Below are 72,089 nucleotides of genomic sequence, written 5' to 3' on the forward strand. Positions count from 1 at the left end.
TATTTATAGCTGGAATTCGGGCTAAGGTTGTAGCCTATAAGGCCTATACGCCAAAGACCCAATGCTTTAGGTGTCAGGGCTACGGGCACGACCCAAGCCTATGCAATAAGAAAATCCGCTGCGCACTATGCGCCAAAGGGCACTATACAAAGACCCACCGGTGCACTAGCTGCAACGCTACAGAACCCTGCAACCACCTCGAACTAGTATGTGCTAACTGTAACGGTAAGCATAAGGCTAATAGTACCGAGTGCGAAATCTATCAGGCTATTAGACTATAAGTCGAAATAGCCCAGAAAAGTGCTATCTTAGGCTTATCCAGCATAACGTACGGAGGTATAATTTAGCACACCAGTCGGTACTCCAACAGGCCTACGAGCAACATACCGATATTATCCTTCTACAAGAGCCCTACTGCCCTAAAATTCAAGGAGCATATATAGGGCTCCAACACCCGTCTTACTATATTATTACACTACAACAGTCAACTAGCCCTTTAAGTATTACAGTTAGACCTAGGGTCTTAACGTATATTAGGAAGGCTAGTAGGCGAGTAGGCAACATCAACACCACGCGCCCACCCGATCGATTGAAACCACAATAAAATAGCCAAATTGCAGTTCTTTCAATTCCCCTCAATTGGGACATTACGATCCTCGAGTTACAGCCGCGCGCAGCCGATTGCGCGCGTGCAGTCGGGGGTCAAAGATGCCTTCAACTGGGAGGAAGAGGGCCGCCAGAAACGCAACCCCGCGCGTACCGACCCCACCCAACGAGACCCACCCGATCCTACCCAATAAGACCCATCCGACCCCGCCCGACGGGACCTGCCCAATCGCACCCAACGAGACCCACCCAATTGCACCCAACGAGACTCACCCAATTGCACCCAACGAGACCCATCCGATTGCACCTATCGAGACCCACCCAACCTACCCAACCCACCCGACTATAGGCCCGGCTACAGGCCCGGTCCTAGCCCAGCCTACCCTATACCAGAAAAATCAGGAAAAAAATCAGGAAAATCAGGCTCAGCCTACCCTATACAGGGAAATTCAGGAAAAAAATCAGGAAAATCAGGAAAATCAGGAAAATCAGGAAACCACTAAAAATACCAATATAACTGTAGAAAACGAAGAAAATACAACAAACGAAGACGAAATCGAACTTATATCCCTAGGTCAACCTACAGATACCGATATGGAAGACCTAGAGGACACGGAAGCCCCTATCCAACCAGAAACCCCCGAAACCCCCCTTATTCTACAACAACGAAAACGAACCCACGCAGACCTAGAGTCTCCTGAAAGGCTACCTAAATTAGCTAAAAAGGGGATATCTAGGCCTATAACAACCGACCAAAACGAGGGCCAAGACCTAGCCCTACAAATCCAACAGGCTACTATACTTATACAAAGTGCAGTATCGAAGATGCCATATAGCCTCTTCGAACCCCTTATAAATGCACTACAAAATGCGTTTCCAAGGGGCCCGAAGAGCTATAGCGAGGCAGCCCAAACACATATACCTACAGGTCTCCAGGACAGCGCCTGGGCGGTTGTCCCACCAAGGGGCCGAGGACCCAAAGGCTCTAACGGGCCTAGCAGGCCTAGCGGGCCTAACGGGCCTAACGGGCCTAGCGGGCCTAACGGGCCTAGCGGGCCTAACGGGCCTAGCGGGCCTAACGGGCCTAGCGGGCCTAACGGGCCTACTAGGCCTAGTGGGCCTAACGGGCCTAGCGGGCCTAACGGGCCTAACAGGCCTAGCAGAACCAACGGGCCCAAACGCCCTACAAAGGAAGGCTTACAAGTTATCCTAAAACTCCGAAAGGAGCCTAAGGGACCTACAGAAAACAGACCCCAAGTACCCGCATTAACGCTACGGAATGCACTAAATAAGACCCTAGGGGCTATAGCCGTAGCTAGCATCGAGCTATCGGCTAGGGGCAACCTAGTTATTACAACAAAAGAGCCCTATACAGCAGCCCAACTGCTAGAAAAAAAACAGGCCTGGATAGGGCTATTTAATACTTATCCAGTTGAGGCAATAGAGACCCCTATTAGCTGGATAAAGCTAGTAGCACACGGGGTACCTATTCTTACGGAGACCAATATCCTTGAAATTACTAAGTCGGAAATCGAGACCTTTAACCCAGTTACGGTTAGGGGCCAGCCCCGCTGGCTTAAAAAGCCTAGCCTAGGTAAGGCCGCTGGGTCTATTGTTTTTGCCGTCCCTACAGAACAAGAGGCTAGCTATAGCCTTAAAAATGGGCTATTTATAGCTGGAATTCGGGCCAAGGTTGTAGCCTATAAGGCCTATACGCCCAAGACTCAATGCTTTAGGTGTCAGGGCTACGGGCACGACCCAAGCCTTTGCAATAAGAAAATCCGCTGCGCACTATGCGCCAAAGGGCACTATACAAAGACCCACCGGTGCACTAGCTGCAACGCTACAGAGCCCTGCAACCACCTCGAACTAGTATGTGCTAACTGTAACGGTAAGCACAAGGCTAATAGTACCGAGTGCGAAATCTATCAGGCTATTAGACTATAAGTCGAAATAGCCCAGAAAAGTGCTATCTTAGGCTTATCCAGCATAACGCACGGAGGCATAATTTAGCACACCAATCGGTACTCCAACAGGCCTACGAGCAACGTACCGATATTATCCTTCTACAAGAGCCCTACTGCCCTAAAATTCAAGGAGCATTTATAGGGCTCCAACACCCGTCTTACTATATTATTACACCACAACAGTCAACTAGCCTTTTAAGTATTACAGTTAGACCTAGGGTCTTAACGTATATTAGGAAGGCTAGTAGGCTAGCTTATAATCCCCGATACGACCTATTTTCCGATCCGGATATCCAAGCTATAGAGATATTAGGTACTGAACCATTTATCCTAATTAACCTTTACAACGAAAAGGAACAGGCCTACGAGGACCCTAGCGGGCCTAACGGGCCTAGCGGGCCTAACGGGCCTATCGGGCCTAGCGGGCCTAACGGGCCTAGCGGGCCTAACGGGCCTAACGGGCCTAACGGGCCTAACGGGCCTAACGGGCCTAGGCCTAGCGCTAGGCCTAGCGGGCAACCAAGCCAGAACCCCTATACAGTCGAGAGGCTCCTTCTACCCTATAGATGCAATAAGCCTACACTTATTATAGGGGATTTCAACTTACATCACCCATTATGGAATCCAGCGGTAGACCCTATTAGGGCTACTAAGGCACAAAGGCTAGTAAACTGGCTAACAAGCCAGAAGGCTAGCCTAATCCAGGACCCAGAAGAGGTTAAAGGGGGCACCTATTTTAGGCCCGGCTTAAAGTCTAGGTCTATTATTGACCTAGCCTTTAGTACCCCTTTTAACCTACTAAACTGGTCTAACTGGAGGTACTTAGAGGCATCCGGGTCCGATCACCAGGTAATCGCCTTTGAAGCTAGGGCGCCTGTCCTACCTACAGCAAGCCTACTATTCCAGTCTAGGCCCCCCTTATTCAATTATAAGAAGGCCAACTGGAATAAGTATAACTGTTTATTACAGGAAAAGCAGGCATCCCTAAATCAGCAACTAGATACCCTAATTTCAGTAAGGGATCTAGATGGAATAGCTATACTAATTACAGAGGCTATACAGGCAGTAGCTATAGAGGCAATCCCTAGGCTACGGCCTAGTGAACGGTCTAAGCCTTGGTGGACCCCCGAGCTACTAGACTTACGGAAGACCCTTAGCCGTACACAAAGACTATTTCGGAAAAACCGGAAATGCAAAGAAGACTGGAAAACGGCCCGTAATGCCTATTTTTATGCTATTCGGAAGGCTAAAGTAGGCTACTGGGAGACCTTTCTAGCTAATGCAGTTAATAAGGAGGTTTTCCAAGCCTATAACTATACAAAAGCTAGCCAGAATACTAACCTTCCGGGTATATTGTATACTAATGAAGGAAGAAATATAATAGCAAATACCTTCCAGGAAAAATGCGATGCCTTTATTACAACCCTATTTCCGACAGGGCCTACAGAACTAACGGAGCCAACAGAACCTATAGGGCCTAGTAGGCTGCTTAGCAGGACTAGCGGGCCTAGCGGGCCTAGCGGGCCTGGTGGACCTAACGGACCTAATGGGCCTGGTGGGCCTAGCGGGCCTGGCGGGCCTAGCGGGCCTAACGGACCTAACGGGCCTAACGGGCCTAGCGGGCCTAGCGGGCCTAGCGGGCCTAACGGACCTAACGGACCTAGTGGGCCTGGTGGGCCTAGCGGGCCTAGCGGGCCTAGCGGACCTAGCGGGCCTAACGGGCCTAACGGACCTAGTGGGCCTAGTAGGAGGCCTACTATAAAACAGGCTAGTAGCGAAAGGTGGGAGTGGCCTAACCTAGCTTGGAAAGAGGTTAAAGAGGCTATTAATTCGTCTTCGAATAAAAAAGCCCCAGGGCCCGATACTATCGGTTTCCCCCTTATCCAGCAGACTTATAAGGTTATTCCTAAATTCCTCTACAAGGCCTATAACGCTTTATTTACAGAAGGCTACCACCCTAAGCTATGGCGACAAAGTATAGGCATTATCCTCCCTAAGCAAGGCAACCGAGACTATAGGAAGCCTAAGTCTTACAGGGTAATAGCCTTACTAAATTGCCTAGGCAAAGTCCTAGAAAAACTATTCGCTACGCGATTAAGCTACCTAGCCAATACTACAGACCTATTAGGCCCTACACAACTAGGCGGGCGGAAACAAAGGTCTGCAATAGATACAGCCCTATTACTGACCCACTATATCGAATTACAGCGCCTATCAAGGAAAAAGGCTAGTAGTACTATTACTACTACATTATTTCTTGATATTAAAGGCGCCTTCGATCACGTATCAAAGGCTAAGCTTATAGGGGTTTTACGAAGGCTAGACCTCCCAAAGGCCCTAATTAGCTGGGTTATATCGTTCCTATCAGGCCGATCGATCCAACTAGCCTTCGACGGCCAAATCCACCAACTAGTCGAAATAGCTATAGGAATACCGCAAGGATCGCCTATAAGCCCTATCTTATTCCTAATTTATATTAGGGATATTATAGCGGATAAGGCCTTTCAGTTATCCTATATTGATGACTTTAGCCTAACGGTATCGTCTAGATCTGCCTATAAGAACTGCCGGGCGCTAGAAGGTATTGTAACTAGGCTCACAGCCCAAGCAACGGACCAAGGGGTCCAATTTGACCACGGGAAAACGGAACTAATCCACTTTACTACACAAAGAGCCCCTATAACGGAAGGCGTAACAATAGCTAATACAGCAATTACACCAAAGCCCGTTATTAGGTGGCTAGGTATTTGGTTCGATTCAAAGCTATCGTTTAAATTACATATCGAAAATCGAATAGCCCTAGCTAGGGCCGCCTTCCTAGGCCTATCTAGGCTAGCAAGTACCCAAAAGGGCCTACCCTATAGGGCACTACGGCAACTATATATTGCTTGTATTACTACTATAGCGGACTACGGGGTCCCTGTTTGGTACAAAGGCCAGGGCCCCGGCCAAAAAGGTCTAATACAGTACTATCAACGCCTACAAAACGAGGCCCTACCGAAGGTCCTAGGGGCCTTTAGGGGGTCCCCTACAAAAGCCCTAGAAATTGAGGCCGCGATCCCCCCGCCAGAGATACGGTTCCAGAAGGCCTGCCTAGGCTACGCCCTAAGGACCCTAATGTTTCAGTACAACCACCCGATCCGTAGGGCCTACAACATAGCCATACGGGACGAACTAGCCGAATCAGGGTCTGATTTAGGTACTTTTACCTATATTAGGCCTATAACACAGCTATTCCGGCTACTATCGAAAATCAAGGAAATAATAGGCCCTAACTGGGGCCTAGAGAGACAAAGAGCGACCTGGCAAGCCCCCTGGGCCCTAGGGCCTAGGGCCTCTATAAGTATTTCGCAAAGCCCTAAGGAGACCGCTAAAGTAGAACACGAAACCCTTCTAAGGGACCTAGAATTTAATAACTGTATTATGTATTATACAGACGGGTCACAAGGGACTATTAGGGGTCAAACAACGAACTCGTGCGCCTACTACGAAACGGACCCTACAGGCCGGGCCCTAGGGGCAAAGGCCTATAACCTAGGCCCTAGGATCGAAGTAGTTGATGCCGAGCTAATTGGTATAACGAGGGCCCTAAAGGCCTTATCCCAACGAAACCCTCTACCGCAAGAAGCCTATCTTTTTATAGATAGCCAAGCAGCTATTCAGAAGGTAACCGTAGGCTATAGCGACCTAGCCTATAAGGCAAGGCAGCTAGTAAATAGCCTAGCGGACCGGAAGGTAGCTATAACCCTAACGTGGTGCCCTAGCCACGTTGGAATTATAGGGAATGAAATTGCAGACCAGGTAGCAAAAGGAGGCCTAACTAGGCCTAGTATAGGTACCCCCTATACCTCCCTAAGCTATCTACGGAGGAGGGTAAAGGAAGTAGCCCTAGGGGGGTGGAAGGAGCTATGGGCTAGGGAGGAGGCCCGAGGCCCTAAGGCTAGGGGCCTAGGGGCCCACTATCGAAGGACTGGGAAACCTAGGTTTGCGTATAAGCCTAGTCTACCCGATTTGCCTAGGCCTATCCAATCGGCCTATATACAACTAAAAACAGGGATCGGATACCTTAAGCCCTACCAAAAAAAGATTGGAAAAATCGACTCGGACGCCTGTAAGTGCGGGCAAAAACAGACTGTAACCCACCTATTGCTACAATGCGTACGTTATAGGAAGGAACGGAAAGACCTAAAGGAAGCCCTACAGGGTAAGCCGCTTACCCTACCGATTTTATTTAGTACTAGGCAAGGAAGGGAGGCTCTATTTGAGTTCCTAACTACTACTAATATCGGTACGGCAAAGTGGTACCTAGAGGAATAGTACTAGGCCTAGGCCTAGGGACTAAGATTCGTGAAATGCGAGGGAAAGCTCTACTGATTTAATATAAATAGCCAGTCGTTACTGCTAGTTTAGTTAGCTAGTTAGCTCCTGCGTGCCCTTAGGACCCTAAGGGTCTAGTAGGCCTATTAGGTCTTCTAGGCCCTATGGGACCTATAGGCCGCCGCGCCATAGCCCCTAGGGCTGCATGCGCGTAATGAATAAAAAAAAAAAAAAAAAAGGAAGCCCTATCCTAATTTAGGTTAAAGGAGGCTAAGGTAGTAGTAATACCACTACAGCCAGGAGTACTTAAGCAGGCTACTGTAATACCTCTTACTCCCTTATCCGCAACCGACTAACTGGTCTACCAATAGATAGTAAGGACTTTAATATACCTTATGCTACTAACCTAACTAAATATAGCCTTTGCAATCCAATAGCTATCTTAGTATATACATTAGGCTACTAGTCTATAGCTATTAGCCGGTAAGAACCTTCTTTAATATCTAAAAGGAACTATAGACCTAGCTATATACTATTAGTCTAAGTTAATAATACCCAATCTATTAGGATATTCTAATAGCAACTTTATAGGTAATTTGGATTCTTTTAAGTCTACCTATAGGTACCTCTTTACCTTGGTAGGCGGACTAATCTACTGGAAATCAAAAAGGGCTAGTACTATTGCTCTTTTTACTATAGAGGTAGAATCGGATACCTTACTAAAAGCAATTTGGGAACTTAAATAGCTAGACGGTCTATTTATAGAAATCGACAAAGGCCTTAAAAAACCTATCCTACTTCTATATAATAATAACGGATTTATCTCTAACGCTAATAATCCTAATTAGTATAACCGAATAAAGCATATACTACTAAAGTTCCAGTATATTTAGTAAGAAGTAACTAATAGGCTAGCTAAAATTAGTTACTTAAACACTAAGTCTATACCTACCAATAGTCTTACTAAGGCCCTTACTGCTAATCTCTTCCAACGCTACCTTAGCCTACTAAGTCTCTAAGAGATCCCTATTTAGTAGTAGTTATACTAGCTAAATAGAGGGAGTATTAAAATACTAGGATTTATACTAGTAAGACTACCCAAATAAGATACTATCCTATTATTACTCTTGCAATTTAGGTACGCAAGAGGAGGGGTAGTAAAAGTATATTGCATAGACTAAGGAATTAATTAAGCTATTAATAACAGTATAAGGGGAACCAGTTAGTAACTAAATAAGAGTATAAACTTAGTAGTATTAAATTATATAAATAAATATAATTATTTTTAAAATAAGAGAAACTATTCTAAGGGAATAGCTACTACCTTATATAGGTATAGAAGTATAGTAAAGACTATTCTAGCTTATTCTATAAGGTTCTAGCTTATTCTATAAGTAGGGTAAGTAATATTCCGGCTTATTCTAAGGAGTTCTAGTACATTCTATAAGTAGGGTATAGAATATTCTAGAATATTCTAAAATATTCTAGAGTATTCTGTACTATACCTAATTAGGTAAGTATCTTTAATAATAGTTTAGAGAAATAGTATATTATATACTATTAGTTAGCTCTATATACTTACTTATACTCTTAGTATAGTATAGTATATCTACTAGCAGTAGTACTTCTAATAGTTACTACTAGTAGTAGTAATAATAGGATAGTATCTTATTTAGGTAGTCTTACTAGTATAAATCCTAGTATTTTAATACCCTCTCTATTTAGTTAGTATAACTACTGCTAAATAGGGATCCCTTAGAGACTTAGTAGGCTAAGGTAGCGTTAGAAGAGATTAGCAATAAGGGCCTTAGTAAGACTATTAGTAGGTATAGACTTAGTATTTAGGTAACTAATTTTAGCTAGCCTATTGGTTACTTCTTACTAAATATACTGGAACTTTAGTAGTATATGCTTTATTCGGTTATGCTAATTAGGATTATTAGCGTTAGAGATAGATCTATTATTATTATATAAAAGTAGGATAGGTTTTTTAAGGCCTTTATCGATTTCTATAAATAGACCGTCTAGCTATTTAAGTTCCCGAATTACTTCCAGTAGGGTATTTAATTCTATCTTTATAGTAGAAAGAGCAATAGTACTAGCCCTTTTTAATTTCTAGTAAATTAATCCGCCTACTAAGGTAAAGAGGCCTATAGGTAGACTTAGAAGAATCCAAGTTACCTATAAAGTTACTATTGGAATATCCTAATAGATTAGGTGTTATTGACTTAGACTAATAGTATATAGCTAGGTTTATAGTTCCTTTTAGATATCGAAGAAGGTTCTTACCGGCTAATAGCTATAGACTAATAGCCTAATATATATACCGAGATAGCTATTAGATTGCAAAGGCTATATTTAGTCGGGTTAGTAGTATAAGGTATATTAGAGTCCCTACTATCTATTGGTATACTAATTGGTTAGTTACGGATAAGGGAGTAAGAGGTATTACAGTAGCCTGCTTAAGTACTTCTAGCTGTAGTAGTATTGCTACTACCTTAGCCTCCTTTAACCTAAATCGGGATAGGGCTTCCTTAATATACCCTTTTTGGCTAAGGGTAATACCTTTAGTTATTTAATTAATTTATACGCCTAGGAAGAAGGCAGCCTATTTACGGTCTTCGATTAGGTAAACCTTATATAGTTATTGCTTTAACTTATTAATATATATAAGGTTTGGTCCAATAAGTAGGTAGTTATTAATATAGCTAACTATATAAGTACTAGTAGTACTATTATAGTAGATAGCCGGATCGGATATAAGGGGGCTATATCCGTATTATTATAGCAGTTTAGTAAGTACCTCCTACTATTCTTTAGGTCCTTATTTTAGGCCGTAGAGTGCCTTTTTTAAAAGGATACCTTATTTAACTACTAGGTTATAGCCTAGCTTAGCTAGTAGCTTAGCTAAATTATTAGTCTTATTAAGACTAATAAATACTTCTAGTCCCTTGGGAATTTTAAGATAATTAACTTTAGGTAGCTTACTGTTTAGGAAAGTACTAATAAAGTTAATCTATTTAATATACTAGTTATTTTAGGTAGCTAGGGCTAGTAGTATCCTTTAGGTAGGTAGAATACTAGTAGTTATAAAAGTCTTTAGGTAATTAAGGCCTTTAATTTATATAAATCCCTTAGCTACTAGTTATACCTTAAATTTAATAGGGTTATTTTGCTAATCCTTTTTGACTTATAGTATAAGTTGGCTTTTTAGAAGTCGTCTGCTAGTTAGTATTTCTTAAAGGGGGATAAAATAAAATACCCCTGCTTAGATAAGCTACTGGAATTCCGAGAATATAGTACTTATCTATTGGTCTTTGTTATTTAACTTAAGTACCTGTTTCCAGCTAGTAGGCTTACTACTATTTAGTAGTTGCTTAGCCTTAGCTTAATAGTATAGGTCCTGGATCCAATATGCTAGGTTAAGATCTATTAGGTTAGGGTTATCTTCTAGTTCTAGTATATCTGGAAGAGAGGTATTTGGTAGATCCTTTATTGGCTAAGCTAGGACCCTCTTTATTGTACTAGTCCTAGTAGGACTAGTTGGTCCGTTGGCTCCTTGCAACCTATTAGTCCTAGTAGGACTAGTAGGTCTACTAGTCCTAGTAGGACTAGTAGGTCCGTTGGCTCCTTGCAACCTACTGGTCTTAGTAGGACTAGTAGGTCTACTAGCCCTAGTAGGGCTAGTAGGTCCGTTAGTTCCTTGCAACCTACTGGTCCTAGTAGGACTGGTAGGTCTACTAGTCCTAGTAGGACTGGTAGGTCTACTAGTCCTAGTAGGACTAGTAGGTCCGTTGGCCCCCTTTATCTCCCTAGGTATTAGGGGACTAGAGGTATTCTGCAAGATATAGTTTTCTATTTTAATTTCCCCCTCTAACTCTAGTTCTTAAAGACTAGGACTTAGTAGTCGTTGAAGTCCTTAGGAGATAGGGCCTATACCTTTTAGGATTTTTAGGAAAGTAGTTTTTGTAACTACCCTCCTAGAGGGTATATATATAAGGTATACTTTTGAACTTAGCGTTACTAGTAGCCTTACTAGTTCTATGCATTATGCTAATTTAGTACTTTAAATCCGTTTCTAGTGTAGGATTAGGACTTTGCAATAGGTACCAATAGCCTTATAGGCTATAAGGTTTAGTAGTGTTTTTAGCCCTTGTAACTCCTGCTTAAGCAATTGGTAGGGGCTTAGATCCCTATTGGTAATTGTAGTATAGTTGACTAGGTTAACTATAGTAGGAAGTATAGCAGACCAGAGGAATAGTAGGAGGCCGGCCTAGATTATAGTTACTTATAGCCGGTCTAGAATAACTTATATAGACCGTTCGGTAAGTCTATTTTGTTTAGGGGTATACGGGTAAAACGTATTGAATAGTATTCCTTTAGTACCTAACTAGTCCTAAAGTAGTATGTTAATTTTAGGTCCTCTATTATAAAATAGCCTTTTTGGGTAATAGCTATAGTATGTTTTTAGGCTTTAAAAGAAGTTCTTTATAGCCTGGAGAATTATTAGTCCTTCCTTATTAGGTAGGATATATACCTAATAGAATTAGGATTTACAATTAATAAGGATTAGTCCAATAGACTTTCGATTGTAGGATATAGGTTTAATCCTAAATGTATCCCCTTTAATTAAGTTAAGTGTATAGTTTAGATCCTCAATTGGATCCCTTAACTAGTATTTGGTAGATTTTACCCGTATATAAGTAAGGTATTAAAAATCGGTAGCCTTAATAGATAAGAAGTTAGGTAGCCCGTTAGTAATTTTACTAGTCTTTTTCAAAAGTAGTAGACTAATATATCCTAGTCGGATATACTACATACCTGCTTATTGCAATAGTCTTTGGTAAGACTGGTTACTAAATTCCAAACTAGTAGTTGGAATAGCTTGTTCCTTAGTACTAATAGTAGGGACTGCTAGTAGGTCTGTTGCCTCTATAGGGATTGGGTCCTCTATAGGGTCTTTATATAGAGTAGCCTTAGTAAGGTCCCTTAATCCAACCGAACTAGTAGTTAGGCTAGGATCTAGTCCTAGTATAGGTACTTAACTAGGTACCGACCTAGGTATAGATCTAGGCACCGGACTAGGCACCGATCTAGGTACCGGACTAGGTACCGATTTAGGTACCGGACTAGGTACCGATCTAGGTACCGTTTAGTCTTCTGCCTCGTTAGCCTAGGAAGGTAGTTGCAAAGGAATTTCTACTATTATTCTATAGCTACTATAGTAGCTAAAGTAGGCTAAGTTTAATTTACTTAGATAGGGTATATCTTAGCCTTCTTATTGTAAGAAGAAGCTGTACCTCTGGAAGTTAAGTAGACTATATACTTATCGGTTCGAGTTATATAGGGATTCCTTAATAAGTATTCCCCCTAATCCGTAGTAGTGGATTCTACTAATAATATTAACTTCTATTTTCGGAATATATAGTATATCTTATAGTATAAGAGTACTATAGGTTAGTAGATCGGTATTAATTAATACTATAAATTCTATATTTCTAATTCTACTAGGGTAGATTGGACTACCTCTAGTTATAATTAGTTATACCTAGAATTTTGTAATTAGTTAGAAGGTTATAAACTTAGACCGATTATTTACTAAATAGTAAGTTAAGCTAGTATCGTAAAGTAGGCCTATATAGTATATATTAGCATTAGTAACGTTATATAGTATACTAATATTACCTAAGTTAGGTAATATTTCTAATTCTTCTGTATAGTTAGAATTAGTATCTAATTCCTAGTAGGAATAAGATAAATCTATATAGCTAGCGGCTAGACTATAGTTACTAACTAGGAAACTAGTAGTATCCTTTGGTTAGTTAGTCGATTAGTTGGATTTCTTTTTATTAGTTTAGCTTAATTAGTTAGATTTCTTTTTATTAAATTTTCCTTTCTTCTTTTTCTTAGGTACTTAGGATACCTTATAGCTGAATATATTCGATCCAGTAGTACTAAAGTTTCGATTTTCTTCTAGAAGGTTAACTATAAGGTATTATAGACCTAGGGTATTTATTTTAAGTCCTAAGGCTTAGGAAGACTAAATAGTATTGCGTTATATAGTAACCTATTGTAGAAAAATAGGCTTAACTATTATAAGGTATTAGTTAGCTTAATTTAGTAGATCGATTATTACTCTAGCTAGTTATAGCCTAGTAAGTTAACTATTAAATTTAGTATTAAATACCTTAAGTATTCCTTTATACCTCTTAAATGTAAGGGTATAGTAAGTATTGTATAGGTTAGAGCATTTAGCTTTATAACCTTTAGAGTATTATTTTTTTAATAATAGGAAAACCTTAGTTAGGTTTTTAATCTATGCAATAGATACTAAGGTTTCTTCCGTATAGCTATCCTATAATAGTATAAGTAAATAGGCCTAATTTCTGCTTAAGAAGTTAAATATAATTAAAGGTTTATCTAGAAAACTTTCTAAGTCTAGGGCTTAAAGTTAAATTAATAGGGATTACTCCTATAGCTTATAATTCTTAGTACCTTTAAGTTTTACGTATTTTGGGAATTAATAGACTTTTTTGTTTAACTTATAGCTAGAGTTAGAATCCTTTATCTTTATAATAGTAGTACTATTACTAAGATTACTAAGAGTTAACTTAATTGTATTTAGTTAATCTTATATCTATAAAACAATAGTATTAAGTTATTATATAAATTAAGTATATTATTATAAAAGTTTATCGATTTATATTTACTATACTAATAGATATTTTTCGATTTTTAATAGGTTAGTTCTCTAACCTTAATTAGTAGGATCTATTTTCTAGTTAGTAACTAGATTCCAATTTTACCTTACCTACCTAGCTAATAGTACTAGTAATAGGTCTTCTATTAGTAGTACTAGTAGGAGTTAAAGCTGTAGTTAAATAACTAATAGTTACTAGTAGTACTAGTAGATAACGTACTAATAGTACTAGCCGTTAGGAGAGCCGTTTAGTAACTAGGGATTACCAGTAGTACTAGTAAATAACGTACTAGTAGTACTAGTAGTTAGGGGAGCCGTTTAGTAACTAAGGATTACCAGTAGTACTAATAGATAACGTACTAGTAGTACTAGTAGTTAGGGGAGCCGTTTAGTAACTAGGGATTACTAGTAGTACTAGTAGGTAACTTAGTAAGTTATAGAATTTAACTATAAGTTACTAATAGTACTAGTATATAACTTAGTAAGTTGCAGAGGTTAATTCGAAGGTTACTAGTAGTACTAGTATATAACTTAGTAAGTTATAAAGGTCAATCTAAGATTACTAGTAGTACTAATAGATAGCTTAGTAAGCTATAGAAATCGATTTAGGAGGATTAATTATAGTCCTTTCGGGCTTATAACCTCTTGCAATTTAGGTACGCAAGGGGAGGGGTAATAAAAGTATATTATACGGACTAAGGAATTAATTAAGCTATTAGTAATAGTATAAGGGGAACTAGTTAGTAACTAAATAAGAGTATAAACTTAGTAGTACTAAATTATATAAATAAATATAATTATTTTTTAAAAAAGAGAAACTATTCTAAGGGAATAGCTACTACCTTATATAGGTATAAAAGTATAGTAAAGACTATTTTAGCTTATTCCTATAACGATATTATATATTGTACTTTCCTTTTAGCCTACCCTATACTTTTTATTATGTAATATATAGATTACCTATATATATAGCTTCCTTCTCTTTATACTTACTATTTTTTTTTTCTTTCTCCTTAGTTCGAAAATTCTATAGTCTTTATATATACTATCTTTCTGCTAGTTAGTATTATAATATTATTTTCGAACTCTATTAGCCTACCCCTAAGATAATTATTTAGCTAAACCTTAAGTCTAATAGAATATTAAGCCCTACTAATTATACTACTTACTCGGCTATTACCTAAAGCCTTAACTTAATACTACTATTAGAATAACTAAGTAGTTCTACCTTAAGCTTTAACCTAGCTCTACTTAAAATTATTACCTTACTTTAAGTATACTTATAATAGCTTAAAGGAATAAGTAAAGCTTCCCTTACCTTTACCCTTAAACTAATACCTCCTACTACTATAGCCCCTACTACCTACCTTATACTATACCTAACCTTATTTAATAGTAACTTAGTCCTTTTCTCTTTTTAGTTACTAAAAATTAAGGCTAAAGTTAAATATAAAAGTACCTCTATTAGTAATAATAAAGCCTAATTCTATTATATTTTCGGCCGACTAAGACTAAAACCTAAAAAGATCCTAACTACTTAATTAAAGTATAAGTAGAAAATAAGTAAATTTAACTACTAAAAGATTATTTAGTAATTAAATATAATTTATAGTAACCTAAACTAAGCCGAAAAAGCCCTTAAGAAACTATTATAGCTCTACTAGACTATTATATTTATAAAGTTCCTTTCTATTTTTAAAAGTATATTACTTAAAGCTAATAGCCCTAACTAGCCCGAAGCCGTTAAGATTAATTACCTTAAAACTACTCTTTCCGATAACCTTTACTAAGTACTATTCCTTAATTTTAATCTTTTATATAATAACTTTTATTCCTTTATCCGTTAAGTTAGTATTATTACTAACTATTTTAAGTCCCTAATATATTACTTACTCTATTACCCTACTAGCTATTATACTAAAGGGGTAAAAATAACTACTACTACTTAGTAAGCTAACCTTACTAAGCCTACTTATATTTAATAGGCTAACCTTACCGAGAGAAATAAATACCTTTATAAGCAATAAGCTAATCTTACTAAAGGTAATAAACTCTTTTATAATAAATAAGTTTAGTATATTTTAGCTATAGAACTTAACCGCTAAAGGTAAAAGGGGGTTTACTTTTATTATATATGGAAGGGCTACTATATATAAATTTACTTACTCTTACTACCTATCCTACTGTAAAGATAAAATATAACCCTTAAGATTTAAGTACTATAGGATATCCCTATAGATAGTATTAAAGGATATAGTAAAAAGGATATTATCTTAAATTAAAAAAATAAGTAAGCTTTAAGGAAAGTTATTTTTTAAGCTTACTAAATAAAATAAGCTTAATTTCCCTCCCTTTTTTAATTCCTATAATAATTAATTTAATTTATTATACTAAAAAGACCCTTATAGATATAGGCTTAACTATTTATATATTTATTAGTAATACTTTTACAAAAAAGGCCTAATTAATATATATTCCTATTTCCTACTAAGACCTATAGGGCTTTTAGAACTATTCTATTACCTAAATATTTAAAATAGCCTATACTAAGATTAATATAAAGGGCTACTCTTAAGATATCTTTCTCTATATTATTTTATACTAATACTATAATCTTATCCTTAGCCTTAAATAAATATAATACTAAAACGTTATTATTTTACCTATTAAATAATAGCTTTATATTAAGTCTTTTAATACTTAGGTTTAAAACCTTACCTATTACTATTACTAAAAACCCTTATACCCTATATAGTAAATTTAATAAATTTATAGTAATTCTTTTTTGGCCTATACTTAATACTAAAGAAAAAACTCTTTAATTTAAATCTTTACTACCTTTTTAGCTAATATTAAAAAGGCCCTTTAGCCTAAAATTACTAATAACCCTTATACTATACTCCTAATATATTACTATAACTTTCTTTCCCTTTTTAGCTATTAGTAAGCTAATAAGCTTTTACCCCCTAAAGGCTACTTAAACTATAATATTCCTTTAGAGAAAGATAAGGCTAGCCTTAAGAAATAACTACCTTAGGGCCCTCTTTATATTATATTATAAAAAGAACTACTTATCCTTTAAAAAATACTATATAAATTACTAAATAAAGAATTTATTTATATTAATAGTTCCTTAATTATTATTTTAGTTTTTTTTACTAAAAAACCTAAAGGTAGCCTTTACTTTTATATTAACTATAGAGGACTTAATATTATTATAATTAAGGATTACTTTTCCTTCCCTCTTATATAAAAGACCTTTTACTAAGTCTCTTAAGCCTAATAGCTTATAAAACTTAATATTATTTTAGTATTTTACTACCTATAGGTTAAAGAAAGTAATAAGTAAAAGACTACCTTTTATACTTAATTTAGCTTTTTTAAGTAGCTTATTATACTATTTAGCTTAATTTTTACCCTTACTACCTTTTAGTAGTATATTAATTATATATTCTATAAATACCTTAATATTTTTTGCTCTATATATATAAATAATATACTTATTTACTCCTTAGGGTCCCTTTAGGATTATTATTATAAGGTTTAGTAAATCTTTAGTAAACTTTAAAAAGTTAGCCTTTAAGTTAATATTAATAAATATACTTTTAAAGCTATAGAAGTTAAATACCTTAGTATAATTCTTATAGCTAGCTAAAGTATTAAGATAAATCCTAATAAGGTTAAGGTAATTTATAACTAAGCGCTACTTACTATAGTTAAGGGGGTTTATAGCTTTTTAGGCTTTATAAACTTTTACTAATAATTTATTAATAGCTATAGCCGCTTAGTAAAACCTTTTACTACCTTTATTAAGAAATTAATACTTATTCCTTTTTCTTTTTCCCCCCTAGCTAAAAAAGTATTTAATATACTTAAGAACCTTTTTACCTCCTACTTTATTCTTACTACCTTTAATTATACTTATAAAATAATACTTAAAGTTAATACCTTTAGATATTATATTAATAAGGTACTTTTATAATATAATAATAATAAGATACTATAATTAGTAATATACTTTTCTACCTATATATTCCTAGCTAAAGCTAACTATACTATTTATAATAAGGAGCTCCTTACTATTATTAAATACCTTTCCGAATAAAGTACTAAACTTTATAGCCTAAATAGTTAATTTAAGATTCTTACTAACTACTTAAGCCTTAAGGCCTTTTGCTAAACCTACTACCTTAACGAATACTAATTCTATTAGGTTAATAAACTCTCTTAATATAACTTTACTATTTACTTTTACCCTAAGAGGCTAAATAGTAAATTTAATATACTTTCCTAATATAAGTAGGATATACCTTACTTCCCTAAAGACCTATAGTACTAAGGTTATAATATTATATTCCTTTTAGATTATTTCTTTACTATAACCTATATTCTTAAACCTACCTTAATCCCCTTACCGTTTACTAATATAATACTAACTAACCTTTAAAATTTAGCCCTTACTATTAATACTAATTACTAAAAGGCCTAAAAGGCTATAGCCTAAAGCTAATTAAAATAGCCCTTAACCTTATACTTTAAAATCTAACTCTTTAAATATAATTTTAATCTAAAAGGCTACCTTTACTATTATAAATATATATAGATTTCCTATTTTAAGCTACTTTATATCCGCCTTATATAAAATATATATAATACTTTCTTTTCGGACTATTTAAGTAAGGGTACTACTATTACCTTAGTTTTAAAATAGTTCTTTTAGCTAAATTATAATACCTTTACCTATTACTTTATTTAAAACTACTAATTATATAGTAGTAAGCTTATTTAAAGGGAATAATACTAAGGCCTTTTTAAGCTACTTTTTATCCCTAACTATATTTAGTCCGAAATTTCTATAGATTTTATTATAAATCTTCCCTTATTTTATAGGTTTAGTACTCTCCTTATTATTACTAACTAACTTTCTAAAGGTATTCTTTTTATTTTAATAAATTATTACTATATTAAGAATATTATATAAGTCTTTCTTATTTACTATATCCCCTACTATATACTATTAGTAGTTATTATTTTTAACTATAGCCCTTAATTTATTAATATCCTTTAGAAATACTTTTATAACCTTTTTTAAATAACTTATAGGCTCTTTATAGTATATTACTTAAAAATAAATAAAGTAATTAAATAAGTTAATTAATAAGTTAAGGACTATCTTTATACCTTTTATTTTATTACTTAAAATAACTAGGCTACTTTACTCCCTAAGGCTGCTTTAGCTATTAATAATTATTTAACCTTAGCTTTTAAAATAAGCTTATTCTTTCTCTCCTATAAGTATAACCTTAACCTTACTTAATTTATTAACTAACTTCCTACCCCTTCTACTTACTAATCCCCTATAGCTTAAGCTAAAACTATTACCTATAAGCTTTACTAGGGTATTAAATAGGCCTAAGTAGCTATAGCTATTATATAGGATACCTAATAATACTATACTAACCGATTCTACCTATTAGTAAATAACTTTTAAGTTAGTAACTATATATAGCTTTCCCTTTATAATATTAAAATAACTTAGCTATATAAGAAACTTAATTAAAAGAACGGCCTTTATTAAGTTATTACCTTAGTAGGTTCTTATATATACTAACTTAATACCCTTTTTAGTATATACCTTATATTCTATACCTACTTACTTTATTAAGTAATATTAAACCCCTTCTTATTTTAATAGTTAGTTAACTTTTAACTACCTTCTATTACTAATAAGAATAATACTAATAAATATACTATTAACTATATTAGTAATATTAAATACTACTAAGGAGCCCTATACTATACCTTAGTTTACTAAACGAGCTATACTATTTTAATATAAGAGCTAATATTAACTATTAAAGATATAATTACTTAAGATAATTTCTTATATAATAACCTAGTACTACTTAAGTTATAGCCTATTTCTCTATAGTAGTAAAACTTAACTTTAGGTATAAATATAGCCTAAGCCCTTATTTTTACTACTACCCTAGCTAGGGTTTTAGTTCCCTAAAGTAAATAAATCTACCTTAGGAGGAGGGCTCTTTATACTACTTTAACTATTATAGTATTTATAACGCTTAATCTCCCCTTAATACCCTATAGTATAACCTATAGGACCTATAAGTAGGTAATAAGGAACCCCTACTACCTACCTACTTTTCCTATTATATTATAACGCTAAAGCGTTTAATTTTATAAAGACTAGCGCTTAAAGTAATCCCCTTATAAGTAAGACTAAAGCCTATAAGCCTATTTAAAAAGCTATATTATAAGTACCTTAAGATATAGTATATTTACCCTTAGGTACCCTTTATTACCCTTAGTAGTCTTTATTACCCCTAGTACCCTTTATTATTTTAATAGTCCCTATTACCCTTAGTACTTTTTAATACTCTTTAGTACCTTTAGGTACCCCTAGTACCCTTTATTACCCTTAGTACCTTCTATTACCCCTAATAGTCTCTATAGCCCTTAGTACCCTCTATTACTTTAGTAATCTCTATTACCCTTAGTACCTTTTAATATATACCCTTAGTACCTTTTATTACCCTTAGTAGTCTTTATTACCCTTAGTACCCTTTATTATCCTAATAGTCTTTATTACCCCTAGTACTTTCTAATACCCTTTAGTACCTTTAGGTACCCTTAATACCCTCTATTACCTTAGTAATTTCTATTACCCCTAGTACCTTCTAACGCTTACTAATACCTTTAGGTACCCTTAGTATACTTTTTACCTTTTAATACCCTTAGTACCTTCTATTACCCTTAGTAGTCTCTATTACCCTTAGTACCCTTTATTACCTTAGTAGTCTTTATACCCCTAGTACCTTCTAATACCTATTAATACCTTTAGGTACTCTTAGTATACCTTTTACCTTTTAGTACCCCTAGTACCTTTTATTACCCCTAGTAGTTTCTATTACTCCTAGTACCCTTTATTACCCTAGTAGTTTTTATTACCCTTAGTACCTTTTAGTAATTAAATACTAATACCCTTAATATACCTTTTGCCTTTTAGTACTCCTAGTACTTTCTATTACCCCTAATAGTCTTTAGCGCCCTTTAGTACCCTTTAGTACTACTAATTAATCGAACCGACCCCCTTATATACCTACTAACTCTATTAGTAGCCTAGCTATACTAAATACAGCTCGTTAGTTACTTTTAATTTTCTATAAAATTTATTTATATAGTAAAATAAAAAAATTAACTTATAGCTACTAAACGCCCCCCCTTAAACTACCCTATACCTACCTTATACTCTAACTATTAACTAACCTATCCTATACCTACCCTATACTCTTATTTCTCTAACCTACCTATACCTAAAGGAGGGGGGTATTATAATAATATTATATATTATACTTTCTTTTTAGCCTACCTTATACTCTTTATTATATAATATATAGATTACCTATATATATAGCTTCCTCCTCTCTATACTTATTGTTTTCTTTCTTTTTTCTTCCTCCTTAGTTCGAAAATTCTATAGTCTTTATATATACTACCTTCCTACTAGTTAGTATTATAATAATTCTATAAGGTTCTAGCTTATTCTATAAGTAGGGTAAGTAATATTCCGGCTTATTCTAAGGAGTTTTAGTATATTCTATAAGTAGGGTATAGGATATTCTAGAATATTCTAAAATATTCTAGAGCATTCTATACTATACCTAATTAGGTAAGTATCTTTAATAATAGTTTAGAGAAATAGTATATTATATACTATTAGTTAGCTTTATATACTTACTTATACTCTTAGTATAGTATAGTATATCTACTAGTAGTAGTACTTCTAATAGTTACTACTAGTAGTAGTAATTATTAAAATACTAGGATTTATACTAGTAAACTACCTAAATAGAATACTATCCTATTATTACTACTACTAGTAGTAACTATTAGAAGTACTACTACTAGTAAATATACTATACTATACTAAGAGTATAAGTAAGTATATAAAGCTAACTAATAGTATATAATATACTATTTCTCTAAACTATTATTAAAGATACTTACTTAATTAGGTATAGTATAGAATACTCTAGAATATTTTAGAATATTCTAAAATATCCTATACCCTACTTATAGAATATACTAGAACTCCTTAGAATAAGCCGGAATATTACTTACCCTACTTATAGAATAAGCTAAAACCTTATAGAATAAGCTAAAATAGTCTTTACTATACTTCTATACCTATATAAGGTAGTAGCTATTCCCTTAAAATAGTTTCTCTTTTTTAGAATATAATTGTATTTATTTATATAATTTAGTACTACTAAGTTTATACTCTTACCTAGTTACTAACTGGTTCCCCTTATACTATTACTAACAGCTTAATTAATTCCCTAGTCCATACGATATACTTCTACTACCCCTCCTCTTGTGCACCTAAATTGCAAGACTACCTACCTCTTAGGTATAAAATAGGCCTACGTTTCCTATACTCTTAGATAGTTAGGTATACATAAGCTATATATATATAAGTATAAGAAATATATTAGTCTTTCTTTCTAAATTGCATCTTAGTATTATTATTTAACTTATTTAAATTTGCATTCCCTGCCTAATTACTAACTAGTATGCTTTCTACTATTAATAATAGCTATAATTAATATTTATTTTGAATAGTTTGTATAACTATACTTCTACTATATACCCTTCCTATTTTACCCCTTTATTCTAAGAAGTATTTCCCTTTTTATTTTAAAGATATAGTATTACTAAGAACTCTAAGCTATTTATATTAAGTATAACTTATACTACATATAAAATATATAGGTATACCTTAGTTAAATAACTCCTATAATATATTACTATTATAGCTATCTTTAACTAATACTATATTAGTAGTAGAATAAGCTTAAAGTATAAACTTTAGGCTATATACTTACTAATTATACTATAATATATATATTTATAGTTAATTTAAATATCTAAAAATAAATAGAATTTATTAGTATTAGGATAAGGAATAATAGCCTATTTAGCTATACCTTAAGTTTATAAATTTACTTTTTTTAATACTTATTATACCTTTTGCTTTTGTCCTTATTTATACTATTATATAAGACCTAGTTTAAGGGTATATTATTTTCTGTATTAATTAGTTATATTTTAGTTATACTATAGGCTATATTTTATAATCCTTAATAAATTACTACTTAAATTTATAGTATAAATAAGAGCCTTCTTTTTTATATATATTGATTATACTATAAGGAACCTAAGTTATATACTAGCTTAATTTACTTAAGGTCGGTCTTTATTCCTTAGGTTAATAAGGAAGAAAGGAAGACTACTTATTAGTAAGGGCTTCCCTTCTATATATACCTCTTAGTACGTCTATAGTCTCCCTTCGTCTTTCGCTATACAGTTGGGCTTAACCTAATACTATAATACTTACTATTACTTTTAGCTTATTAATATTAGGTTATAAATATAGTAGTATTTTTAAAATAATATAATTTTTAAGATAAATATGAAATTTTAATAATAGATAAATATGAAACGATATTTCATTTTTATAAGTTTTAATAGTATGGTGTATTAGTTTCAAGATATATTTACGTTGCAATATTCATTTCCTGTAGCCCAGTTCCCAACCCCCCTAGCAAGACTGCCAAGATAAGGAATTCCGGGGAGAGGGTTGGGCTAGGTCCTCAGTACGGATAGAATATTCTAACCTGCTTAGTGCCTGCTCACCAAGGGCTAGTACATTGCCTCCACTATCTGACATTGGAGTTATAGGGAGCGGCCGCCTTCCTTCACTTTGGTCCTCGATAATTTTAACAATTGGAACCGCTAACCATCCCAGTATACCTATTATTACCTCCTTGATCATGGCTATGATAACTGCAGGATCCAATCAAGTTCCTCTCGGCGAGAAAACATGCGCTGCGGCTACGGTATCTGCCAGTGCGCATTTCAATAATGTTTATGTGCTGCCACAAACGCCGCAGCTTATTGCATTACTCTCGTGAGTATTGGAAACCATTCGACCGTTGTTGCAGCTGAGCAGCCCTTACTACGCATGATCTTTCACACTGGACAGGTGCTAAGTATTGGCATTCAACATCTTGCTAGAATCATACGGAACAAGGACACAGAGCGAGCCGACTTTATATTCTACTCTAACCGGATTATTCGATTACTCGTGGAAGAGGGCTTGAACCACCTTCCTGTGATTGAGCATAAAATCACCACTCCAGTTGGCCACACGTACAGCGGCCTCATGTTTCAAGGAAAGATATGTGGCGTGTCTATCATGCGCGCTGGCGAAGCCATGGAGCACGGCCTACGTGACTGCTGTCGTTCCGTCCGCATTGGCAAGATCCTCATCCAGCGTGATGAGGACACATCGCAACCAAAGTTGTTCTACGACAAGCTCCCGGAAGATATTGCCGAGAGATGGGTGCTGCTTCTTGATCCGATGTTCGCCACTGGTAAGTGAAGAAAGCTCTCGTTGTTGTAGGAATTATATCCCGTATGCCCACAATACCGTTGATTATCCCTGCCATCTAAATCATCTCTGCCACCCCGACCTTCTGGTCTGTCGTCAACCAGCTCCACTGTCTCACAATCACGCAGGCGGGTCAGCAATTATGGCTGTTCAGGTGCTCAAAGCCCGCGGAGTACCAGAGGGCCGCATACTATTTCTCAATTTAATTGCCAGCCCCGAAGGCGTTCAAAATTTCGCCACAAAGTTCCCTCAGCTGAAAGTCGTGACCGCTTTTATTGATGAGGTATGTGGATGAACACTGGCACCCAATCCAACTCGGCTACCATAACTAAAATACCTAACCACCTAGCGGCTGGATGAGAAAAAGTACAATACTCCCCAAACCGTTCAATCTGGTATGGACTAAACTCTTGGCAGATATATCGTTCCAGGTCTCGGAGATTTTGGCGACAGATTCTACACCATCTGAGTAGGGCTCGGTTGGTAGTTCATTCCGCGAGTATTTAAGGATGCCGGCAATATTTCAAACTAGGCTGCGCAGACGAGATTGCCATGACCTCTCCGTGACCTTTCTCAGTGCTCATCGTCGACTGCAATGGTGCCTTCATCCTCAGAATGTCTTTCGTCATCGCCGCCACCAAGGGCATCGCTGCCTGGGCGATGTTTTGATTGTGCGACGCCTTCGTGGTTGGCATCACCTTCTGTATTTTCTTTGGCGACAGCATCTGGCAAATGTTAGCGCTTCAACCACGTTATTTTGGGGATGTGCTTCTTATTCCAGGCGAACGTACCAGCCGCGTCTACCCATTCTCCGTACACGTCGACAGCTGCAGACAGGTCTATGCGGACGCCACCAGTTCAAAATGTCAGCATGATGTACACATCATGGAAGGGGACAGCAATACTAGTCGAGAGAATTGGGTTTAGATGCCACGAACAGTTAACTGCACACTGAAACTTTTGGCCGCAGATGCGACACTCCAGTTGACCGACGCCAGCCTTTCTATCCAGTTTAATTGTGACAGACCTCTCATGGTTGCAAAAGAGGCATGTGAAAATGGTGGGTAATGGGTCGGCCTAGTAAAGGATGAATAACAGCACAACAATGGACAGAGCTTCGGTGCGAAATAATGAATTTTATGTACATACCTTTTTCGGTCCTACTGGTTTTCTCGACGACTTACGCTTACCCATGGTGCATCAGAAAATAGCCAAGCCGCAGCAATAAGTATATCTCCTCGGCGAACCAAAAACACGTTGGCGTCCAAAAATCCACACGCCTGAATTACACATTCATCGGATCGCTGTAGGACAGGGCGAGGGTGGCAAGGGTATGATGCATTAAAACAAGTTGCGCATCGGGCAATTCTCCGAAAGTCGCCCAGCTTGAACTTTATTTATATCCTATGAAAGGTTTACAGTGGGCCTGTAATATTGCTAAACCAAGCGTAGTAATACTATACAGAGGCTACTCCGTAGGCCCTTCCGTATTCAGGTTTATAATATATTACATGAATTACATTACTTCATACGGAGTAAAGGTTTTATAATATGTATAGTCTTAGGTAATGCCCAAATATTATACTTGACTTGTAGAGCCAAACAGGATTAACCTACTTAGAGAGGTTCTTCTCAGAGGAATTTTTAACAAATCCTCGTAAGTTTCTTATAGCAAATTGCTATACTTTTAATCTTAATAATTATGAATATATACTATATAAACTCTTAATTTATTTTGTTTCCTATTATATATACTACAGTAAACTATAATAATAATAATAATAATAATAATAATAATAATAATAATAATAATAATTATTATTATTATTATTATTATTATTATTATTATTATTATTATTATTATTATTATTATTATTATTATTATTATTATTATTATTATTATTATTATTATTATTATTATTATTATTATTATTATTATTATTATTATTATTATTATTATTATTATTATTATTATTATTATTATTATTATTATTATTATTATTATTATTATTATTATTATTATTATTATTATTATTATTATTATTATTATTATTATTATTATTATTATTATTATTATTATTATTACTGATGTTTTCTTGACTAGCTTTTTGCTATTTGTTATATTGAGTTTTTTAACCGTTTGGCAGCCCTTCTGATTGTGGCTTGCACCTTATGAGGTCATACCACAGCAAATTACCTCTCAACCTCAAACACATCCAGCAATCAAATCTTATTGACTATCTCGATCTCGCTGACCTCCACACAGGATTTGAACTTCACCCGCCTTTAATTAGCAGCCTTAACCTAGGATCTCCATCAAAACTCCAATCTGAGATCAAGGATCTCTGAATACTGTCACTGCCGACTAGAGCCATCTTACAGTGCCCAATCTGTGGGATGACCTCGTCAATTGAGGCTACTTCGTCTACCCCTGGGGGAAAGGCGGACAATCCGCATACAACCCCCATGAAGAGAGTCGATGTTGACGGACATAATCTTCCTCCATCTCCTGCACCCTCCAGTCCTCGCAACGGCCGGTGGCGGTATGCCTTGGCAACCGAGTTAGTCTTTACCGAGAGCAAGGATCAATATGGTGCCTCGAGCATCCCCATCTACCAATCCGCCACGTTCAAGCAGACATCGGCCAGTGGAGGTCAGCAAGATTACGACTACACGCGATCCGGCAACCCGACCCGAAGTCACCTCGAGCGCCATCTGGCCAAGATCATGAACACAAACCGAGCGCTTGCCGTCAGCTCTGGTATGGGTGCATTGGATATCATTTCTCGTCTACTCCGCCCAGGCGACGAAGTCATCACCGGCAACGACCTCTATGGTGGCACGCATCGTCTCCTCACATACATGGCCACTAATCAGGGAATCGTTGTTCACCATGTCAACACTACCGATGCCAGCTCCATTAAACAATGCATTTCGGATAAGACTGCGATGGTTCTCTTAGAGTCCCCAACAAACCCTCTCATTAAGATAGTGGATATATCCTCAATTTCTCGTATGACACATGAGGCAAACCCCAAAGCGCTTGTAATCGTCGACAATACTATGCTATCCCCTATCCTCTGCAACCCAATCGACCTCGGCGCGGATATCGTGTACGAGTCAGGCACAAAGTATCTGTCCGGCCACCACGACATCATGGCGGGTGTTATCGCGTTCAATGATACTTCCATTGGGGACAAGCTCTTCTTCACCATAAACTCGACCGGCTGCGGGCTGTCCCCTAATGACTCCTTCTTGCTCATGAGGGGCGTCAAAACACTGGCGATTCGAATGGAGAAGCAGCAGGCCAATGCACAGGCTATTGCAGAGTTTCTCGAGTCGCACGGTTTTCGCGTGCGATACCCTGGCCTAAAGTCTCACCCGCAGTATGACTTACACTGGTCCCTAGCTCGTGGTGCTGGCGCTGTTCTCTCATTTGAGACTGGCGATCCCTTGGTCTCAAAGCGTATTGTGGAGGCAGCACGACTCTGGACAATTAGTGTTAGCTTTGGGTGCGTCAACAGTCTCATTAGCATGCCCTGCCAGATGAGCCATGCAAGCATCGATGCCAAGACTAGGCGAGAACGTCAGATGCCTGAGGACATTATCCGACTCTGCGTCGGCATTGAAGACGTGGACGATCTAATTGAGGACTTATATCGTGCGGTATGTAAAACAACTCGCATCAGCAGCAGTTTCATTTCGTTGCAAAGAGCCGTAGCATGTGAATGCTGACCAAATGCATAGCTCGTGCAGGCACGTGCCGTGAAAGTAACGTTGGATGGATTTCATGCAGCCGGGGCCGCAGAAGAGCTGGGGAAGGAACCTCTAGCACTCAGTTAAGGTATTATTACCAGATAACGTCAAATCATTTTCGTCTTGTAGTAGTGGTGTCCTTGACAGAGCTATTTCTAGCTGGCCTTACAGGTTGATCTCGACAGCAGCCCTCATTCTTCAGGTTGACGGCACACACTGCTCTCTAACCGCCAACGAAACATATATCTAGGAGCCAACTGGTCAAGCACTGGAAGATGCAATATTGCAAAATTGATGGATATCTGCTTTTCAGTCGAGCATTTTGACCGCGACTTCCATAATGCGCTGCGTGTACGTAGAGGGTAAATGAATGAAATCCAGTCCGCACACTAGAGGCACGTTCCAGACATGCAGGTGTACATTACGGTGATGCGCTGCACCGCATGGCCAGCCACATTGAAGTCACTTCATCTCCCAACCCATATTGTAGATTGCGAAGTATGATAGTTATTTCCTGTTATCATTCGGGATCCGGAAAATTAAGCTAGGATAGTTCAAATCGATCAGGCAATAGGACAGGGGCCACTAAAGTCCAGAGATATAAGCCATGGCACAGCCAAGCACAAGCAATTTTGACCCAGCTCGCGGCATAAGTTCGGCCGACTGGGGAAAAGTCGCTTCCGGCATCAGAATCCGCCTTCACTCTAAGAGTGAGCAAGGTGGCCACCCATGCTGTGGCTAGAAAGAAGATAATGTGGAAAACAGTATAGTTATACTGGGTGCAGTCTCGCTCATCGTCATTCATTGGATCTCCACCTGCCTCACTCTCGTCATCAGACAAGAGGGCATCAGCTGGTAGACTTCCCTCATCGACGGCGCGGCGCAGGGCTTCCGCTCTCATCTCACGCCGGGCAGTGGGCTGTTGCGTGACCAAATCATGATCGTATCCATCCTGAAGCCTGATCCTGCCATTTGACGAGTCACCAAGACCCAAACTCTGGGTAGCGGCGCGCGTTGTGGTGTAGGCAACGGTGACCATTGTGACTATCGCCCCAATAACAACCGAGGTGGTCCTCGTTCCCTGGGCCCGAACGAGAGGATTACATTGGTTGTCATCGGGCTCCATAGACACGGCCGACATTGTGAGATAGGTACAGTAGACAGCTACCATGGCTGCCTGGGCAAGGCCAGCGCGAGGGTTGTACTCCTGTATGGTGGGGTTGACCGAAATGACTGAAATAATGATCCAGAGAAGAAGGTTGATGGTGATAACAGCCTGATTCATAACGCAGTTATGACGAGCAAAGAATGCATACTGCACAGCCGTCATAGCAACAGAAGCCAGATACATAGACAGGGTAGATCCGATGAGGACGAATCGCCAGACTCTTGAATCAGTGTCCTCAATCTGAGCAAGGCAGTATTCGGCCCAAGTGTGAGCAAGGTCAACGAGAAGAACAAGTCCGAGGATGAGGAAGACCATTGCGAAAACGAGGGAGACATAGTTGCCGTATACAAGGAAGAATCTGTCAGGAATTAAAAAGGCCATGACGATAAATGCAGCCCATGTGACGATTTTTGGTCCCCAGTACCTGTTCTGCAGGGTGGCACGAGGACTTTTGGAGGAGTTGACACCAAAAAGCAGAGCTGCAAGTATGAGGTGAAACAGCCCAAGGGCGAAGTTGATTCTCTGTACAGCGAGCCAGCCGTAACACTCGCCATTGGGGCAGTTGATCTTTACATAATCGAACGTGAGATTCTGTAGCTTGTGGACAGCCCATGGGGTGAGCATGACCCAGGAGAGAATAGAGTTGACCAGTAGTAGCAGGGCGTATGAAATACGAGTTGCAACGCTGTATCCTATCTTAGCAGCCTGTCAGGGCCAACCATCCATGCATCTGGAGGTATACCTATTGCCGCACTTTCCGCAGGCGCTGCAGACCATGGAGCAGGTTGCCGCGCCACAGCAGCTGGTAATATATGACGCCATCTAGGAAAGTAAGCAGTTTGCTCGCCTGTTAGATGGAGGCGAAAATACTGTGCTCATGACTGGTACCGCAAGCATCGGGATAGACAGAATGGCACCCATAGCTGTGGATGTTTGCAGTTCTTAATGGTCTGGGTCATGATCTGACCGTCGTGATTATTCCTATGTTTAGCGCTGTATTCCGTAGCGAGGATATGAATACGCATATGTCGCGCTAACGCATAGGTAACGGAGTTCAATGGTTGGGTAGTTAGTTACGTAATAGTGTCTACTTCGTCGCTTGTTTAAGCAATAATATAATAATAAAGAATAGACTAATTTTAACCTATCTTGTAATACTTAATTCGTTATAGCCTAAGCTAGGGCGGACTCCCTACTATGTATTGCGTTAATTATAAGTCTAATAGGCATTCTTATACAAATTGCTATTTTAGTAAGATAACTATTATAAATAGTATTAAAATACTAGTATTTATACTAGTAAGGCTACTTAAATAAAATACTATTCTATTATTACTACTACTAGTAGTACTACTACTATTAGTAAATATACTATACTATACTATAAGTATAAGTAAGTATATTAAGTTAACTAATAGTATATAATATACTACTTCTCCGAACTATAACTTAGAGCAACTGATAATAATACTACTACTACTAACCATCCTACTACTACTATATAACCTATATATATTGTAGTTAGTCTACTGCTAGAGTTAATTAATCGGAATACTAATTAATATTCTCCTAATAGCTACTAACTGTTACTAGCTATTAGAACTATTCTTAGTAATTTAAACTATAGTATAAGGGTAATTAATCCAGTAACTTACTGTATAAATATAACTAAGTAGGTAACCTACGATATAGTATAATAGACTAGCTACCTAACTTAATAGGCTTATATATATGCATATTAGTATAGTAGCTTTAGTCTCGACCTAGGTATATAAGTAAATTGGTTTAATTTCTACCTAAAAAACTAAATACAATTAAGGGCTTAGAGTTATATTAATAGGGATTTGTTATGGAGTTGCTAGGTAACTGCTCTAGGACTCTCAATAATATTTATTAAAAGACTTAAAGAAGGGAAAACTACTTAATAGTTAGGGCTTTTAGTTTATATATGTTCCTTTAGTAGGTCTATTGCTCCCTCTATCTTGTGTCCTATATTGGGTTTATATTAGTAGATATTTTTCGATTTCTAATAAGTTAGTCTTCTAATCTTAATTAGTTAGTCTAATAATTTATATACAAGAGGCAGGAGTAGTAGACGTATATTGTACGGACTAAGGAATTAATTATACTATTAGTAATAGTAATAAGGGGTACTAGTTAGTAACTAAGCAAGAGTATATAATTAGTAGTACTAGATTATATAAACGAATACAATTATTTCTTCTAGCTATAGTATAGGAAAAGAGTAACTATTTATATCTATAGAATAATTCCTAATAACGGCTTAATTAGAGATTCTATTATAGATTAAAGACTCTATTATACTATAGCTTAATAACTAAAACTATTATGCAGTTAGATAGCTGTTTTAGTTATACTCTAGTTAACTACTTCTGTTATAAAGTTAGACTTATTTTAGTTATTAGGTTAGCTAATTCTATTATATAATAATTAAGTAGTCCGGCTTATAGTAGCATTATAGGCTAGTAAGTGCTAGTAGCAATTAGGAGAGCAGTAATTATCGTTCCAATTAATTAGCTCCAGTAGTCGACTGGCTACTATATATATATATAGGTTATATTATAGTAGTAAGTTAGTCTGTAGTAGTACTACTGTATATTGTTCCGAGTTATAGTTCGGAGAAGTAGTATATTATATACTATTAGTTAACTTAATATACTTACTAATACTTACAGTATAGTATAGTATCCTTACTAATAGTAGTACTACTAGTAATAATAGGATAGTATCCTATTTAGGTAGTCTTACTGTTAAAATACTAGGATTTATACTAGTAAGACTACCCAAATAGGATACTATCCTATTATTGCTACTACTAGTAGTAACTGTTAGAAGTACTACTGCTAGTAGATATACTATACTATACTAAGAGTATAAGTAAGTATATAGAGCTAACTAATAGTATACAATATACTATTTCTCTAAACTATTATTAAAGATACTTACCTAATTAGGTATAGTACAGAATGCTCTAGAACATTCTAGAATATTCTAGAATATTCTATACCCTACTTATAGAATGTACTGGAACTTCTTGGAATAAGCTGGAATGCTGCTTACCCTACTCCTAGAACAAACTGGAACAGTCTTTACTACACTTTAACACCTATATAAGGCAGTAGCTATTCCCTTAGAATAGTTTCTCCTTTTAAATATAATCGCATTCGTTTATATAATTTAGTACTACTAAGTTTGTACTTTTATCCAGTTACTAACTGGTTCCCTTTATGCTGTTACTAATAGCTTGATTAATTCCTTGGTCCGTGCAATATACTTCTACTACCCCTCCTCTTGCGCACCTAAATTTTAAGACTTACTAGTATAAATACTAGTATTTTTATACCCCCTCTATTTAGTTAGTATAACTACTGCTAAATAGGGATCCCTTAGAGACCTAATAGGCTAAAGTAGTATTAAAAGATATTAGTAGTAAGAGCCTTAGTAAGGCTATTAGGTAGGTATAGACTTAGTATTTAGGTAGCTAACTCTAGCTAGGCTATTAGTTACTTCTTGCCTAATATATTAGAACTTTAGTAGTATATACTTTAGTTAGTTATACTAATTGGGATTATTAGCGTTAGAGATAGATTTATTATTATTGCATAATAGTAGGATAGGCTTTTTAAGTCCTTTTCCTATTTTAGTAAATAGACTATCTAGCTATTTAAGTTCCTAAATAGTTTCTAATAGGGTATTTAATTCTACTTCTATAGTAGAAAGAGTAATAGTACTAGCCCTTTTTAATTTCTAGTAAATTAATCTACCTATTAAAGTAAAGAGATACCTATATATAGACTTAAATGAATTTAAGTTACCTATAAAATTACTATTAGAAAATCTAAATAGATTAGTTACTAAAAACTTAAACTAGTAGTAAATAGCTAGATCTATAGTTCCTTTTAGATATTAAAGGAGGTTCTTACCGACTAATAGCTATAGACTAATAGCCTAGTATATATACCGAAATAATTATTATATTACAAAGGCTATATTTAGTCGGGTTAATAGTATAAGATATTTTTAAGTCCCTACTATTTATTAGTATAATAGTTAATCGGTAGTAGATAAGGGAGTACAGGGTATTATAATAGCCTGTTTAAGTACTCCTAGTATAAGGCTAGGCGTATAAGTAAAGCCCGGGTTAATCCCTTAGTCCCTAGTACAAAGGAAGGCCAAAGGCCTACGCCTTATCGAATAAGTCGGTAAACTCCTTTAGGTAGGCGGGTAGGTATCCCTTCGTCCCGCTAGGCTTAGTACTTAGTACTACTTAGCGGAGTACTACTAAGATCTCTATTAAGCTAGTAACTACCGCTTAGCTCTCCGGTTCGGCTATAATAGATAAAACAGTTACGATCTTAAGGTTATAGCTATTGTACTATAGCTATATGTCTACTACTTATACTACTTAGCCCCCTACTGCTCTAATTGTAAGGTAGTATTCGGCTATATATAGGTCGATACTATAATATTCTATCTATAGTAGGCCTAGTATTATATCTCGGCTAAGGCCTAGTACTATATATAGTACCGCTAGAGGCTTCTAGCTATCTATATTAAGCGTAACTTATACTATATGCAAGATATATAGATATACCTCCGTTAGGCTACTCTAGCGGTATATTACTACTACGGCTGTCTTTAACCGGTACCGTACTAGTAGTAGGATAAGCTTAAGGCGCAGACTTTAGGCTATACGTTTGCTAATTGTACTATAATAATTATACCTATAATTAATTTAAATATCTAAGAAATAGGTAGAATTTATAAGTATTAGGATAAGGAACGGTAGCCTATCTAACTATACCTTAATATCCTAAAATTACTCCCTTTAACGCTTAGTCCTTCTGCTTTAGTCCTTATCTATACTGTCTTGCCCTTATATAAGACTTAGCTTAGGAGCGCTTTATTTTTTAAGAACTAGTTTAAAGATTCCTTTTATATATTCTCCCTTTCTATATCTACCTATTATAGTATTAGGCTTAGCTCAATATAGGAGAACAAAGGGAACTAAAGAACCTACTAAAAGGAATATATATAACTAAAAGCCCTAGTTATTAAGTAGTTTTCCCTCTTTTAAGTCTTTTAATAAATATTATTAAAAGTCCTAAAGCAGTTACCTAGTAACTCTATAATATTTAAAAAGTTTTACTTATATTAGTTAGGAGGAAGAAAAAGCCTAACTATTATAAGTTAAAATAAATAAGGAAAAGCCTAAAGAAATTAACCTTTAGTAAGTTATAGAGGACTTTATAGTAAAAGTCTATATAGAGTTTAGCTAAATATATACCTAAATAGAAATATACTCTATTTAAATCTTAGCTCTATAGAAAAATAAGTAGCAATAGGTATAGTAGGACCTAAGGTACTTATTGGCCTAGCTAATAAATACTTTAATAATTAACTTTTAATAGGAATAAACTAAAAATAAGTTAGGTATATTATAGGCCTATATTAAATATAAACTAATTTTAGTTAGGGACCTATATAATAGTAATATAGATACCTTTATAACCTAAAAGTTCTATATAAACTATAAGCTTTAGGTAGATAGGGACTTTATTAAGTCTGCCTAAAATTAATAAATCTTTATTTAGTAAAACTTTTTAGCTAAAGTTTAGTAATAAGTTATAATATACTTTAAGGAAGGCTTCTATATTAGTTATAACTTATTCTAATTCCTAATATACCTTAAATTAGCTTATAGTAACCCTTACTACTAGTAACTAGTAGTTATTAAACTAAAGGATATTAGGTAAGGGATATTAAAGTTATTCTTAATATTCCTTATATACTTTAAAGAAAAGCTTATACTAATAGAAGGAATATATTAACTTAGTAAAGTAAAACTTATAAAGCTTTATATTAGGCTAACTAAGAGAATAAGGGACTATATCCTTTAGTAAAGGACTATAATAAATAACTATAATAAGGTAGTTAATATATATAAATAAATTATATTTAAAATAGAATTATAATATATAAAGAATAAAATTAAAGACTAAGGTAAGCTTAGCTAAGGGATAGCTAAAGTAACTCCCTAACCTAATAAGAATAGTAATACCTTAATATTAAGGGTTAATATAATAGGCTCTAGAGCTATAGCTAAGCCTAAAGTAGTTATAATTAAGCTAATAATAAAAATAAACTAAGGCTAAGGTAGGCCCTAATAGTAGGTAAAATAGGTTATATAAGAAGAAAGAAATAAATATAAAGTAGTTAGTATATATATTTACTATAGGAAGGAAGGCTACTATATTTAATAATACCTATAATAAGCTATAATTCTATATACCCTAAGGATAAGTATTTAGGCTACTTAAAGGGAAAAATATATTAATAAGGAATTAAAAACTAAGGAAAAGGAAGGAAATAAAATACCTTTAAGCTAAGTCTTATATAAAAATATAAAGGGTTTATAGGTAAGTAAACTATAAGGAACTAAGGGAATTAAAAAATTAAGTTTAAAAAGATTATATTAAAAATAAATAAATTACTCTTTTTATTACTATACTTATAAATTCTATAAGATTCCTTAATATTTAAATTAATAGTAGCTATAATTACTATAAGGCTATTAGTAAAAGAATAGCCTAATACTTATAACTTAAGCTTATTTTTTTTTAATAAAATAACTACTTTAAATAGTTATTATAATATTTTAGTAAAATATAAATAATACCCTTATCTACCCTATAATAACTAATATAGTTTATATAATAAAGTTAAAATACTATATTAGGTTTACTATAGATAGAATACTAATAGATTACCTTAAATATAATAAATTAAACTTTTATAATTAGGGTAGTAAGTAACTAAATTATATAAGTAAATAATATTTACCCTCCTAATAGGTCCTAAGAAGTATACCTTATATTAGTATAAACTTTTTTATAAAAGTAATAGGAAGTACTAGTAATAATAAGCTTATAAAAAATAGTAATAAAACTATAAGAAATAGTACTATAAGTATATAAAAGTATAAATATAATAGTAATAGTTTTACTTACTCTTTTAGTATCCCTTTAGAACTATACTAATCTTTTTAATAAGGAATAGGCCTTAAACTTACTACTATACTAAGACTCTTAGGACTACTATATTTAACTATAATAAAATAATAAGAAAGAAATACTATAGCTACCCTAAGGCCTACTATATAATATACTATAAGACTAACTACTTAAAGTCTATAAATAAATTATAGACCTACTAAATAAGGAATAAATATAAGTAAGCTTATTAGTAATAGTAGTACTAATATTACTTACTAAAAAAGAAAATAAAAAATAAAGGCTATATATAAACTATTAGGCCTTAAATAAGATTATATAATAGGATTACTACCTATTCCTATTAGTTAAAGAAATACTCTACTTACTCTTAAGGGTATATTAGTTTACTAAACTAAATATATAAGTAGTATTCTATAAGTTATATATAGTACTAAAAGATAAATTACTTATAGTATTCTATATATAATTTAGCCTATTTAAATAGTTAGTTTATCCTTTTAGTTTAGTAGGAGTATTAGCTTTATTCTAAAAATATATTAATAAGGTATTATAGGATAAATTAAAAAAGTAAGTTATAGCCTATTTAAATAATATTTTAATCTATACTTTTAGATTAAAAGCTAATTACGTTACTAAGGTTAAGGAAATCCTTAAATAGCTTTAGGCAACCGGCTTATACCTAGATCTTAATAAGTATATATTTATAATAATAAAAGTTAAATACCTTAGGTTTATTATTTAAGTAAGTATTAAAGTTAGGCCTAACCTAGTAAAAATTACTATAATTTAAAAGTAGTAACTACTTACTAAGGTAAGGGGGATTTAAAGCTTCCTAAGTTTTATAAACTTTTACTTTTTTATAAATTTATTCCTAATTTTATAAGCCTTACGGAACTACTTATAGCCCTTATAGGGAAGGGTATACTATTTTACTAAGGACCTAAAAAAATATAGCCTTTTAATCCCTTAAGTATACATTTTCGTTATATTTAATCCTAATATAATAGGACCTAAATAGGAAGACTTTTATTAAGACTAATTACTTAAGTAAGGTATTAGGTAAATACCTTTTATAAATTAATAGTAAAAGGGTCCTATAACTAATAGCTTACTACTTAACTAAACCTATACTAATAGAAAGGAATTATATAATTTATAATAAGGAACTTTTAATAGTTATTAGCTATTTTAAGGTATAGTTAGTAAACCTATAAGGTATTATAAAACTATTTACTATTTTAATAAACTATAAGAACCTTAAATACTTTACTAAATTATAAAAGATATTAAAATAATAAGTATAATAGGTAAAAGTCCTTATAAACTTTAATTACTTACTATAGTATAGACTAGGCTTATAAGTATGATAGCTAAATATACTTTTATATTAGGAATAAGATAAGAAGGATATATTACGCTTAGAATAAATACTTTAGTTAGTATTAATCTTTATATTATAGGAAGTAGCTAAAGGCTAACCTATATAAGAAGGTCCTAATACTTAGGATATAGTAATTATAAATATAGGAATAAACTAAACCTAGGCCGGTTGTAAAGTACTAAGTACCTAAGATATAATAGCTATAAATATAGAAATAAACTAAGGCTATTTAGAGATAAAAGGGGAATAAGGAGCTATTAATATACCCTAACTACTCCTAGTAGTATAGGGATAGATAGGAAGAAAAATATTATTTCTATATAATATACTAACTAACTAATTATTCTTTCTAAAACCCTAACTATAAAAATTATAGCATTAGGTATTATAAAATAATATAATATATAAAGCTTAATAATAAGTAGTTGCAATAGGTATATAGAAATTCCTAGTAAAAGTAAAGTTAAAAAAATAAATAGCTAATTATACTATTAGTACTTATAGTATAATATATTATAGGGAATACTTATAGTTACTAGCCTAAGAACTATTAATAATATAAATAATATAATAGGTATATAAATTACTTATATTAAGTTACTTTAGTTAAAATAGAATATTTTAGGTACTTTAGTAGGACTTTTACTAAAATAATATATTATAAAATATAATATAGTATATTTAGAACTATTATTATTACTAAAGCTATAAGAGCTATCTATAGAAATAGGAACTTTTATAACTAATTCCCTTACTAAACTATTATTAAAAGTAAATATTAATTAATTTTATAACTAACCTATTAGTATATAATAATAAAAACCCTTAATTCTTAATAATTATTATAAACTACCTTTTAAAATTTATTTAACTAAAGGTAATAACTATAATAAGTATAAAGGCTTATATAAAATAATTTAAGACCTATTAATAGTAATTTAGGAGTTTTTTTACTTAAATTATAATAAATTAGGAATTAAACTAACTTAATAAGTTTTAAATATTTCTATACTCTTTTATTAATATAAAATAACTCTTATTAACTTTATACTACCTTTAAATAGATAGGGGTACTAAAAGGATAAATTAAGAAATTTAAATTACCCTATAGATCCTAATCTTATTTAAGTAATTTAACTAACCGGCCTACCTAGCTACTTATTAGCTTACCCTAAATAATAGGAAGTCTTTAGTTACTAAAGTTAGCCTAAATAAGCTATTATTAAGCTATAAAATTAAAATAATACCTAGGGTAAAGGATAACTAGGTAAGTATAATAATACTAAAAGGAAGGGGTATTACTTTCTTATAATACTTAAGGAAAAAAATAAAAATTATATAAGTAGCTATTAATTTTATATAATAATACTTATATAAGTTAGTAATAGCTTTAGGTTACTTAGTAGAAAAGTTTTAGGTAAGTAATAAAGTTTAACTTAGCCTTAAATATATTAAAACTAATAAGCTATATAAAAAGCTAAACTAAATAGCTTTTAAGTTTATAGTACTAATAGTACTAATACTACTTATAGTAATACTAAATATCCCTTAGGGCTTATATCCTACCTTTTATATAAACCTTATTAAAAGCATAATAAATAATCCCTTATTTAATTAGGTAGTATAAGATTTAAAGCTAGGCCTACTATTAGTCTAAGATAAGGATAGTACCTTATAAGAGAAATACTAAGTTAAATATATTTTAGTAATAAGGGGGGCCTAAGGCTAAAGGGAATAATATAATACTCTTATAAAATAACTAAATTATAAATAACTAACCTAAGAACTAATAAAGGCCTTAGTATAAATAAAAGCCCTAAAGGAATTTATATAATAATAGGGAGATCCCTATATAAATAGTAAAGTATAAGTAAGTTATAAATTTAAAATATAAAATTTTAAATATACTAAAGGAAAAACCTAACTCTAAAGTAGTCCTAATAAGGGCCTAACCTAATATTACTATAAATATATACTAACTATACTACTTAGACTTATTAGTTTTTATATCCTTCTTACTTTTATCTTTTTTAGTATTCTTTTTAGGGAGGGTCTTAAAACTATTTATTATAGTACTTAAGTAGGGGTAGGATATAACTAAAGGAGGTAAGGGTAGGAATATAAAATAAAAGTACTAGGTAATATAAGTAATATAGGGGGTAAAGGCAATAGGGTAATATAATAAAAATATACTATTTATATAAAATAAATATAACTTACTATTATTATAAGTAATATAGGAAGTAAAGGGGGTAAAATAATATAATAAAGGGGAACTATTTATATAAGACTTATATAACTTATAGATATTATAGTATATTTTAGCTAAAGTAGCTACTAACTTAATACTAATACCCTCTTATACCTACTAATAGTAGGTAAGACTATATATATTACTTTAGATACCTATTAGGACTTAGGCTATACCCTAAGTAAATATACTAAGGTATATACTTAATATAGTACTAAAATAACTATTAGCTTAAGTTAGGGTTAAGGTATTAGTAGTAAGGATAAGAGTATAGTTTAAGTTATTATTATTAGTAATAGTAGAGGGGAAAATAATACTTAGTATAAGGGTAAAGGTATAAGTAGGGTATATAAGGGTAGGCTTTATTTTAGCTAAAGCTAGGGTATAGGCCTAAACTTAGCCTAGGGCTAAAAATTTAAGCAAAAGGATAGTATAAGTATTTAATATAATTATAACCTTAGGGTAGGCCTTAACTAAAATATAAATATTATACTAAATATAAGTATAAAGATTATATAAAGTATAATATAGCTAAGGGTAAATAGTAAATAAATATAATACCTAAATATATTTAGTATATATATATATATATATATAGTAACTAGTACTATAGCTTAGTATATAATTATTATAGCTATTAATAAATAAGGTAATTAATATAAGAAAGGTATATTTTATATACTTCCTCTAAAGGTATAAACTCCTTATTAAAGGAGTTACCCTCTATTAAGTATTTACCTAAGGTATAATAGTAATCCGACTTATTAGTATAGTAGCTATAATAAGGGCCTAAACTATATTTAGGGGGGGGGGGAAGTACTTATAGCAGTAGATATAATAATAGTAGTAGTAGTAATAAAAAGGTAAATAAATCCTTTATAAAGGAGGAGTAATAATAATAAGAGTAGAATTAATAATTCTTATTATTACTAGCTTATTAGTTAATAGCCTAAAGGATATATAGAATAACCCTAATAATAAAGTAATAACCTACCTTATAGGAAAGGAATAATAAGAATAAAGGAGTAAGTATAGTAAAAGGTAGTAAAAAAGTTAATAATAAATTATATAGTAAGAAGCTAAAAAAATAAGTAAGTATAATAATTAAAGGAAAGAGAAATAATAAAGTATAATAGGAAGAAAACGGAAAAAGCAATATAAAGGGAGTAATAAGGGGGAAAAGTAAAGTAATACTAAGCGCCTTAGGTACCTAAAGAATACCTAAGGAATACTTAAGGAGGGAATAAAATAAGGTAGAGTTAGTTACTTTAAGTAATTAGTAAACTCTAAATAGGAGAGGAGATAATACAAAAAGAAGGCTATATATACTAAGTACTTAATAAATACCTAAAAAAAATTTTTTTTTAGGGGAAGCTATAAATTAGGAAAACTAATCTAAGGAAGAGTAGTTTAGCTATAGCTATAGCTAGACTTTACTTCAAACGGGTAGAGTAAGACGGTATATTATAGTATTAGGCTTAGCCTAATATAGGAGAATAAAAGGAACTAAAGGACCTACTAGGAGGAATACATATAACTAGAAGCCCTAATTGTTAAGTAGTTTTCCCTTCTTTAAGTCTTTTAATAAATATTATTAAGAGTCCTAGAGCAGTCGCCTAGTAACTCTATAACATTACCTACTAATAGTACTATTATATATTAGGACCTACCTAATTATAACTAGTAGTTACTTATTAGTAGTACTACTACTAGCCTACTTAACTATTATATTACTTTTACTATACTATTATAATTAAACCCTAATACTAATTAATCTTATTAGTTATATTTAACTAGTAGTATGACTTAATTAAAGTATTTAGAGCTATATTAAATATAAGTAGATTATTTAGAAATATATTATATATAATTAAATTAAATTCTAATATATATATATTATATTAAATAAGGTACTACTTCTTAGGTATAAAATAGTCCTACCTTTTCTATACTCTTAGATAGTAAGGTATATATAAGCTCTATATAAACTTTATATAAGTAAGTATAAGAAGTATAATAGTCTTTCTTTTTAAATTGTATTTTAGTATTACTATTTAACTTATTTAAATTTATATTTCCTACTTAATTACTAATTAGTATACTTCTTACTATTACTAAAAGCCTTAATTAATATTTATTTTAAATAGTCTATATAACTATACTTTTACTATATACTCTTTCTATTTTAATTCTTTATTCTAAGAGGTATTTCCCCTTTTTAGTTTTAAAAAGTACTCTACCTTTTATATAAACTTAATAAAGTAGGCTATAATAGATCTATTACCTATTTAAGCCTTAATAAATACTAAATTAGGATTACTTTTAGTAAAGGATAAGGATAAAGTACTATAAGATAAGTATATTATAAAGGAAACCCTAGCTATAAAGAATATATAAAGGTAAGGTAAGTACTATAATATTTTAGTTAAATAAACTAAATATATTTAACCTATATAGGAATTACTAAAAATCCTATAGGAGACTAAAGTACTAATAGACTATAAATATAAATAAAGTAATATACTTATATATAATAAACTAGTCTCCTTATAGTAATAGTATTAGTATAGCTTATATTTACTTAGTTTAAAAGGGGTATAAATAACTCCTTTACCTTAAATTATAACTTCTTAAGATAAAGGACCTAAACCGGCCCTAATAAATTCCTAGCCCTAATTAGGGCGCTATAAGTAAAACGAAAATTTAATACTATAGTATATAAGTATTAGGCCCTTAACAGCTAGGGGGGGGTAGTAGTTTACTTAAGTTATCCTTAACTAAGGATAAAAAGTAAAGGAATTAAGTTAGTACTAAAAGGCTATTTATAAATAAGATATAATAGGTATAAGTTGTTATAATATTAGGCTTTGCCTAATAGAGCTATGTCCTAGGACAGAGTTATATACTACTGTACGTAACTTGTATCCTATGACTAAGCAGGCATTAGAGTATAAGTACTCTAATGCCTAGTACCTTGAGTTAGTATTCCGTAGATTTCTTAACAACTATTTCCAACCACTAGATACTGGTAGTACTAGAAACTCCATAACATAAGTACTACTAAGGGTAGTAAAGGGTAAAATAGTAGTAAAGTAAAATAGACTAAAGTAATTAATAGTAGTATAATAATAAAAGAAGGGGAACTAAAATTACTAATAAAAAGGGTAAGGTAAATAATGTATATTTATCTTATAAGTATAATAGGTAGTAATTAGCTCCTTATAGATTATAGCTATAAGGCTAAACTACTACTACTATATTAATTTAAAGCTATTAAGGTAAGCGTCCTATATACCCTAATAGTTATATAAGCCTTATATATTATTAGTAAAACTATATACTAATATCTATGGCTATTACTACTATATACTACTACTATATAATAGTATTATAGCCTATAAGGTTAGTACTAAGGTACTTATAGGGTTACTAAAAGTTAATAGTAATACTATAATAAAGGCGCTATAAGTAGTACTACTAATAGGGGTAAGGGGAGTAGTAGGAATAATATTAGCAAAAGTCGTTCTTATAGTATTATAAAGCTTATACTAAAAATTACTAAGCTAATAAAATAAGGTACAAAGGTAAATATAATAGCTAAGCAATTTATTTATCTTAATATAGGTAGATAAAATAATATAGTTACCTTTAGTAGTAATAAGAATAAGCTTATAAATAATATAATAAAAGTATAAATATAGTATTAATAAGTATAGAATTTAGTAATACTTATATTAGGCTAAAGTATAAGTTATATAACTATTACTACTACTATATGTATAGTAGGTAGGATAAATATAGACTAAATACTTAATATAGGGTAAGTATATTTAGGTCTTAGTAGTAGGAATATTATACTTTTTATTAAAAGAGTACCCTTAAATAGTAAAGCTACCTATTAACTAAATAACTAATAACTTACCAAAAGTATAGTTATATTTAGGGCTATTATTATTATCAAGGGGGGTTAGGAGTATTAAAGGTAGTAAATATAATAGTATAATATTAAAAATTAAAAGATAATTTACTAATATAAGTAGGTAGTAATAAATAACAATAGGAACCCTAGTATAGTATATATAGTAAAAAGGGCAAAAGTATATAAGAGAGTAGGAAATTATAATAATAGTATTAAGAGAAGTAGTAATTATAATAAAAAAAGCAAGAAAATATAACTTACTTATAATAAATATAAAAGAAATATAAAGGGGTAGTATAATAGGGCTATAATAGAACCTTAACTATAAAAGTATTAATATATATACCTAGTAACTACTTGTAAATAGGAAACGGGTAATAACTTCTTATTTAATTCGATAAAAAAAATTAATTAAGGTAAGTTTATTATACATACATACTATATTACTATAAGGTACCGCTACGGACGTATAGTACTAGTAGGACTACTAAAGGAATCTGGGAGGAGGGGAATATATTATAATATTAGGCTTTACCTAATAGAGCTACGTCCTACAATAGAGTTATATACTATTATATATAACTTATACCCTATAATTAAGTAGGCATTAGAGTATAAGTACTTTAATACCTTATACAGTTAGAGTTCTATAGATTGCTTAATAACTATTTCCAACTACTAAATATTAGTAGTACTAGTAACTCTATAACAGTATATAAACTAAAAGCCCTAACCGGTAAGTAGTTTTTCCTTTAAGTCCTTTAATAAATATTATTAAGAGTCCTAAAGCAATTACCTAGTAACTCTATAATAGTAAGAATAGTATATCCTTAGTACTATATATTATATATAGTATCTTATCTATAACTAAGCGTACTTTTCTTTTAAGCTATTTAATTCTTTGCCTTTATAGCTGCCTAGCTATTAGGACAGACTCTTTAGTTCTCCTCCCACTTATTCTTCCTCTACTTAACTAAGATAGTCCTTATAGAAAAAGAAAGTATACCCTAAAAGCTAGAATAATTATATAAGGCATAGAGCTAGGACAGCTTGGTATAGGTTAAACTCGAGTCTTAAATATATACTTGTATTTAGATAAGGCGTACTTAGTTACCCAAATGTCTTGGGTCTCTACTACCGTTACAAAATCACAACCCTAGTCATTACTAGTACTGGGTACCTGGGTCGATCTCTATTGTTTTCAAGAGCTAATTGCGCGGAGACAGGGCTTATAAATCTTATTAGTCGCACTACACTGCACGACAAAGAATGGGCGCGACAATAAGTGTGGACTCAGCAGATCTTACATATTTGGACAGACAGTAACTTTTCCGCCCCGACAACATCATGACTAGCATGGTAGTAGAGGTAGATTCGAAAATTTTCGAAACTATCTAACATATAGATGTAACTCCCAGCTTGAAGGAAACACGGACCCCCATTTCCAAACCTGGCTAAAGCAAGCCTGTGCTGCTATAGGTACAATCCACTACCTAGGTTGGCCAGGTGAGTCCAACTAGTCGTAGTCTGCCATTCGTCGGTTCGAACTAACACTCTGAAATCGGCTTTCAAATACATCTCACTGCAGCCGAATCGACCGGCCACAAACATTGCCCATCCATTATATTTTGTAGATTAGCTCTCCATCTGTGAACCTGATCACACAATTAGTCGGATGAACGCAAGCCAGCCTCACGTTCTCTGTCTCCTGCAGCAAGAGGGTGCCGACAAGGCGACTGAACGACGAGGGTGAATGTGGACCGGATGTGAGCTTACATTATGTGATTCACCTTTTCCAATTCCCGGAGTGCCTTGACGGTCTCTGCTCTGTCAAATTTGTCGCCTTCATGGGATGAAATTTTACTGTTGACGGCAGCCATCACTGCTGCTAAGCTTGCGGAGTCGTCGTCAAATAAACTTGTGCTGAGAAGTTGTCCCAGCGCTGTTCTGAAAGAGGCGAGTCTCCGAGAACTGATGGGGGGCTCATCCTCGATAGCAAGATTGGCTGCTGAACTACTGATGTCTTCTTCCATCGCAGTCTGGTCCTGGGATGGTAACGCCAGCTGAGATGCAGGCATGGATGAGGCAAAAGATGTTTGTGATTGCGTGGGACTCATCATTGATCGAGAACTCTGGCCGGACCGGCGTGGAATTCTACTTCCAGTCTCGCCATCGGGTGAAATGTGGATCTCGCTGTCCGCATTATTTCTCCCCATGTGGCTTGCCTCGGATGCTTCAGCAGTTGCGTGAGAAGTTCTCGTATGAGAGCGAGTCGTGATGCGGATCGATGGCCGCGTTGAAGTTGTATTGCCGCGGTATGTGATGTCGGCCACAGTCTGCTCGTCGGTGCCGTCATTGTTATCGTCAGGGCTCTCGTCACCAGAGGACCCGGATTCGACTGCATGTGTCCTTCTACGCTTTTTGCGAGATTCATCTTCAACAACTTCCTTGAATAGCGCGAAGCGTAAAATTGCCTCTGCAGCAGCAGCGTCTTGTTCCTCGACTCTATTTGAGAGCCGAGCTTTGGCATGGGCAGTTGCAAGTCGGATGATGGTTTCCAATGTACGAACAGTAAGGGGGCTGGTTCGTCTTTGATTTCCCTCCATTTCATCGTTGCGAAGGCCGACATAAATCTCGGCAACGCGGTCCGAGGCATCCTGTGTTAAGATTGGTTTGATTCGCGTCTTGGCATACTGTATGTACTTTTTCATAAACGGCATGCTTAGGATCTCGGGTTTCTTCTTGGAAGTTCGACCAGAGCTGGAGGGGACACCAGCATGGAGCATTGCATCGTACTTTTCGAAAATTTCAGTTTGTCCCTGGGTACTGGCCTGACTGTCGGCGGACTCGCGAAACAGCTGTGAAGTCTGCTCGCGTACGGGGTGGCCCTCCTCCAAGCCGGCCTGACGATATCGGTGCATGCGCAGCACGTGCGTTGAGACTTGCCGATCCCTCGTGTCTTCGATATCATCGGTGACCACAAAGAGGAGATCAAATCGGGACAATAGTGAGTCTGGAAGCGCAATATTCCTGTGTGGGTCTTTGTGCGGATCGTATTGTCCGAATATCGGATTTGCGGCGGCAATAACAGAGCACCGAGCATTGAGTGACGTGTGAATGCCCGCTTTGGCAATCGTCACAGTTTGTTGCTCCATGACCTCGTGAATGGCAACTCGATCGACATCGGACATTTTGTCAAACTCGTCAATGCATACGACGCCACGATCAGCCATCACCATGGCACCTGCCTCGAGCCTCCTTTCTCCGGTTTCCTTGTCGGACGTAACGGCAGCCGTCAAGCCGACGCCAGACGACCCACGGCCCGTCGTAGCGATCGCCAGAGGGGCGGTGTTGAGAACAAACCGTAGCAATTGCGATTTAGCTGTCGAAGGGTCTCCCACCATCAGAATGTTAATATCGCCTCTCAAATGAGTGCCATTCTCCAAATTCTTCTCCATGCCGCCAAGTAGCATGAGGAGCACGGCTTTTTTAATGTATTCGTGGCCGTAGATACTGGGCGCAAGCGATTGCGACAGTAACTCCAGCAGGTTCCTCTTCTTGGCTATCTTGTTGATGTTTCGAATGTCAGTGTCTGTTATCGGTGCGGTTGCAATGCCGCCGCCAGATTTGGATGATAAAAGCACAACATTATTCGCCAATATGATTGTCTTGAAGAGGGCGCTGTTGTGGCTGGTGTTGCGGTTGCCCAGTGTGCGGAAAATACCAACCAACTGAACCCTATCACCTGGTTTGACGCTATCAACGAGATCATCGTCAAGAATGACATCGACACCGCGGGGAAGTTGGCCAGCGGGGGCTCTCTCGGGCATTTCTTGTACGGAAATTGTCTGATTGTCTCGGTACGTGCAAAAGCCGTACTCCGTGGTTAACGGGTTACCGTCGTCGTCTTCTCTGGGATATACGCTGGATGTGGTAACTCCATTTGTCATAGTCTGGTCTTGGTACTCCCGGAAGTGGAATTTGTCTTTTGCTTCATTGTAATGAACGCTCCGCACAACTTTCGGCCTGATCAAAGAGCATCGGGTGACAATTCCCTCAATGGAAACCATGTGGTTGAGGTGCTGGGATGAAAGAGAGCGAGGGCTACAGGCATGAAGACCAAAACTACCAGTCCAGGCACAGTAGTAGATGGTGTCACGAGCGGTTTGGTCGGGTCGAGCCTGGGGTATTGTCTCAACGATTTTTTTCAGTGCGTGATTGAAGGCCAATGTATAGTCGAACGGCTGTTGCAGGATGCCCTCGGCAAGGTCTTTATTGTGGTCGCGTACATGATTCATGCTAACACTCAACCGTCGCTGGTTTTTCTGAAGCATCAAGACTATGTCTGATCTATAGCTTCGAGAATGAGTATCACCTATGAGACAGGCTGTTAGAGACGAGGCGAAGTTGGGACAGCCTAGGATTCAATTCTTTTGCATACTGGGGTCTAAAAATTCCTCCGCCTGGCGTACGCGATCACGAACGCCCTCATCTTGCAGCATGAAAGAATCCATGATTGAGCGTTGTCCGTTTGTGTATTTGATAGATTGATTGCAAAAGTGCAATATCACCAAGCGAGCTCAACACCAGCCTGACACCTGATGTAATATGATAACTAGTCAGTCTTTCGGCAATTGATTTATGGTCGATAATGGCGAGGCTCGCAGAAGAAGGATAAGAGAAAATACTGTAATAAGTGTGTGTTACCGAAGTGAATGAGCGAGCAAGACTTGGTGACGCGAACGACACACGTCCGCGGTCGCATTGAGACCATTTACGCGCAAAGTGATACAAACCAACCATGGAGAAGATGGCATTAGGTTAATTGTGCAATGCCCCACCCAAAAGTGGAACCCACCGCCACACTAGGCGCACTACTGGAATTGTAACACATATGGGGAGGTGTGCCCATATGGACAATAGACCAGTTAACCGTTCGACCAAATGGCCAAACTGTCAAAAGATCCGCCAGTATCCGCACTTAGTGCGGGCACTGCACCTCACATTCGCTTATAAGGCCTATACGCTTATAGTGCGCCTTATAGGAATAGGCACTTTAAAATAGCTTCGGATTTAACTGGACTTTATACTACAAAGACTGCCCTTTCTATTGTAGACCTACGGATAGATAATATAATACTCCTTTACTTTGCTTTTTTTATTGCTTTTACAGTATTAATAAATGCCCTTTTGCTGCTATATAGAAATTTCTTATTTATAGCTAAAACTTTTCTTAAACTTAAGCAATATTATTAGTTACTTTTTAACTCTACTATTCAATAGCCCAATCTAATTAAAATAAATCTACTAGTCTTAAGGACTATATTTTTCAATATATAGTATACTTAATAAGCTCTTTATACCTTCTTTATTTATTAAAGTCTTTTACTTATATTAAATATATAGCTATAGTTAAGGAATCCTAAGTAAAATAATTATAATTATAGTTAAATTTATTATTAAGAGACTTGTTTTTAATATTTATTATATCTTTTAGTTATACAGTAACCTTACTAACTTACTATAGGATAGTTAATACTAAGAAATAATAAGAATTAAGTAAAAGGTATAAAGTAAAAAAATAAGTCTTTAGTACTTAGATTATACTAATTGAATAATTCGTTAAGAATATAAAGAATAAATAAGCTTAAAAGTAATTGCATAAAGTAATTATAAAAGATATATAACGTATAGTTACTATAGAGTTACTAGGTAATTGCTCTAGGACTCTTAATAATATTTATTAAAAGACTTAAAGAAGGGAAAACTATTAAAATACTAGTATTTATACTAGTAAGTCTTAAAAATAAAAGGGGATATATATACCTCTTGGAATAAAGGAGTAAAATAGAAAGGGTGCGTAGTAAAAGTTTAGTTATACGAACTATCCAAAATGGATATTAATTAAGGCTATTGGTAACAGTAGGAAGTATACTAATTAGTAACTAGGTAAGAAATACAGATTTAAATAAGTTAAATAGTAGTACTAAGGGATAATTTAAAAAGAAAGACTATTATATTTCTTGTACTTACTTATACGTATATATATATATATTTATAGTATATATATCTTATATACTTGTTCTTTTTCCTAACTATTTAAGAGTATAGGAAAGGGAGGACTATTTTATACCTAAGAGGTAGTACCTTAATTAGTATAATATATATATATATTGGAATTCTATTTAATTCTATCTAATATATCTCCGAACAATTTACTTATATTTAATATAGCTCTAAATACTTTAGTTAAGTTATACTGTAAGTTGTATAGTTAGTATATGTAATTAATAGACTTACTTTAGTATTAGTATTCGATTGCAATAGTATAGTAGTAGTACTACTATAGTTAAGCTTACTAGTAGTAGTACTACTAGTAAGTAACTGCTAGTTGTAGTTCGGTAGGTCCTACTGTATAATAGTAGTACTATTAGCGGGTAACTACTAGTAGTAGTTGGGAGTATATTAATTAACGGCCCGATTAATAATCTTACTTAGTTAACTAAGTACTACTTATACGTAACGCGTAATAGTAGTAAATTAGTTAGATAGTAGTACTGCTATTAGTAATACTAAGTCTAAGTAAGGAGAATTTATATATTAAGTATAATTCGTTAACTCAATATACTACTTATATATATAGTATAGTAGTAGTATATTAGTAAGTAGTAGTACTACTATTAGGTATTATAAGTAGTAATATATATAGGATAGTATTCTCTTTAGGTAGTCTTATTAATATAAATACTAGTTATTTTAAATACTCCCTCTATTTAGCTAGTAAGAGTACTACTAAATAGGAATTCTTTAAAGACTTAGTAGGCTAAGGTATTATTAGAAGAGATTAGTAGTAAGGGCCTTAGTAAGACTATTAGTAGGTATTAACTTAGTATTAAGATAGCTATTAAGGAGTTATTAGGTAGCTACTCTAGGACTCTTTATAATATTTATTAAAAGACTTAAAGGAGGGAAAACTACTTAGTAACTAGGGCTTTTAGTTATATATATACTTCTTAGTAGGTTCCTTAGTTCCCTTTGTTTTTATATATTAGGCTAAGCCTAATACTATAATATACTATTTTACTTTATTTATTTAAAGTAAAGTCTATCTATTGCTATAGCTAAACTACTCTTCCTTAGGCTAGCCTTCTTATTATTATAGCTCCCCCTAAAAATTATTTCTTAATTAGTTAGGTATTTACTAAACGTATAGTATATATAGCTCCCTCCTTACTTTATTCTTTTCCTAGGGGCTTATTAGTTACTTAGGGTAATTTGCTTTACTTTACTTTAGCCCCTCCTTAAGTATTTACTAAATACCTAAGGTATTTTACCTTACTTTACTTCTCCTTTTTACTAATCCCTTTATATTAACTTTTCTGTTCTCTTTTTATTTTATTTTAATATTCCTTTTTCCTTTAACTATTATACCTATTTATTTTTTAGCTTATTATTATATAATTTTATTATTAACTTTTTTATTACCTCTTACTATACCTTTTTTCTATTATTATTATTCCTTTCCTATAAAGTAAATTACTACTTCCTTATTATAGCTATTTTATATATTTCTTAGGTAGTTAGCTAATAGACTAATATTAATAGGAACTATTAATTTTTCTCTTATTATTATTATTTCTCCCTTATAGAGGGCTATTTACTTTTCTATTACTATTATTATTATTATATTTACTACTATAGGTACCCCCTTCCCTTCCCCCTAAATATAGTTTGGGCCCTTATTATAGCTATTATATTAATAAGTTAGACTACTATTATACCTTAGGTAAATACTTAGTAGAAGGTAACTCTTTTAATAAGGAGTTTATACCTTTAGAGGAGGTATATAGAATATACCTTTCTTATATTAATTACCTTATTACTAGTAGCTATAATAATTATATATTTAGCTATAGTACTAGTTACTATATATATATATATATATATATACTAAATATATTTAGGTACTATATTTATTTACTGTATACCCTTAGCTATATTGTACTTTATATAACCTTTATACTTATACTTAGTATAATATTTATATTTTAGTTAAGGCCTACCTTACGGTTAGATTTATACTAGGTGCTTATATTATTCTTTTGCTTAAGTTTCTAGCCTTAGGCTAAGTTTAGGCCTATACCTTAGTTTTAGTTAAGATAGAGCCTGCCCCTATATACCCTACTTATACTCTTACCCTTATACTAAGTATTATTTTTCCCCCTATTACTACTAATAATAATAATAATCCAAACTATACCCTTATCCTTACTATTAATACCTTAACCCTAACTTAAGTAGGTAGCCGTTTTAGTACTATATTAAGTATATAGTTTAGTATATTTACCTAAAGTATAGCTTAGGCCCTAATAGGTATTTAAAGTAATATATATAGCCTTACCTACTATTAGTAGGTATAGGAAGGTATTAGTATTAAGTTAATAGCTATTTTAGCTAAAATATATTATAATATCTATAAGTTATATAAGTCTTATATAAATAGTTCCCCCTTATTATATTATTTTACTCTTTTTACTCTTTATATTACTTATAATACTAATTAGTTATATTTATTTTAAATAAATACTATATTTTTATTATACTATCCTATTACTTTTACCCTATATATTACTTAAGTTACTTAGTACTTTTATTTTATACTTTTACCCCTACCTTTTTTAATTATATCTTACTCCTACTTAAGTACTATAATAAATAGTTTTAAGACCCTCCTTAAGGAAAATACTAAAAAGAATAAAAGTAAGAAAAATATAAAAACTAATAAGTTTAAGTAGTATAATTAGTATATATTTATAGTAGTATTAAGTTAGGTCCTTATTAGGGCTACTTTAGGGTTATTTTTTTCCTTTAGTATATTTAAAATTTTATATTTTATTTTATAGCTTACTTATACTTTACTATTTATATAGGGATTTCCCTATTACTATATAAATTCCTTTAGGGCTTTTATTTATACTAAGGCCTCTATTAGTTCCTAGGTTAATTATTTATAACCTAGTTATTTTATAAGGGTATTATATTATTCCCTTTAGCTTTAGGCCCCCCTTATTATTAGAATATATTTAACTTAGTATTCCTTTTATAAAGTATTGTTCTTATCTTAAACTAATAGTAGGCCTAGCTTTAAATCCTATATTACTTAACTAAGTAAGGGGTTATTTATTACTTTTTTAATAAGATCTATATAAAAAGTAAGATATAAGCCTTAAGGAATATTTAATATTACTATAAGTAGTATTAGTACTACTAGTACTATAAACTTAAAAGCTATTTAGTTTAGCTTTCTATATAGCTTATTAGTTTTAATATATTTAAGGCTAAGCTAGATCTTATTACCTACCTAGAACTTTTTTACTAATTAACCTAAAGCTACTACTAACTTATATAAGTATTATTATATAAAGGTAATAGCTATTTATATAATTTTTATTCTTTCCCTTAGGTATTATAAGAAAGTAATAGCCCTCCCTTTTAGTATTATTATACTTATTTAGTTATCCTTTACTTTAGGTATTATACTAATTTTATAACTTAATAATAGCTTATTTAGGCTAACTCCTATAACTAAAGACTTTCTATTATTTAGGGTAAGCTAGTAGGTAATTAAGTAGGCTAATTAATTAAATTACTTAAATAAAATTAGGATCTATAAGGTAGTTTAAAACTTTTAATTTACTCTTTTAGTATTTCTATTTATTTAGGGGTAATATAAAGTTAATAAGAGTTATTTTATACTAATAAGAAAGTATAAGAATATCTAGAACTTATTAAGTTAGTTTAATTCCTAATTTATTATAATTTAAGTAGGAAAACCCTTAAATTATTACTAATAGATCTTAAACCGTTCTATATAAGCCTTTATACTTATTATAGTTATTGCTCTTAGTTAAATAAATTTAAAAAAATAGTTTATAATAATTATTAAGAATTAAGAGTCCTTATTATTCTATATTAGTAGGTTAGTTATAAAGTTAATTAATATTTACTTTTAATAATAGTTTAGTAAGGAGATTAGTTATAGGAGTCTTTATCTCTATAAATAGCTCTTATAGCTTTAGTAGTAATAGTAATTCTAAATATACTATACTATATCTTATAATATATTATTTTAGTAAAAGGTTTACTAAAGTACTTAAAATATTTTATTTTAACTAAAGTAGCCTAATATAAGTAATTTATATACCTATTATATTATTATATTATTAGTAGTTCCTAAGCTAGTAATTATAGGTATCCCTTATAGTATATTATACTATAGGTACTAATAGTATAATTAGTTATTTAATTTTTTATTTTTACTTTTACTAGGAATTTCTATATATCTATTATAACTACTTATTATTAAGCTTTATATATTATATTATTTTATAATACTTAATCCTATAATTCCTATAAATAGGGTTTTAAAAAGAATAATTAATTAATTAATATATCCTATAAAAATAGTATTTTCCTTTTTACTTATTTCTATATTACTATTATAGTATTAGGCTTAACTTAATATAGGAGAATAGAAGGAACTAAGGGACCTACTAGGAGGAATATATATAACTAAAAGCCCTAGTTACTAAGTAGTTTTCTTATCCTTTAAGTCTTTTAATAAATATTATTAAGAGTCCTAAAGTAACTGCCTAATAACTTTATAATATTTAAAAGACTTTACTTATACTAGTTAGGAGGAAGGAAAAGCCTAACTATTATAAGTTAAAATAGATAAGGGGAAGCCTAAAGAAATTAACTTTTAGTAAGTTATAGAGGACTTTATAGCAAAAGTCTATATAAAGTTTAGCTAAATATATACCTAAATAGAAACATACTTTATATAAATCTTAGCTCTACAGAAAAATAAGCAGTAATAAGTATAATAGGACCTAGGGTACTTATCGGCCTAGCTAATAGATACTTTAACAATTAACCCCTAGTAGGAACGGACTAAGGATAAGTCGGGTATATTATAGGCCCGTATTAAATATAAACTAATCCTAGTCGGGGACCTATATAATAGCAATAAGGGTACCTTTATAGCCTAAAAGTTCTATATAGACTATAAGCTTTAGGTAGATAGGAACTTTATTAGGTCCGCCTAGAACTAATAGATCTTCGTTTAGTAAAACCTTTTAGCTAAAGTCCAGCAATAAATTATAATATACTTTAAGGAAGGCTCCCGTATTGGTTATAACCTATTCTAATTTTTAATATACCTTAAATCGGCTTATAGTAATCCCTACTGCTAGTAACTAGTAGTTATCAAACTAAAGGATATTAGGCAAGGGACGTTAAAGTTATTCCTAGTATTCCTTATATACTTTAAAGAAAAGCTTATACTAGTAGGAGGAATATATTAGCTTAATAAGGTAAAACTTATAAAGCTCTATATTAGGCTAACTAAAAGAATAAGGGACTATATCCTTTAGCAAGGGACTATAATAAATAACTATAATAAGGTAGTTTATATATATAAATAAATTATATTTAAAATAAAATTATAATATATAGAGGATAAAATTAAGAACTAAGGTAAGCCTAACTAAGGGATAGCTAGAGTAACCCCCTAACCTAATAAGAATAGTAATACCCTAATATTAAGGGTTAATACAGTAGGCTCTAGGGCTATAGCTAGGCCTAAAGCAGCTATAACTAAACTAATAATAAAAATAAACTAAGGCTAAGGTAAGCCTTAATAGTAGGTAAAATAAGTTATATAGGAAGAAAAAAATAAGTATAAGGCAACCAATATATATATTTACTATAGGGAGGGAGGCTACTATATTTAATAATACCTATAATAAGCTATAATCCTATATACCCTAGGGATAAGTATTTAAGCTACTTAAGGAGAAGAATATATTTATAAGGAATTAAAGATTAAGGAAAAAAAGGAAAATAAAATACCTTTAAGCTAAGTCTTATATAAAGGTATAAAGGGTTTATAGGTAAGTAAACTATAAGGAACTAAGGAAATTAAGAAACTAAGTTTAAAAAAATTATACTAAGAATAAATAAACTACCCTTTCTTATTATTATACTTATAAATTCTATAAGATTCCTTAATATTTAAATTAATAGTAGCTATAACTACTATAGGGTTATTAGTAAAATGATAGCCTAATACCTATAACTTAAGCTTATCCCTTTTCTAATAAAAAGGCTACTTTAAATAGCTATTATTATATCTTAGCGGAATATAAGTAATACCCTTACTTACCCTATAATAACTAATATAGTCCGTACAATAATTAATATAAATAGCTAGGAGAGCCTAGTACTCCTATACATTATCCTAAGCCTAAGTTAAAACGCTATATTAGGTCTACTATAAATAGAATACTAATAGGTTACTCTAAATATAATAGCAATAGCCTTACTTACTCTTCCAATAGCCCTTTAGGACTATACTAATCTCTTTAATAAGGAATAAGCCTTAGGCCTACTATTATACTAAGGCTCCTAGGACTACTATATCTAACTATAATAAAACAATAAGGGAGAAATACTATAGTTACCCTAGGGCCTACTATATAATTTACTATAAGACTAACTACTTAAAGTCTATAAATAGATTATAGACCTACTAAATAAGGGATAAATATAAGTAAGTTTATTAATAGTAGTAGTACTAATACTACTTATTAAGAAAGAAAATAAAGAATAAAGGCTATATATAAACTATTAGGCCCTAAATAAAATTATATAATAGGATTACTACTTACTCCTATTAGTTAAAGAAATACTATACTTACTTTTAGGAGTATACTAGTTTACTAAACTAAACGTATAAGTAGTATTCTATAAGTTATATATAGCGCTAGGAGATAAACTGCTTATAGTATTCTATATATAATTTAGTCTATTTAAATAATTAATTTACCCTTTTGGTTTAGCTAAAGTACTAGCTTTATTCTAAAGATATATTAATAGGGTATTATAGGATAAATTAAAGGAGTAGGTTATAGCCTATCTAAATAATATCCTAATCTATACCTCCGGATTAAAGGCCGACTACCTTACTAAGGTTAGGGAAATCCTTAAGCAGCTTTAGGCAGTCGGTTTATATCTAAATCTTAATAAGTATATATTTATAATAACAAAAGTAAAATACCTTAGGTTTATTATTTAAGTAGGCATTAAGGTTAGGCCTAACCTAATAAAAATTACTATAATTTAAGAATAGTAACTACCTACTAAGGTAAGAGGGATTAAGAGCTTCCTAAGTTTTATAAACTTTTACTATAAATTTATTTCTAATTTTATAAACCTTATAGAACTACTTATAGCCCTTATAGGGAGGGGTATACTATTTTACTAAGGACTTAAAGAAAATATAGCCTTTTAATCCCTTAAGTATACCTTTTCGTTATACTTAATCTTAATATAATAGGACCTAAATAGAAAGACTTTTATTAAGACTAATTACTTAGGTAAGGTATTAAGTAAATACCTCTTGCAAATTAATAGTAAGGGGGTCCTATAACTAATAGCCTATTATTTAGCTAAACTTATACTAATAGAAAGGAATTATATAATCTATAATAAGGAACTCTTAGTAGTTATTAGCTATCTTAAGGTATAGTTAATAAACCTATAAGGCGTTATAGAACTATTTATTATTCTAACGGACTATAAGAACCTTAAATACTTTACTAAACTATAGGAGATATTAGAATAATAGGTATAGTAGGCAAAAGTCCTTATAAACTTTAATTACTTACTATAGTATAGATAAAGCTTATAAGTATAATAGCTAAATATACTCTTATATTAGGAATAAAATAAGAAAAATACACTACGCCTAAAATAAATACTTTAGTTAGTATTAATCTCTATACTATAGGAGGTACTTAAAGGCCAACCTATATAAGAAGGTCCTAATACCTAAAATACCTAGGATATAGTAATTATAAATATAGAAATAAATCGGGTAAATATAAGGATAAACCGGGCCCAGGCTGGCTATAAAGTACTAAGCGCCTAAGATATAATAGCTATAAATATAAGGGTAGATTAAGCCTATCTAAAGATAAAAAGGGAATAAAGAGCTATTAATATATTCTAACTACTCCTAGTAGTATAGGAATAAATAGAAAAGGAAATACTATTTTTATAAAATATACTAACTAACTAACTGCTTTTCCTAAAACCCTACCTATAGGAATTATAAAACTAAGTATTACAAAATAATATAATATATAAAGCCTAATAATAAGTAGTTACAATAGGTATATAGAAATTCTTAGTAAAAGTAAAGATAAAAGAATAAATAGCTAATTATATTATTAATACCTATAGCGTAATATACTATAGGGGATACCTATAGTTATTAGCCTAAGAACTACTAATAATATAAATAATATAATAGGTATATAAATTACTTATATTAGGCTACTTAAGTTAAAACGGAATATTTTAAGTACTTTAGCGGGACTTTTACTAAAATAATATATTACAAAATATAGTATAATATATTTAGAATTACTACTACTACTAAAGCTATAAGAGCTATCTATAGAAATAGGAACTCCTATAATTAATCCCCCTACTAGATTATTATTAAAAGTAAATATTAATTAACTTTATAACTAACCTACTAATATAGAACAATAAGGACCCAGACCTATTAGTAGTAATTTAAGGGTTTTCCTACCTAAATTATAATAGATTAAGGATTAAACTAACTTAGTAAGTTCTAGATATTCCTATACTCCCTTATTAGTACGGAATAACTCTTATTAATATTATACTACCCCTAGACAAATAGGGGTACTAAGAGGGTAAATTAAGAAATTTAAGCTACCCTATAGATTTTAATTTTATTTAAGCAATTTAACTAACCGGCCTACCTAACTGCCTACTAACTTACTTTAAATAATAAGGAGTCTTTAGTTATAGGAGTTAGCCTAAATAAGCTATTATTAGGCTATAAAATTAGTATAATACTTAGGGTAAAGAATAACTAGGTAAATATAATAATACTAAAAGGAAGAGCTATTACTTTTATATAATACCTAAGGGAAGGAATAAAAATTATATAAATAGCTATTACCTTTATATAATAATACTTATATAAGTTAGTAGTAGCTTTAAGTTACTTAATAGAAAAGTTCTAAGTAGGTAATAAGGTTTAGCTTAACCTTAAATATATTAAAACTAATAGGCTATATAAGAAGCTAAACTAAGTAGTTTTTAAGTTTATAGTACTAGTAGTACTAATACTACTTATAGTAATACTAAATATTCCTTAGGGCTTATACCCTACTTTCTATATAAACCTTATCGAAAGGGTAATAAATAACCCCTTACCTAATTAAGTAGTATAGGATTTAAAGCTAGGCCTACTATTAGTCTAAGATAAAAACAATACTTTATAAAAGGAATACTAAGTTAAATATATTCTTATAATAAGGGGGGCCTAAGGCTAAAGGGGATAATATAATACCCTTATAAAATAGCTAAGTTATAAATAACTAACTTAAGAACTAATAGAGGCTTTAGTATAAATAGAAGCCCTAAAGGAATTTATATAGTAATAGGGAGATCCCTATATAAATAGTAAAGTATAGGTAAGCTATAAAATAAAATATAAAATTTTAACTATACTAAAGGAAAAAACTAATCCTAAAGTACCCTTAATAAGGGCCTAACCTAATACTACTATTATAGATATATACTAACTATACTATATAGACTTATTAGTCTTTATATCCTTTTTACTCTTATTCTCCTTAGTATTTTCCTTAGGGAGGGTTTTAAAATTATCCGTTATAATACTTAAGTAAGGGTAAAACGTTATTAAGGGGGGTAAAGGTAGGGGTATAAAATAAAGGTATTAAGTAACTTAAGTAATATAAGGGGTAAAGGCAATAGGGTAATATAATAAAGTTATATTATCTATACGGAATAGGTATAACCTACTACTATTATAGGTAATACGAAAAGTAAAGGGGGTAGGATAGTACAATAAAGGGGAACTATCTATATAAGACTTATATAACTTATAGATATTATAGTATATTTTAGCTAAGGTAGCTACTAACTTAGTACTAATACCCTCCTATACTTACTAATAGTAGGTAAAACTATATACGTTACTTTAAATACCTATTAGGGCTCGGGCTATACCCTAAGTAAATACGCTAAGCTATACGCTTAATACGCTACTAAAACGACTACTAGCCTAAGTTAGGGTTAAAGCATTAGCAGTAAGGATAAAAGTATAGTTTAGGTTATTATTATTAATAGTAATAGGGAGGGAAACAATACTTAGTATAAGGGTAAGGGTATAAGCAAGGTATATAGGGGTAGGCTTTATTTTAGCTAGGGCTAGGGTATAAGCCTAAACCTAGCCTAAGGCTAGAAATTTAGGCAAAAGAATAGTATAAGTACCTAGTATAGTTCTAACCTTAAGGCGGGCCTTAACTAAAATATAAACATTACGCTAGGTATAAGTATAAAGGTTATATAAAGCGCAATATAGCTAAGGGTATATAGTAAATAAATATAGTACTTAAATGTATTTAATATATATATATATATATATATAGTAACTAATACTATAGCTTAGTATATAATTGTTATAGCCGTTAGTAATAAGGTAATTAACATAAGGAATATATATTTTATATACTTCCTCTAAAGGTATAAACTCCTTATTAAAGGAATTACCCTCTACTAAGTATTTACCTAAGGTATAGTAATAGTCCGACTTATTAGTATAATAGCCGTAATATAGGCCTAAACTATATCCAAAGAGGGGGGGGGAAGTACCTATAGCAATAGATATAATAGTAATAATAATAGTAACGAAAAGGTAAATAAGTCCTCTATAAGGGAGGAGTAATAGTAATAAGAGTAGGATTAATAGTTCCTATTATTATTAGTTTATTAACTAATAGCCTAAAGAATATATAGAATAACCCTAATAAGAAAGTAATAACCTACCTTATAAGGAAGGAATAATAATAATAAAGAAATAAGTATAATAGGAGGTAGTAAAGGAATTAATAATAAATTATATAGTAAGAAGCTAAAAAATAAATAGGTATAATAGTTAAAGGAAAAAGGAATAATAAAATATAATAGGAAGAGAATAAAAAGGGTAATATAAAAGGAATAGTAAGGGGGAAAAGTAAGGTAATACTAAGCGCCTTAAGTACCTAAGGAATACCTAAGGAGTAGATAAAGTAAGGTAGAGTTAGTTACCTTAGGTACTTAGTAAATACTTAAGGAGGGGCTAAGGTAAGGTAGAGTTAATCGCTCTAAGCAACTAGTAAGCTCCTAATAGGAAATAATATAAGGAGGAGGCTATATATACTTAGTACCTAATAAATACCTAAAACAAAAAAAAAACTTTTTTTAGGGGGGAGCTATAAATTAGGAAGCTAGCCTAAGGAAGAATAGGTTAACTACAGCTATAGTTAGACTTTACTTTAAATAGGTAGAGCAAAATAGTATATTATAGTATTAGACTTAGCCTAATATAAAAGAACAAAAGGAACTAAAGGACCTACTAAAAGGAATATATATAACTAAAAGCCCTAGTTACTAAGTAGTTTTCCTATCTTTTAAGTCTTTTAATAAATATTATTAAGAGTCTTAAAGCAGCCGCCTAATAACTCTATAATAATTACTAAAAGTAATTAGAATATATTAATAGCTTTTTATTCTCTTTTTATCTCTAAATAAGCTTAGTTTATTCCTATATTTATAGCTATTATATTTTAAGTACTTAGTACTTTATAGTTAGCCTAAGCTTAATTTATTCCTATATTTACTTAATTTATTCTTATATTTATAATTACTATATTCTAGGTATTAAGACTTTTTTATATAGGTTAGCCTTTAGGTACCTCCTATAGTATAAAGATTAATACTAACTAAAGTATTTATCCTAAGTATAGTATATTTTTCTTATCTAATTCCTAATATAAAAGTATATTTAACTATTATACTTATAAGCTTAGTTTATACTATAGTAAGTAATTAAAGTTTATAAGGACTTTTATTTACTATACCTATTATTTTAATATTTCCTATAATTTAGTAAAGTATTTAAGGTTCTTATAGTTTATTAAAATAATAAATAGTTTTATAATACTTTATAGGTTTACTAACTATACCTTAAGATAGCTAATAACTACTAAGAGTTCCTTATTATAAATTATATAATTTCTTTCTATTAGTATAAGTTTAGCTAAATAGTAAGCTATTAGTTATAGGACCCCTTTATTATTAATTTATAAAAAGTATTTACTTAGTATCTTACTTAAGTAATTAGTCTTAATAAGAGTTTTCCTATTTAAATCCTATTATATTAGGATTAGGTATAATAAAAAGGTATACTTAAGGAACTAAAAGGCTATATATTTTTAGGTCTTTAGTAAAATAGTATACCCTTTCTTATAAGGGCTATAAGTAGTTCTATAAGGCTTATAAAATTAAGAATAAATTTATAGTAAAAGTTTATAAAACCTAAGAAGCTTTAAATACCCTTTACCTTAATAAGTAGTTATTACTCTTAAATTATAGTAATTTTTACTAAGTTAGGCCTAACCTTAATACCTATTTAAATAATAAACCTAAGGTATTTAACTTTTATTATTATAAATATATACTTATTAAGATCTAGGTATAGGCTAGCTACCTAAAGCTACTTAAGGATTTCCCTAACCTTAGTAAGGTAGTTAGCCTTTAATCCTAAAATATAGATTAAAATATTATTTAGGTAAGCTATAACTTACTTTCTTAATTTATTCTATAATACCCTATTAGTATATTTTTAAAATTAAATTAATACTTTAGCTAAACTAAAGGGGTAAACTAACTATTTAAATAAACTAAATTATATATAGAATACTATAAGTAGTTTATTTCCTAGTACTATATATAACTTATAGAATACTACTTATATATTTAATTTAGTAAATTAATATACTCCTAAAAGTAAGTAAAGTATTTCTTTAACTAGTAGAAGTAAGTAGTAATCCTATTATATAATTTTATTTAGGGCTTAGTAGTTTATATATAGCCTTTATTTTTTATTTTCTTTTTTAGTAAATAATATTAGTACTATTATTATTAATAAGCTTACTTATATTTATTTCTTATTTAGTAAGTCTATAATTTATTTATAGACTTTAAGTAGTTAGTCTTATAGTATATTATATAGTAGGCCCTAGGGTAGCTATAGTATTTCTTTCTTATTATTTTATTATAGTTAAATATAGTAGTCCTAGGAGCTTTAGTATAATAGTAGGCCTAAGGCTTATTCCTTATTAAAAAGATTAATATAGTCCTAAAGGGCTACTAAAAGTATAAATAGAACTATTACTATTATATTTATATTTTTAAGTACTTATAGTACTATTTTTTATAATTTTATTACTATTTCTTATAAGCTTATTACTATTAGTACTTTCTATTGCTTTTATAAAAAGGTTTATATTAATATAAGGTATACTTCCTAAGACCTATTAGAAGGGTAAATATTATTTACTTATATAATTTAGTTACTTACTGTATTAATTATAAGTATTTAATCTATTACGTTTAAGGTAACCCTTTAGTATTCTATTTATAGTAAGCCTAATATAGTATTTTAACTTAGGCCTAAAATAATATATAGAAGTATTAGACTTTTTTAGCTATTTATATTAATTATTATATAAACTATATTAATTATTATAGGGTAGGTAAAGGTATTACCTATATTTTATTAAGATATTATAATAGCTATTTAAAGTAGCTATTTTATTAGAAAAGGAATAAGCTTAAGTTATAAGTATTAAGCTATTCTTTTACTAATAGCCCTATAGTAGTTATAGCTATTATTAATTTAAATATTAAGGAATTTTATAGAATTTATAAGTATAGTAATAAGAAAGAGTAGTTTATTTATTCTTAGTATAATCTTTTTAAATTTAGCTTTTTAATTCCCTTAGTTCTTTATAGTCTATTTACCTATAAACCCTTTATACCTTTATATAAGACTTAGCTTAAAGGTATTTTATTTTTATTTTTTTCCTTAGTCTTTAATTCCTTATTAATATACTCTTCCCCTTAAGTAGCTTAAATACTTATCCCTAGTATATATAGGATTATAGCTTATTATAGGTATTATTAAATATAGTAGTTTTCCTTCTTATAGTAAATATATATACTAACTACCTTATACTTATTTCTTTTTTCCTATATAACTTATTTTACTTCCTATTAGGGCTTACTTTAGCCTTAGTTTATTTATATTATTAGCTTAATTATAGCTACTTTAGGCCTAGCTATAGCCCTAAAGCCTATTATATTAACCCTAAATATTAAGGTATTACTATTATTATTAGGTTAGGGAGTTATTCTAGCTATTACTTAGTTAGGCCTACTTTAGTTCTTAATTTTATCCTTTATGTATTATAATTCTATTTTAGATATAATTTATTTATATATATTAATTACCTTATTATAGTTATTTATTATAGTTCCCTACTAAAGAATATAGTCCTTTATTCTTTTAGTTAGCCTAATATAAAGCTTTATAAGTTTTACTTTATTTAGTTAATATATCCCTCCTATTAGTATAAGCTTCTCTTTAAAGTATATAAGGAATACTAAGAATAATTTTAATATCCCCTACTTAATATCCTTTAATTTAATAATTATTAGTTACTAATAGTAGGGGTTACTATAAGCTAATTTAAGGTATATTAGGAATTAAAATAAGTTATAATTAATATAAGTACCTTCCTTAAAGTTGTTATGGTATCGGGCTTAGCCCGATATAGGAGAACGAAGGGAACCAAGGGACCCACTAGGAGGAACGCACACAACTAGAAGCCCTAGTTGTTAGGTAGTTTTCCCTCCTTCAAGTCTTTTAATAAACATCATTGAGAGTCCTAGAGCAGTCGCCTAGCGACTCCGTAACAAAAGTATATTATAACTTATTACTAGACTTTAGCCAAAAGGTTTTACTAAATAAAAATCTATTAATTCTAGGCGGACTTAATAAAGGTTTTATTTACCTAAAGCTTATAGTCTATATAGAACTTTTAGGCTATAAAGGTACCTTTATTACTATTATATAGGTTCCTAACTAAAATTAATTTATATTTAATATAGGCCTATAGTATACCTAACTTATTTTTAGTCTATTCTTATTAAAAGTTAATTATTAAGGTATCTATTAGCTAGGCTAATAAGTACCTTAAGTCCTACTATACTTATTATTACTTATTCTTTTATAAAGCTAAGATTTAAATAAAGTATATTTTTATTTAGGTATATACTTAGCTAAATTTTATATAGACTTTTGCTATAAAGTCCTTTATAACTTACTAAAGGTTAATTTCTTTAGGCTTTCCTTTATTTATTTTAACTTATAATAGTTAGGCTTTTCCTTTCTCTTAACTAATATAAGTAAAATCTTTTAAATATTAAGGAGTTACTAAGTAGTTATTTTAGGACTTTTAATAATATTTATTAAAAGACTTAAAGGAGGAAAAACTACTTAGTAATTAGGGCTTTTAGTTATATATATACTTTTTAGTAGGTCCTTTAGTTCCTTTCGTTCTTATATATTGGACTAAGCCTAATACTATAATAATAGTTAATTTTAGCTAAGCTACTTATTCCTTCTTACCGAATATACTAAAATTTAAGTAAGGTATACTTAGTATAAGAATACTAATTTAAGTTATTAGTATTAAAAATAGATTTATTATTATTATATAAAAGTAAAATAGGTTTCTAAAGACTTTTATTTATTTCTATAAATAGACTATTTAGCTATTTAAGTTCTTAAATTACTTTTAGTAGGGTATTAGATTCTATCTTTATAGTTAAAAGAGTAATTATACTTACCCTTTTTAACTTTTAGTATATTAGTCTACCTACTAAGGTAAAGAGGTACCTATAGGTAGACTTAAAGGAATTTAAGTTACTTATAAAGTTACTATTTAAAAATCTAAATAGACTAAGTACTAAAGACTTAGACTAATAGTAAATAGCTAGGTCTATAGTCTCTTTTAGATATTAAAGAAGGTTTTACTAATTAATAGTTATAGACTAATAGCCTAATATATATCTTAAAATAAAAAGAGGAATTACCTCTTGGAATAAGAGGGGTAAAATAAAAAGAGTATATAATAGAAGTTTAGTTATACGGACTATCTAAATGAATATTAATTAAGGCTATTAGTAATAGTAGGAAGTATACTAGTTAGTAACTAGGCAAGAAATATAGATTTAAATAAGTCAAATAGTAGTACTAAGGGACAATTTAAAAAGAAAGACTATTGTATTTCTTGTACTTACTTATATATATGTGTTTTTTTTTTATATATATATCTAACTATCTAAGAGTATAGGAAAGGGAGGACTATTTTATACCTAAGAGGTAGTACCTTAATTAGTACAATATATATATATTAGAATTCTGTCTAATTCTATTTAATGTATCTCTAAACAATCTACTTATATTTAATGCAGCTCTAAATACCCTAGTTAAGTTATACTGCTAATTGGTTGCAACTAGTAGGGTTAATTAGTATTAGGGTTCGGTCGCAATAGTATAGTAGTAGTACTATAGTAGTTAAGCGGACTAGTAGTAGTACTATTAGTAAGTAACTACTAGTTGCAGTTAGGTAGGTCCTTCTGTATAATAGTAGTACTATTGGTAGGTAACTATTAGTAGTAGTTAGAAGTATATTAATTAACGGCTCGATTAATAATCTTGCTTAGTCGACTAAGTACTACTTATATATAACGTATAATAGTAGTAAATTAGCTAGGTAGTAGTACTGCTATTAGTTATATAAAGTTAGAGTAAGGAGAATTTGTATAGTAAGTATAATTCGTTAACTTAATATACTACTTATACGTATAGTACAGTAGTAGTATATAGGTAAGTAGTAGTACTACTACTAGGTATTGTAAATAGCAATACATAGGATAGTATTCTATTTGGGTAGTCTTACTAGTATAAATACTAATATTTTAATACCCCCTCTATTTAGTTAGTATAACTATTGCTAAATAGGGATCCCTTAGAGACCTAGTAGGCGAAGGTAGTATTAGAAGAGATTAGCGGTAAGGGCCTTAGTAAGGCTATTAGTAGGTACAGACTTAGTGTTTAGGTAACTAATTTTGGTTAGTCCGTTTACTGCTTCTTACTAAATATACCGGAACTTTAGTAGTATATATTTTGTTCGGTTATACTAATTAGGATTATTAGTATTAGAGATAGATTTATTATTATTATATAAAAGTAGGATAGGCTTTTTAAGACCCTTACCTATTTCTGTAAATAAACTATCTAGCTATTTAAGTTTCCGAATAGCTTTTAGTAGGGTATCCAATTCTGCCTTTATAGTAGAAAGAGTAATAGTATTAGCCCTTTTTAATTTCCAGTAGATTAGTCTACCTACTAAGGTAAAGAGGTACCTATAAGTAGACTTAAAGAAGTCTAAGTTACCTATAAAGTTACTATTAGAAAATCTAAGTAGATTGGATTTAGATACTATAGACTTAGACTAGTAGTAAATAGCTAGGTCTATAGTTCCTTTTAGATATTAAAGAAGGTTCTTACTAACTAATAGCTATAGGCTAATAGCCTAATGCATATACCGAAATAGCTATTGGATTATAAAGGCTATATTTAGTTAGGTTAATAGTATAAGGTATATTAAAGTCCCTACTATTTATTAGTATACTAGTTAGTCGGTTGCAAACAAGGGAGTAAGGGGTATTATAATAGCCTGCTTAAGTACTTCTAGCTATAGTAGTATTACTACTACCTTAGCCTTCTTTAACCTAAATCGGAATAGGGCTTCCTTAATATACCCTTTTTGACTAAGAGTAATACCCTTAGTTATTTAACTAATCTATACGCCTAGGAAGAAGGCGGCCTATCTATAGTCTTTAATTAGGTAGACCTTATATAGTTATTATTTTAACCTATTAATATGTATAAGGTTTAGTCTAATAAGTAGGTAGTTATTAATATAGCTAACTATATAAGTACTAGTAGTACTATTATAGTAAATAGCCGGATTAAATATAAGAGGGCTGTATCTATATTGTTATAGTAGTTTAGTAAGTACCTCCTACTACTCTTTAGGTTCTTGTTTTAGGCTATAGAGTGCCTTTTTTAAAAGGATACCTTATTTAACTACTGGATTATAGCCTAGCTTAGTTAGTAGCTTAGCTAAATTATTAGTCTTATTAAGACTAATAAATACTTCTAATCCCTTAGGAATTTTAAGGTAATTAACTTTAGGTAGCTTACTGTTTAGGAAAGTACTAATAAAGTTAATCTATTTAATATACTAGTTATTCTAGGCGGCTAGGGTTAGTAGTATCCTTTAGGTAAGTAGAATACTAGTAGTTGCAAAAGTCTTAATATAATTAAGGCCTTTAATTTGTATAAATCCCTTAGCTACTAGTTGTACCTTAAATTTAATAGGGTTATTCTACTAATCCTTTTTAACTTATAGTATAAGTTGGCTTTTTAGAAGTTATCTATTAGTTAGTATTTCTTAAAGGGGAATAAAATAAAATACCCCTACCTAAATAAGCTGCTAGAATTCTAAGAATATAGTATATATCTATTGGTTTTTGTTATTTAACTTAATTACCTATTTCTAGCTAGTAGGCTTATTACTATTTAGAAGTTGCTTTGCCTTAGCTTAGTAGTATAGGTCCTGGATCCAATACGCTAGGTTGAGATCCATTAGGTTAGGGTTATCTTTTGGTTTTAGTATATCTGGAAGAGAGGTATTTAGTAAATCCTCTATTAGCTAGGCTAGGACCCCCTTTATTGTATTAGTCTTAGTAGGACTAGTTAGTCTATTAGCTCCTTGCAACCTACTGGTCTTAGTAGGACTAGTAGGTCTACTAGCCCTAGTAGGGCTAGTAGGTCCGTTGGTTCCTTGTAACCTACTGGTCCTAGTAGGACTAGTAGGTCTATTGGCCCCCTTTGTCTCCCTAGGTATTAGGGGACTAAAGGTATTTTGTAAGATATAGTCTTTTATCTTAATTTCCCCCTCTAACTCTAGTCCTTAGAGACTAGGACTTAGTAGTTATTAAAGTCCTTAGGAAATAGGGCTAATACCTTTTAGGACTTTTAGGAAGGTAGTTTTTTTAACTGCCCTTCTGGAAGGTATATATATAAAGTATGTTTTTGAACCTAGCGTTACTAGTAGCCTTACTGGTTCTATGCATTATGCTAATTTAGTACTTTAAATCCGTTTCTGGTAAGGGATTAGGACTTTACAGTAGGTACTAATAACCTTATAGGCTGTAAGGTTTAGTAGTATTTTTAGCCCTTGTAACTCCTGCTTAAGCAATTAGTAGGGGCTTAGATCCCTATTGGTAATTATAGTATAGTTAATTAGGTTAACTATAGTAGGAAGTATAGTAGACTAGAGGAATAGTAGGAGGCTAGCCTAAATTATAGTTACTTATAGCCGGTCCAGAATAACTTATATAGACCGTTCGGTAAGTTTATTTTGTTTAGGGGTATATAAATAAGATGTATTGAATAGTATTCCTTTAGTACCCAACTAGTCCTAAAGTAGTATATTAATTTTAGGTCCTTTATTATAAAATAGCCTTTTTGGGTAATAGCTATAGTATATTTTTAGGCTTTAAAAGAAGTTCTTTATAGCCTAGAGAATTGTTAGTCCTTCCTTATTGGGTAGGATATATACCTAACGGAATTAGAATTTACAATCGATAAGGATTAGTCCAGTAGACTTTCGATTGTAGGATATAGGTTTAATCCTAAATATATCCCCTTCGATTAAGTTAAGTATATAGTCTAAATCCTTAATTGGATCCCTTAACTAGCGTTTGGTAGATTTTGCCTATATATAGGTAAGGTATTAAAAATCGGTAACCTTAATAGATGAAAAGTTAGGTAACCTACTAGTAATCTTACTAGTCTTTTTTAATAATAGCAGACTAATATATCCTAGTTTAATATACTAAATACCTACTTATTGCAGTAGTCTTTAGTAAGACTAGTTACTGAATTCCGTACTAGTAATTGGAATAGCCTGTTCCTTAGTACTAGTAGTAGGGACTACTAGTAGGTCTGTTGCCTCTATAGGGATTGGGTCCTCTATAGGGTCTTTGTATAGGGTAGCCTTAGTAAGGTCCCTTAGGTTAGCCGAACTAATAGTTGGGCTAGGACCTAGTCCTAGTCTAGGTCTCGGTCTCGGTACTAGACTAAGTACCGACCTAGGTACCAATTTAGGTACCGACCTAGGTACCAATCTAGGTACCGACTGGGGTACCGATTTAGGTACCGACTAGTCTTTTGCCTTATTGGCCTAGGAAGGTTACTATAAGGAAATTTCTACTACTATTCTATAGCTACTATAGTAGCTTAAGTAAGCTGAGTTTGGTTTTCTTAGATAGGGTGTATTTAGGCCTTCTTATTATAGGAAGAAGCTATACCTCTAGAAGTTAAGTAGGCTATATATTTTTCGGTTCGAGTTATACAGGGACTGCTTAATAAGCGTTCCCCCCCTACTAATAATATTAACTTTTAGTTTCGGAATATATAGTACCTCTTATAGTACAAGAGTACTATAGGTTAGTAGATTAGTATTAATTAATACTATAAATTCTATAGTTCTAATTCTACTAGGGTATATTGGGCTACCTCTAGTAGTAATTAGTTTTGCCTGGGATTTTGCAATTAGTCGAAAAGTTATAAACTTAAACCGATTATTTACTAAATAGTAGGTTAAGCTAGTATTATAGAGTAAGCCTATATAATATATATTAGTATTAGTAATACTATATAGTATACTAATATTACCTAAGTTAGGTAATATTTTTAATTCTTATATAAAGTTAGAATTAGTATTTAATTCTTAATAGGAATTAGGTAAGTCTATATAGCTAGCTGTTAGGCTATAGTTACTAACTAGGAAACTAGTAGTATTCTTTAGTTGCTTAATTAATTAGTTGGATTTATTGGATTGGCTTGTTTAGCTAGATTGGTTTGTTTTGTTGGATTAGCTAAGTTAATAGGATTTAGTAGATCTATTTCCTTTCTTCTTTTTCTTAGGTACTTAGGATACCTAGTAACTAAATATATTTAATCTAGTAGTACTAGAGTTTTCTTTTAGTAGGTTAGCTATAAGATATTGCAGGTTAAGGATATCCGTTTGGAGTCCTAGGGCTTAAGAAGATATAAGGGTACTATTCTATATAGTAACCTATTGTAGAAATATAGGTTTAACTATTATAAGGTAATAGTTAGTTTAATCTAATAGATTAACTATTATACTAGCTAGTTATAGCCTAGTAAGTTAACTATTAAATTCGGTATTAAATACATTAAGTATTCCTTTATACCTGTTATAGTATCGGGCTTAGCCCGATATAGGAGAATAGAGGGAACCAAGGGACCCACTAGGAGGAACGCATACAACTAGAAGCCCTAGTTGCTAAGTAGTTTTCCTATCCTTTAAGTCTTTTAATAAATATTATTAAGAGTCCTAGAGCAGTCGCCTAGCAACTCCGTAACAATACCCCTTAAATATAAGGTTATAGTAGGCCTTATATAGGTTAGAGTATTTAGCTTTATAACCTTTAGAGTAATGCTTTTTTAATAGTAAGAAAATATGAACTAGAATTTTAATATATACAGTTAATTCTAAGATTTCTTTCGAGTAACTATCCTATAGTAGTATAAGTAAATTAGCCTAATTTCTGCTTAAAAAGCTAGAAGTAATTAAGGGCTTATCTAGAAAGCCTTTTAGGTTAAGAGCTTAGAGTTAAATTAATAGGAATTACTCCTATAACTTATAGTTCTTAGTACCTTTAAGTTTTATATATTCCAGGAATTAAAATACCTTTTTGTTTAGGGTATAGTTAAAGTAAGTATCCTTTGTCTTAGTAATAGTAGTATTAGTACTAAGTATTAACTTAATAATATGTAGTCGTTCTTGTATCTATAGGATAATAGTATTAAGTTACTATAATAGTTTGTTAATCTATATTTATTATACCTATAGATATTTTTTAATCTCTAATAGGTTAATCTTCTAACCTTAGTTAGTAGGATTTATTTTCTAGTTAGTAACTAGATTTAAATCTTACCTTACTTACCTAGCTAATAGTACTAGTAATTAGGTCTCCTACTAGTAGTACTAGTAGGGAAAGGAGCTATAGCTTAGAGACTAAGTATTACCAGTAGTACTAGTAGGTAACGTACTAGTAGTACTAGTAGTTAGGGGAGCTATAGTTTAGTAACTAAGAGTTACTAATAGTACTAGTAGGTAACGTACTAGTAGTACTAGTAGTTAGGGGAGCTATAGTTTAGTAACTAAGAGTTACTAGTAGTACTAGTAGGTAATATACTAGTAGTACTAGTAGTTAGGGGAGCTATAGTTTAGTAACTAAGAGTTACTAGTAGTACTAGTAGGTAACGTACTAGTAGTACTAGTAGTTAGGGGAGCTGTAGTTTAGTAACTAAGAATTACTAATAGTACTAGTA

At 31.9% G+C, this 72,089-nt stretch overlaps 5 protein-coding genes across 5 annotated transcripts; 2 read left to right on the forward strand and 3 right to left on the reverse strand.

The window, feature by feature from the left end:
* Positions 1-23,441: 23,441 nt before the first annotated feature.
* Positions 23,442-24,467, forward strand: DCS_00787 (uracil phosphoribosyltransferase; the record flags this gene model as incomplete). Its single annotated transcript, XM_040798122.1, has 4 exons — positions 23,442-23,578; positions 23,686-24,044; positions 24,190-24,344; positions 24,411-24,467. The coding sequence occupies 4 exons, from the start codon at positions 23,442-23,444 to the stop codon at positions 24,465-24,467; spliced, it is 708 nt and encodes a 235-aa protein (XP_040659005.1).
* Positions 24,468-24,634: 167 nt separating this feature from the next.
* On the reverse strand, positions 24,635-25,095 carry DCS_00788 (uncharacterized protein; the record flags this gene model as incomplete). The annotated part of the gene is made up of 3 exons (XM_040798123.1): positions 24,635-24,786; positions 24,853-24,900; positions 25,089-25,095. 3 exons carry the CDS (start codon positions 25,093-25,095, stop codon positions 24,635-24,637), a joined length of 207 nt encoding a protein of 68 aa, XP_040659006.1.
* A 1,363-nt stretch (positions 25,096-26,458) lies between these two features.
* DCS_00789 (cystathionine beta-lyase) lies at positions 26,459-27,904 on the forward strand (the record flags this gene model as incomplete). The annotated part of the gene is made up of 2 exons (XM_040798124.1): positions 26,459-27,727; positions 27,809-27,904. 2 exons carry the CDS (start codon positions 26,459-26,461, stop codon positions 27,902-27,904), a joined length of 1,365 nt encoding a protein of 454 aa, XP_040659007.1.
* A 457-nt stretch (positions 27,905-28,361) lies between these two features.
* Positions 28,362-29,762, reverse strand: DCS_00790 (uncharacterized protein; the record flags this gene model as incomplete). The annotated part of the gene is made up of 2 exons (XM_040798125.1): positions 28,362-29,670; positions 29,728-29,762. The coding sequence occupies 2 exons, from the start codon at positions 29,760-29,762 to the stop codon at positions 28,362-28,364; spliced, it is 1,344 nt and encodes a 447-aa protein (XP_040659008.1).
* A 15,583-nt stretch (positions 29,763-45,345) lies between these two features.
* Positions 45,346-47,907, reverse strand: DCS_00791 (uncharacterized protein; the record flags this gene model as incomplete). Its single annotated transcript, XM_040798126.1, has 1 exon — positions 45,346-47,907. The coding sequence occupies one exon, from the start codon at positions 47,905-47,907 to the stop codon at positions 45,346-45,348; it is 2,562 nt and encodes an 853-aa protein (XP_040659009.1).
* Positions 47,908-72,089: the final 24,182 nt, after the last annotated feature.

The sequence above is a fragment of the Drechmeria coniospora genome, chromosome 01, assembly GCF_001625195.1.
Source record: "Drechmeria coniospora strain ARSEF 6962 chromosome 01, whole genome shotgun sequence".
Taxonomy (NCBI): domain Eukaryota; kingdom Fungi; phylum Ascomycota; class Sordariomycetes; order Hypocreales; family Ophiocordycipitaceae; genus Drechmeria; species Drechmeria coniospora.